Here is a 72,089-nt window from a genome sequence, read left to right on the forward strand (position 1 = left end):
CTCCTCATTAGTTAATGATATATCCATCTAATCTTCAGCATTCTTCTGTAGCACCACATTTCAAAAACCTACTCTTCTCTTTTTATATAAGCCTTTTCTCGTCCACGTTTCACCTCCATACATGGCTACACTCCATGCACATACTTTCAGAAAGGACGTCCTGACACTTAAATCTCTATTCGATATTAACAAGTTTCTCTTCCTGAGAAACGCTTTTCTCGTGATTAGTTCAAAATGGCTTTGAGCACTATAGGACTTAACTGCTGAGGTCATCAGTCCCCTAGAACTTAGAACTACTTAAACCTAACTAACCTAAGGACATCACACACATCCATGCCCGAGGCAGGATTCGAACCTGCGACCGTAGCGATCGCGCGGTTCCAGACTGAAGTGCCTAGAACCACTCGGCCACACCGGCCGGCCTTTCTCGTGATTGCCAGTCTACATTTTACATCCTCCCTACTTCGACCATCGTCAGTTATTTTGTTCCCCAAGTGGCGAAACTTATTTACTACTTTAAGTGTCTCATTTCCTAATCTAACTCCCTCAGCATCACCTGACTTAATTCGACTACATTCCATTATCCTCGTTTTGCTTTTGTTGATGTTCATCTTATATCCCCATTTCAAGCCACTTCCCATTTCTTGCAACTGCTCTTCCACATCCTTTGCCGACTCTTACAGAATTACAATGTCATCGGCAACTTTATTTCTTCTCACAATAGTGTACCTTTAACCCTAGAACACTCCAGGGAGTAAAATTTTACATTGCTCCTGAACCGTCGTAAATTTTATTGCTCCAGATTTGTTCAAAGTAAGTCATACTTTATAGGTTGTGCATTGGGTTATTGCAGTTGTTAAATATCCAATGATGTGTTACATACCAAATTAAGTACAAAATGCCTTGTTTTATATTCTACTGAAATCGTAAATTTGGAAATCTAGGGACGAAAAAATGATCTGTGAGTGACTCTCACTCCCTTGGGATTTAATAAGTTGCGCGTATCTGCTATGAAATATAGTTCTGTGTGCGCGACGTTTTCAAACTCCCACTTACAAAAAAAAAAGGGTCATTTTTCGAATCTTACTCCCTGTTTGATAAATTTCTGTTGTCGCCTCCGTATACTTTTCGCTCAGAACACGAGGTCTCCGGCCGCAGCATCTACTGTGCGCACCAGCGCGGCCGGTGGCCGCTCGCCGACGGAGACTGCCGCAAGCAGCTGATCCCATCTGCGCACTAGCGGCCCCGCGCGGTCGCGCCCCGGTATGGAGCGTTTCGCACATAACAACCGGCCTTCTTTAATTGGCTAGGGTACTTGAGTGGTGCCGCTCTGCGCAAAGTGGGACGGAAGCAGGTTGCGTCCCCGCGCGAGATGTTTGTCGCGTTCCGAGTGTTTCCACAACCAGGAAGTTCTTAGTGCAATCACACCGGTCCGTCTAGAAAGCGGAGCCATTGTCTTCCTGGCGAGGTGCGCCGTCTTATTGTTTGAGCTGAAAGCTCGTGCACCATAAAGCGTCCTGTTGAAGACTTTATTATTCCGTGCTTCCTATGTAGTTCACTGATTCAGCTGGCGCAAAATAGTCACGTAAAAGCAATGATGCTCCTCTCTTTAGCTTAGTGTTACAGACACTTAACTGACAATATGGCACGTACACTGTCCGTCCAGATACGTTCCGAGACTGATTTTGTTACAGGCGTATAAGCGACGTCAGTGGAGTAAGTACGATGGGCTGCAGATTCCTCGACTTGCGCCATAGGGTGGTGGGGTTTCGGGTTCCGCTGGATAGGTCAGGAGTCCACTACACGCAACAAGCGGCTACACGGGTAGCAGGGGTTGTGTGGCGTGGGCTGGGCGGTTTTTTAGGTTAGATGGCCTCGGGCAAGTGCAGAAAGGGCAACAGCCTCAACGGGTGCGGGGCAAAGTCAGGACATGCGGGGACCAAGCAGCAATCGGTATTGTAATTGTAAACTGTCGAAGCTGCGTTGGTAAAGTACCGGAACTTCAAGCGCTGATAGAAAGCACCGAAGCTGAAATCGTTATAGGTACAGAAAGCTGGCTGAAGCCAGAGATAAATTCTGCCGAAATTTTTACAAAGGCACAGACGGTGTTTAGAAAGGATAGATTGCATGCAACCGGTGGTGGAGTGTTCGTCGCTGTTAGTAGTAGTTTATCCTGTAGTGAAGTAGAAGTGGATAGTTCCTGTGAATTATTATGGGTGGAGGTTACACTCAACAACCGAGCTAGGTTAATAATTGCCTCCTTTTACCGACCCCCCGACTCAGCAGCATTAGTGCCAGAACAACTGAGAGAAAATTTGGAATACATTTCACATAAATTTTCTCAGCATGTTATGGTCTTAGGTGGAGATTTCAATTTACCAGATATAGACTGGGACACTCAGATGTTTAGGACGGGTGGTAGGGACAGAGCATCGAGTGACATTATACTGAGTGCACTATCCGAAAATTACTTCGAGCAATTAAACAGAGAACCGACTCGTGGAGATAACATCTTGGACCTACTGATAACAAACAGACACGAACTTTTCGACTCTGTAAGTGCAGAACAGGGAATCAGTGATCATAAGGCCGTTGCAGCATCCCTGAATATGGAAGTTAATAGGAATATAAAAAAAGGGAGGAGGGTTTATCTGTTTAGCAAGAGCAATAGAAGGCAGATTTCAGACTACCTAACAGATCAAAACGAAAATTTCTGTTCCGACACTGACAATGTTGAGTGTTTATGGAAAAAGTTCAAGGCAATCGTAAAATGCGTTTTAGACAGGTACGTGACGAGTAAAACTGTGAGGGACGGGAAAAACCCACCGTGGTACAACAACAAAGTTAGGAAACTACTGCGAAAGCAAAGAGAGCTTCACTCCAAGTCTAAACGCAGCCAAAACCTCTCAGACAAACAGAAGCTAAACGATGTCAAAGTTAGCGTAAGGAGGGCTATGCGTGAAGCGTTCAGTGAATTCGAAAGTAAAATACTAGGTACCGACTTGACAGAAAATCCTAGGAAGTTCTGGTCTTACGTTAAATCAGTAAGTGGCTCGAAACATCATGTCCAGACACTCCGGGATGATGATGGCATTTAAACAGAGGATGACAAGCGTAAAGCTGAAATACTAAACACCTTTTTCCAAAGCTGTTTCACAGAGGAAGACCGCACTGCAGTTCCTTCTCTAGATCCTCGCACCAACGAAAAAATGGCTGACATCGAAATAAGTGTCCAAGGAATAGAAAAGCAACTGGAATCACTCAACAGAGGAAAGTCCACTGGACCTGACGGGATACCAATTCGATTCTACACAGAGTACGCGAAAGAACTTGCCCCCTTCTAACAGCCGTGTACCGCAAGTCTCTAGAGGAACAGAAGGTTCCAAATGATTGGAAAAGAGCACAGGTAGTCCCAGTCTTCAAGAAGGGTCGTCGAGCAGATGCGCAAAACTATAGACCTATATCTCTGACGTCGATCTGTTGTAGAATTTTAGAACATGTTTTTTGCTTGAGTATCATGTCGTTTTTGGAAACCCAGAATCTACTATGTAGGAATCAACGTGGATTCCGAAAACAGCGATCGTGTGAGACCCAACTCGCTTTATTTGTTCATGAGACACAGAAAATATTAGATACAGGCTCCCAGGTAGATGCTATTTTTCTTGACTTCCGGAAGGCGTTCGATACAGTTCCGCACTGTCGCCTGATAAACAAAGTAAGAGCCTACGGAATATCAGACCAGCTGTGTGGCTGGATTGAAGAGTTTTTAGCAAACAGAACACAGCATGTTGTTATCAACGGAGAGACGTCTACAGACATTAAAGTAACCTCTGGCGTGCCACAGGGGAGTGTTATGGGACCATTGCTTTTCACAATATATATAAATGACCTAGTAGATAGTGTCGGAAGTTCCATGCGGCTTTTCGCGGATGATGCTGTAGTATACAGAGAAGTTGCAGCATTAGAAAATTGTAGCGAAATGCAGGAAGATCTGCAGCGGATAGGCACTTGGTGCAGGGAGTGGCAACTGACCCTTAACATAGACAAATGTAATGTATTGCGAATACATAGAAAGAAGGATCCTTTATTGTATGATTATATGATAGCGGAACAAACACTGGTAGCAGTAACTTCTGTAAAATATCTGGGAGTATGCGTGCGGAACGATTTGAAGTGGAATGATCATATAAAATTAATTGTTGGTAAGGCGGGTACCAGGTTGAGATTCATTGGGAGAGTCCTTAGAAAATGTAGTCCATCAACAAAGGAGGTGGCTTACAAAACACTCGTTCGACCTATACTTGAGTATTGCTCATCAGTGTGGGATCCGTACCAGATCGGGTTGACGGAGGAGATAGAGAAGATCCAAAGGAGAGCGGCGCGTTTCGTCACAGGGTTATTTGGTAACCGTGATAGCGTTACGGAGATGTTTAACAAACTCAAGTGGCAGACTCTGCAAGAGAGGCGCTCTGCATCGCGGTGTAGCTTGCTCGCCAGGTTTCGAGAGGGTGCGTTTCTGGATGAGGTATCGAATATATTGCTTCCCCCTACTTATACCACCCGAGGAGATCACTAATGTAAAATTAGAGAGATTAGAGCGCGCACAGAGGCTTTCAGACAGTCGTTCTTCCCGCGAACCATACGCGACTGGAACAGGAAATGGAGATAATGACAGTGGCACGTAAAGTGCCCTCCGCCACACACCGTTGGATGGCTTGCGGAGTATAAATGAAGATGTAGATGTAGATGGCAGCTGAAACCAACAGCTATAAATAACAGAAGTGCACCCCCCCCCCCCCCGCAGTCAGTTGTGGGCAGACAGTGTCAAGTAGTGGACATGCGGCCGTAGTATGACAGCGTTGTTGTGCCCAAAACGCAGTAGAGCAACATCTCTTAACCGAATGAGCAACACATTCCCCAGAATAGACTGATGAAGAGAAAAGTGTGTGCTAAGTTTGTCCTGCACACCTTGACTATTGAACAACGCGGACAATTCTTTTCTGGAGAAGAGACTCGGTGCTATCAATACAGACCTACCACAGAACGACAAAGTGCAGAAATTCGCATGAAGTATCAACGCTTTGACGGCATAACTGACTTTAAATGCGATGTGAAGCGCGAATTGAACAACGTCCAATAGTAGCACTTTCCTGACTTTCACATGGTTATATGATCGTTCCGTGCATTGCGCGAAAGTGGGAAAGACTGAGTAGAGCATCTCAGGCAATAAAACGGCCATCTCATCTTTTCTATAGTTCTTATTACTCCAGTCTGGCACCTGCTACACCTTCCTCTTCTTTCCTTACCAGTATTCTCATCTTACTGAGAGTCTTCTTCTATTCCTCCTCCTCTGCTTTCCTTACCAGTATTCTCATCTTACTGAGAGTCTTCTTCTATTCCCCCTCCTCTGCTTCCTCTTCCTTCTTCTTCTATTTCATTTTTTCCTTCCCACTTACGAATGCGTAATCTCAAAAGATGTAACCACATTTTTGGCAGTCTCATATTTTCTTTATGCTATCAAAGCCTGGATCCGGAAGACCAAAGACAGTAGCCCAATCCAAATGTCACATACCGAGTTTCTGAGTCAGAGGCTGTAGCAGATAGGCTTGTATAAGTTGGCCGTGTGTGTGAGAGACTGGGGTGAGGTACTTTAATTGAATCTTTAGTTGAATATTTTTAATATGGTCCTGTACATCTTCAACAAATAAACCATTACCCACCAAAACAAGCAAACAGGAATTCATTTAGCTACACAAAGTTACACAAAGATCTCAATTAACTCAATTTATTACTATAATCTCAAAAGATGAGGCCGACCGAACACCTATCGGGATAAAACATTTATATTCGCGTAATTCGTCAGTGATTGCCAAAGGTTAGTGCACAGAGATAGAGAATACTACAGAAAAATATGTATGTGTACTTATTGCCATGGTTGAAAGCATGTTGAACTTCTAACTGCAAACAAGCCTTCAGAATGAACACTGAAATTACTGTACATCATAAAAATGATTCGACTTTCCCTATAGTTCGACTCGGTGTTGCAGGTGGATCCAATCTTACGCATAATATGCAAGTGGCAGCTGAAGTTGCTGCAAAATCAGTCACTGGCTCTGTACTAACAACTTGAGTCTAAGTTCAGCCCAGCCGGATGAGAGCCCCTCGTCGCAGACGAGCTTGGGGAAGACTAGAAGTGGAGTCCACTGTTGGAGAACTCCGCCAGAGAAGTCGTCTGTCTGAGAAGTAACTTTCTGCAGTTCGTTTGCTACGAGGAATACCCTGTTCTCTGCTTTTTTTCTGGTATCGTGTAGTTGTGATTGGCTGAATGACGAACAGTGTGAGTGCCGACCAGCAAGAAGTTGTCCTACAAGATGCTGGTGTCCCTAATTCACTCGCATTTCATTTGATTAGCCAGTTACAAAATTCTTTAGACTTGGCACTCGGAAAATTGTCCTACTCATCTCCTCTCCCTGTCTACGTTCGTATTCTGGACCTCTAAAAGAACAACCTTACTCTGTACTCCCATTTCTACATGATTTACAAGAACAACCGGTAGCCGTTCTTAAATTTCATTAAGATTTGCTTTTGGTAAGATCCGAGCACACATGCTGGTTCCCACGATCTTCAAAGAGCCCTAAACTTCTCTGTTCCCATTCCACTCGATAAGATGTCACGATCTTCAAAGCGCGTGATTTTCGGCGGATTGTCACTGCCTGCAGTTTCTTCCACAATAGCAGTACTTCCGGGAGTGCGCCAAAAATGGCACGTATCCCCCGACCCTACACACCTCGCTAAAAGCAGTCTCTGTTGTAACTGCGCATCCTGGAGATAGAATCCGTATTGTGACTGTGGTCAGCGAATGACAAGGTGGCTTTCCTTCAAAGCACTGCCTGGCCTTTACAGTGGCACGTGCGCGGGCGGCACTTCTGTGAATACCGCCTTGAACTGGCTCCTTGCTGGTTTGGTTGCTCTACAGCGCACCCACTCATCCACAGCCAAGTGAAACCTACTTAACTAGAAAGGTTGTGGACTTCTGGAAAGTCGCTGTCAAGTTAAAATAGAAAGAATGAAATGGATCGATGCAGTGAAAGAAGACTGAAGGACGCTGGAAATAACAAGAATTGAAATGCAGGGTGTTACAAAAAGGTACGGCCAAACTTTCAGGAAACATCCTCACACACAAATAAAGAAAAGATGTTATGTGGACATGTGTCCGGAAACGCTTAATTTCCATGTTAGAGCTCATTTTAGTTTCGTCAGTATGTACTGTGCTTCCTCGATTCACCGCCAGTTGGCCCAATTGAAGGAAGGTAATGTTGACTTCGGTGCTTGTGTTGACATGCGACTCATTGCTCTACAGAACTAGCATCAAGCAAATCAGTACGTTGCATCAACAGGTTAGTGTTCATAACGAACGTGGTTTTGCAGTCAGTGCAATGTTTACAAATGCGGAGTTGGCAGATGCCCATTTGATGTATGGATTAGCAAAGGGGAAAGGACGTGGCGCGGTACGTTTGTATCGAGACAGATTTCCAGAACGAAGGTGTCCCGACAGGAAGACGTTTGAAGCAATTGATCGGCGTCTTAGGCAGCACGGAACATTCCAGCCTATGACTCGCGACTGGGGAAGACCTAGAACGACGAGGACACCTGGAATGGACGAGGCAGTTCTTCGTGCAGTTGACGATAACCCTAATGTCAGCGTCAGAGAAGTTGCTGCTGTACAAGGTAACGTTGACCACGTCATTGTATGGAGAGTGCTACGGGGGAAACAGTTGTTACCGTACCGTGTACAGCGTGTGCAGGCACTGTCAGCAGCTGATTGGCCTCCACCGGTACACTTCTGCGAATGGTTCATCCAACAATGTGTCAATCCTCATTTCAGTGCAAATGTTCTCTTTACGGATGAGGCTTCATTCCAACGTGATCGCCGGCCGAAGTGGCCGTGCGGTTAAAGGCGCTGCAGTCTGGAACCGCAAGACCGCTACGGTCGCAGATTCGAATCCTGCCTCGGGCATGGGTGTTTGTGATGTCCTTAGGTTAGTTAGGTTTAACTAGTTCTAAGTTCTAGGGGACTAATGACCTCAGCAGTTGAGTCACATAGTGCTCAGAGCCATTTGAACCATTTGAACCAACGTGATCAAATTGTAAATTTTCACAATCAACAGGTGTGAGCTGACGAGAATCCGCACGCAATTGTGCAATCACGTTATCAACGTAGATATTCTGTGAACGTTTGGGCAGGCATTGTTGGTGATGTCTTGATTGGGCCCCATGTTCTTCCACCTACGCTCAATGGAGCACGTTATCATGATTTCATACGGGATACTCTACCTGTGCTGCTAGAACATGTGCCTTTACAAGTACGACGGAACATGTGGTTCATGCACGATGGAGCTCCTGCACATTTCATTCGAAGTGTTCGTACGCTTCTCAACAACAGATCCGGTGACCGATGGATTGGTAGAGGCGGACCAGTTCCATGGCCTCCACGCTCTCCTAACCTCAACCCTTTTGACTTTCATTTATGGGGGCATTTGAAAGCTCTTGTCTACGCAACCCCGGTACCAAATGTAGAGACTGTTCGTGCTCGTATTGTGGACGGCTGTGATACAATACGCCATTCTCCAGGGCTGCATTAGCGCATCGGGGATTCCATGCGACGGAGGGTGGATGCATGTATCCTCGCTAACGGAGGACATTTTTAACATTTCCTGTAACAAAGTGTTTGAAGTCACGCTGGTACGTTCTGTTGCTGTGTGTTTCCATTCCATGATTAATGTGATTTGAAGAGAAGTAATAAAATGAGCTCTAACATGGAAAGTAAGCGTTTCCGGACACATGTCCACATAACATATTTTCTTTCTTTGTGTGTGAGGAATATTTCCTGAAAGTTTGGCCTTACCTTTTTGTAACACCCTGTATTAGGCAGCAAAGTTTTTATCAGAAAATTTGGCAGAAAAGCTCAAGGAGACCTCAACGTCTTGTCCTGAGGAGCGGACAAGATCCCATTTTGAGAGAATGAAAGTAATACGGGCACAAAGAAAAGCTAAAACAAAAGGTTGAAAATGCTCTTTGTTGTTTATCACGTCATCCACTACTTGCTAGTTTCGAGCTATGCCCATGCTCAGATGCATAACACATGTCGGTGCATCATCTTCTTGAGTAGCAGCCAACAAAAATACTATTTTGAGGATAAAGTATCCACGTCCGTTGTGCACTTGAGAGTGGGCAGTGCTCGAAACTAGCAATTGGTGCTTAGTATTACGCTGTTTCTAATTTACAGCCTAGTGGAAACGATTTTGTTCTTTAAATTTATAGAGGTTTCGGTGTCCACCTAGGAAAAGGCAGTCGCAGGATTCAGACTCTGCTCAACAAGAAAAACAGTAACTGCTGGCTTAGCCGATCAGCGTTACAGCTGCAGAATGATCGGCTAGCAACTTGCCAACAGCCATCCTAATCTTTTCAACCACCTCTGCAGCTAATAGCAAGCCTGTATATGGCGCTGTCGTCACGCAGAACTAGGCGCCTAACCAACTTTGTTAATTAACGACCACCGAATTTCCCGTTACGACACCGGTACCCCTCTGAAGGCCTAAAAAAATAAAGAAATATAAATATTATCAGTATTCTGACTGGTTTGAATTCCTCTCTTCCGCCAACCTCTTCATCTCAGAGTAGCAAAAATGGTTCAAATGGCTCTGAGCACTATGGGACTTAACACTTGTGGTTATCAGTCCCCTAGAACTTAGAAGTACTTAAACCTAACTAACCTAAGGAAATCACATACATCCATGCCCGAGGCATGATTCGAACTTGCGACCGTAGGGGTTACGCGGTTCCAGACTGACGCGCCTAGAACCGCATGGCCACATCGGCCGGCTCAGAGTAGCACTTGCAACCTACAAACTCAATTATTTGCAGAAAGTATACCAGTGTCTGTCTTCCTCTACAGTTTTTACCCTGTATAGCTCCCTATAGTACCATGAAAGTTGTTCCCCGATGTCCTACCATCCTGCTCCTTCTTCTCGTCTGTGTTTCCCATGCGATACTTTCCTCATAGATTCTGCGTAGCACCTTCTCATTCCATATCTTATCAGTCCACATAATTTTTCAACATTCATCTATAGCACCACATCTGAAATGCTTCGATTCTCTTCTGTTCCAGTTTTTCCAGAGTCCATGTTTCACTACCATACAATGCTGTGCTCCAAAAGTATGTTCTCAGACATTTCTTCCTCCAATTAAGACCTATGTTTGATACCAGTAGACTTCTCTTGGCCAGGAATGGGCTTTCCGCTAGTGCTAGTCTACTTTTGACGTCCTTCCTGCTCCGCCTAGGTATCAGAATTCCTGAACTCCATCTACTTCGTGACCACCAATGCTGATGTTACGTTTATCGCTGTTCTCAGTTCTACTGCTTCTCATTACGTTCGCCTCTCTTCTATTTACTCTCAATCCGTATTCTGTACTCATTAGACTGCTCATTCCATTCAGCAGTCCTGTAATTATTCTTCGCTTTCATTGAGGATAGGCCCGCATCTCGTGGTCGTGCGGTAGCGTTCTCGCTTCCCACGCCCGGGTTCTCGGGTTCGATTCCCGGCGGGGTCGGGGATTTTCTCTGCCTCGTGATGGCTGGGTGTTGTGTGCTGTCCTTAGGTTAGATAGGTTTAAGTAGTTCTAAGTTCTAGGGGACTGATGACCATAGATGTTAAGTCCCATAGTGCTCAGAGCCCTTCATTGAGGATAGAAATGGCATTAGTGAACCTCGTCATTGATATCCTTTCAATTTGAATTTTAATTCCACTGTTTAACCTATCTTTTATTTCCATCATTGCGTCTTCGAGGTATAGATAACAGCAGGAGCGAAAGACTTCATCCCTGTCTTACACCCTTTTTAATTCGAGCATTCCATTCTTGGTCTTCTACTCTTATTATTCACTCTTTGTTCTTGTACATATTGTATATTACCTTATCTTTCCCTATAGGTTACCCCATTTTTCTCAGAATTACGAACATCTTGCACCATTTTACACTGCGAAATCTTTTTTTCCAAGTCGACAAATTCTATGAATGTGTCTTAATTTTTCTTGAGTCTTGCTTCCATTCTTAACTACCTCGTCAGAACTGCCTCTCTGTTGCTTTTACCTGTCCTAAAGCCAAACTGATCGTCATCTAACACATCCTCAATTCTCTTTTCCATTCTTCTGTATATTATTCTTGTCAGCAACTCGGCTGCATGGGCTGTTAAGTGCGACAACTCTCGCGCTTGTCGGCTCTTACAGTCTTCGGAATTGCCTTGGTGATTTTTTTCCGAAAGATGAAACTTCTTTATTTACATGTTTAAGTCTGTACTTGAACTGCTGAATGACTGAGACCCACAACATCCTAACGCAACGCAATTTGACTGCTCAAAAAAAAAAAAAAAAAAAAAAGCTGACTTCATGTAATTATTTCAAAAGAATGGCCCTGACTAAAAAGGAATCCTGACCATAACCTATACATTTCATTAATCACTTACCTCACAAAAATCTTCATTACGCGAACTGCTGCAATACAGCGAGCCTCAATACTGCCAGCTAAATAAAAGATTGTAACTGCTAAAGCCACTAACTACTGATAGGTATGTGGCTAGCAAACGAAAGATTTTGTTGCAAACCAAATAACGTATTTTTTATCTTAATAATGTGACATGCAGTTCAGACACGAATATAAATCGTCATTGACATCAAGTACAAAGGTATATAATCACGAAAATATTCAGTCTCCAAGTCGAACATGTACAGATCGTTAGCCTACGCTAACACTTCAGACCTCTACCCTGCATCAATGTTAACTTCTGACATCTGACATCCATCACTGCTAGCTGTTCACCTCTAACTGCGAAACAGTACTTCCCTCACTGCTGGCGACTTAACTTCCAACTGCCCGACAGTACTGGCGATTTACTTCCAACGAGTCCGAACAGCCACAGAGTCTCTTGCAAAAAAAGCGCAGTCAGAGATCCAATGCAAAGCGCTACACAGCGCTGCAACACAGAAGCAGCCCACTTACAAAGTCAGACAGAATATCGCCAGACTAATACATTCTACACACCAACTTGTATAATCTTTTGTTGCCACTTCCACCGATGATTTTAGGAATTCGGATGGAATGTTATCTATCCCTTCTGCCTTATTTGATATTAAGTCTTCCAAAATTCTTTTATATTACACACAATAGCAATAGAATCAATAGAAGGAGCTATCCATCAGAGATACACAACAGGACGGAAATGTAAGTACCGTAATATACAGTATAACCACTGCCCAATAAAAAATATTTTAAAAAATGCAGAATTTCTCCGTGATTACTTTGCAGATGACATGCTGTCAAAACGATAAAAGAGAGCGCAATAAAGCCAACCTGTAAAAAATAGATTTTCAGTAACGATGTAATTTTTAGGTGAGGAGTCGATCCAAATCAAGCAAAATGCAAATATTATAATATTTTGGACTAAAGTAGATAACCGACGATGACCTTTTTATTATATTTTACAGAAATAAATTTGATCCACAGAAGATGACACTTTGGCATAGAAACATGTCTGCGCGTGTCCCTGCATAATGTGGAGTTTAAAACACCAAACTCTATCCAAATGATGCAAGCCTGGAGTGCACCGACGGCCCAGTGATGTACTCAACCGGCAGTGTGCCGAGTGCGTCGTTTAGGCCGAAGGTGGATCTGTGCTGTTTCGGTATCTTTTTCGTATCATGACTTGGGACCACTTATTGCGAACATGAACCAGGATGTTTGTCAACATTCTTGGTGATCGAGTGGGCATCCTTTTTTCTTCATCTTCATGATGAATATGCTGTGGATACTCACTTCATCCGAGATGTTGACAGCCGTGTTCACAGGCTCCTAACGTATGTTCCTGTGTTGACGAACATTCGAGCACCCTACTGCACGTCGACTGGCGCGCTAAATCATCCCATCTTAATCCCCATAGGCCGTGTCTGGGACCATTTACAACAGCCTGCGATGCCAATCGATCAATTTTGCTTAAGTTTGGAGCTCTGAGGAGTCTAACCATGAGTGAGTGGCTTCAGGGGGAAATTTGTGAACTCTATTTCTCGACGAACTGAGAAAGATTTCGAAGCGAGGGACGGCGTTACAGTGTGTTAACGGGAAGTCTCCCGAGGAGAGATTAATTTTTTGCCTGATGATCTTATTTATTTATATGTGAATGAAGCCATATGGACGGAGTAGCTGACGGATGAAGACGAGACAGTTGGAGGGGGCATTTGTTTTACGTGGCTCCAGACAGATATTTACAGTCGTTCCAGGACAATGACCGCGCAGACAGTATTGTTACCGCCTCCTGGGACGGCGGAGAGACGGCGTCAGAAGCAGGACCCGGACGGCTGAATAAAGCGAGCGAGGCGGAGGAGAACCGTCCATGCGTTTCGTAACGCCCGCATGACGCAATATGTCCGTTTAAACGATTTTTCATGTCGCGTTATGCGGGTAAGGCTTTCAGTCAGATTAAGCGAGCTTAAACGGGCGACAGAAAATTTATTTATTTCCTCCTAAGCTACAACACGGTGTCTTACAGTGTAATCTTCTTCTTCTCTTTTTTTCTGGTTTTAATCCCCCTCGCACCAACGACTCGGACGCTACAATTGTTAACTAACACAGTGTCTTGACGATGCGCGTACGGCTGTAAGGAAAGCAGTAGTCTGTCGTAGTTATTTATGGCAGCGGCTTACGGGAAGCCACGCGTAGATCGTGAATCATTCTTTTGTACCTCTGCGACAAATGTGAGAGCGAACTTGTCGTTCGGGGCAGCAAAGGGTGGTCTCTGACGTTTGATTGTCTTCCCAGCCGACGAGTTCCGCAGACGATATGGTAAGCACTAAGTCTTTACAAAATCGCCTAGATCAACAAAAGAGCCATTTTCTTATCAGTTGTTTCGAGAGAACATTGAATAATACAAGATTTCAACAAAAGTCGGCTTCCCCTTCTGAAAGAGCGAATGAAATCGCCCAGCTCTTTGGACGAAATTTGAAATTTGGTGACTGCGCATCAGCCACCGTATCGGTATCGTGCGCGGACGCTTAACACGGTTCCTCCGTCCAGCTCCAAGTCTGACCTACATGGCCCAGCCACATCACTGCAACTTGCCCACTCACTCAGGTATTCTGCATTTACACACCACACTTAGTGGACTCACCGCTCGCAGTGCCACAAGTTACGAAGAAGAACGAAGCGACCTGTGACAAATAAATTGTTTTATACCTTCTCTGTTGTACATCATTCAGCGATAGCCGGAATTCGATCGTCTAAAGCAGGCATGGGAAACATTTAGCCTGATTCATGTACTTACTTAAGCTCGCGCAACGTACACAAACTTTGCTGGTGAACATTTTGGCTTTCACGCTGTTAAATACAGCAGATTTCTTGTGTAGTATGCTACTGAAACTATCACGTGAACCGACCATCCTAGGTTTTCCATTAGGACATACTACAGTGGGCTGACTCCATTACGGATTGAAAGTTTCGATGAGTTTTTTAACTTCTTCAGAGCTTACATCATCAGTCGTTCCTTTTATTGCCTGTTATCCCAATAGTTCTTCGCTTATATTGAACTCCACATCCACACCACGAACAAAAATTGCTAACTGAACTGTGTCTGACAAATCAGTGCTCTCGCCCAAAGTGACCGCAAATGCTTCAAATGTGGCAGCACGATGACGCAAACTTTTTTTTAATATATCAGCCATCATGCCAGTTTGGTCGAACGATTGTTCATCTCAATAAACTTATTCGTTAGGACTCTTTCTCTTCGCCTGAACATAGTACGTCTGCAACGACCAGAAGGCACTCATATACGAATTCGCCTTGCAAAATGCTTTAACGATTTGGCCGGTTTTTCGCTCATTATAAAACTCTCTTTAATCATATTATCACACAGTGTGCTCTGCTTAGCAATCATTTGCTGTTGTTTGTCCAAATTAGAAGTTAATATTTTAACTTTGTCTTTCCGCAACTGCCCTGTAAGCTGTTGTTTAGCAATATGTTTCCTATAAAAATACCCTTTCAAAATGGTTCAAATGGCTCTGAGCACTATGGGACTCAACTGCTGTGGTCATCAGTCCCCTAGAACTTAGAGCTACTTAAACCTAACTAACCTAACGACATCACTCACATCCATGTCCGAGGCAGGATTCGAACCTGCGACCGTAGCGGTCACGCGGTGCCAGACTGTAGCGCCTAGAACCGCACGGCCACTCCGGCCGGCACTGCCCTTTCACATCATATTTCTTCACAACAGATAGTACTTCACTACACAACAAGCGAACAGGTGTATTCTTGAACGTGGTAAAGAAATAATTCTCCGTCCTTTTCTCCTGTAATTGGCGATACTCAACATCTACTTTTCTCATCTTGCTTCTAGACATTTTACGAATAAATTCAGTAAAGATACATGGAAACACTTACATGAAATTAACAAACAGCTAGCACAGAAATTTACGTGAAATCCACAACACACAACTAGTTTGTTCACCAAGTTAGGGCCCCTGCTGCCGTTATTAAAATCGGCCCAATTCGTGACTAGTCGATAATTTTCGTGCCATTGTCGCCTACTACCAACGTTCGTGATCTATCAATGTGTAATATAGACGTAGGCAGTAAGGAGTAAATAATGTGTGCGTTTGTGTTGTCAGCACCGATCCAAGAGCGAAAATACTTCTCCCCATGCCCCTCCACGGCGGTGAGTTGTTTTCCGCTTTCTCTGCATACACTTGAGCAAATGGGCCGTGACTTCACTCATCGGCTCAAAAGGTGTTCCTGTTTGTTGTTCCGATCCAGTGGTGGTGAAACGACACTGCACATGGACTGAGCAAGCAAAACTTTCACTGGCCTGCGTCATGAGCTGCAAACCAGAGGCGAGCCAGGTGTCGGTGGAAGTGACCGAAAATGACGTGCCCTTAGCGCTAGAATTTCACCCGGAACAAGCCCGCCCCTTCACCCCCCCCCCCCTCCATGCCTAACCATAGTGTAAGGCCCTCCCCTAAACAGCTGCCAGTTGCGCAAACTGGAAACTACACTCCTGGAAATGGAAAAAAGAACACATTGACACCGGTGTGTCAGACCCACCATATTTGATCCGGACACTGCGAGAGGGCTGTACAAGCAATGATCACACGCACGGCACAGCGGACACACCAGGAACCGCGGTGTTGGCCGTCGAATGGCGCTAGCTGCGCAGCATTTGTGCACCGCCGCCGTCAGTGTCAGCCAGTTTGCCGTGGCATACGGAGCTCCATCGCAGTCTTTAACACTGGTAGCATGCCGCGACAGCGTGGACGTGAACCGTATGTGCAATTGACGGACTTTGAGCGAGGGCGTATAGTGGGCATGCGGGAGGCCGGGTGGACGTACCGCCGAATTGCTCAACACGTGGGGCGTGAGGTCTCCACAGTACATCGATGTTGTCGCCAGTGGTCGGCGGAAGGTGCACGTGCCCGTCGACCTGGGACTGGACCGCAGCGACGCACGGATGCACGCCAAGACCGTAGGATCCTACGCAGTGCCGTAGGGGACCGCACCGCCACTTCCCAGCAAATTAGGGACACTGTTGCTCCTGGGGTATCGGCGAGGACCATTCGCAACCGTCTCCATGAAGCTGGGCTACGGTCCCGCACACCGTTAGGCCGTCTTCCGCTCACGCCCCAACATCGTGCAGCCCGCCTCCAGTGGTGTCGCGACAGGCGTGAATGGAGGGACGAATGGAGACGTGTCGTCTTCAGCGATGAGAGTCGCTTCTGCCTTGGTGCCAATGATGGTCGTATGCGTGTTTGGCGCCGTGCAGGTGAGCGCCACAATCAGGACTGCATACGACCGAGGCACACAGGGCCAACACCCGGCATCATGGTGTGGGGAGCGATCTCCTACACTGGCCGTACACCACTGGTGATCGTCGAGGGGACACTGAATAGTGCACGGTACATCCAAACCGTCATCGAACCCATCGTTCTACCATTCCTAGACCGGCAAGGGAACTTGCTGTTCCAACAGGACAATGCACGTCCGCATGTATCCCGTGCCACCCAACGTGCTCTAGAAGGTGTAATTCAACTACCCTGGCCAGCAAGATCTCCGGATCTGTCCCCCATTGAGCATGTTTGGGACTAGATGAAGCGTCGTCTCACGCTGTCTGCACGTCCAGCACGAACGCTGGTCCAACTGAGGCGCCAGGTGGAAATGGCATGGCAAGCCGTTCCACAGGACTACATCCAGCATCTCTACGATCGTCTCCATGGGAGAATAGCAGCCTGCATTGCTGCGAAAGGTGGATATACACTGTACTAGTGCCGACATTGTGCATGCTCTGTTGCCTGTGTCTATGTGCCTGTGGTTCTGTCAGTGTGATCATGTGATGTATCTGGCCCCAGGAATGTGTCAATAAAGTTTCCCCTTCCTGGGACAATGAATTCACGGTGTTCTTATTTCAATTTCCAGGAGTGTATATCAAAGTTGTTATCGTCACAATCCAACACATGTTACACTGTGATGAAATTCAGTAATGACAAGAAATTTAAGTTTTTTTGGATACTAATATAACGTGCATTATTAAAGAAATAAAAATATTTATATAGAATTGAAAGCATCGTTAGCAATAGAAAAGAAAAAAATAACGTGATGTTTTTTAAAGGCCATAAGGACAAATTTTCATTAAATAATTCACTTATTATAATACGTTTATTTGAGGGAAACAGCAGAGCAAACATACGACGCAAAAACAAAGGTCTTGAATCTGTCATGTCGGTAGTAAAGCCACGGATGCAGTCGAATAACTCTGTCGTCTAAAATCAACGTTACATAGAAATAAGTCAAAGTCGTTTTGTTTATGTTGGTCCTCATGGTAGCTTACGAAAATTAAAGGATTTAGTAGTGCCATAAAGTAGAAATGCCTAATGAAAGCAGTAAGATATTTGCTTATATGACATATTTCGTTAGTATTTGGATGGGTAATGGGTGAATGTAACTTGTAAATTCTTCCAATGCCATACCTGCGCATTAAAAATGAGGTTATAAAGAATTGTTTCTGTGTGATTAGTGTCCTATAAGCTTTTGCAAACGTCTCAGAAAATTAATCTGTCGTTATTCTTTGTCCTGTCTGTTTTTAACTACAAGATTTATTAATTTCCTAAATGCCATTCGAACCATTTTTTTAAAGTAATGATGATGATGTTTATGTTTGTCACAGAGCAGGTATGGAGGAAATAAATGCTGCAGTGTTTCATGGCTGTAAAACGTCCTTCATGCTTTGCTAGCTCTTCTTCCACCCCTAAAACTTTTCAGCAAAACTATTCAGTGAATAACACGCAAAAACAGCTTGGATTGATCTAGCAAGAACAAAGTAATTTTGATGCCCTCTGGAAGTATATTGAACATTGGTGCTTGTTTCACATATACTGTCTGAGTTCTGAAACTCAAGTGTCAAGTATACTGTGATTCCTCTTTCTCCAAGCAAATTATTCTTTGAGGGTAGGTTTTTCCTGTTTTAGCTTTGCGTGCTTTTTCTCACATAGAAGTATGTTTCTTCATAGGCTATTCATCTGAATACTGAGTTCTCGTATTTAAAGAATTCAGTGCTAAATTGTTTTCTCTTATGTTTGCTGTGGAATTACCTGGCACAGCTAAGGCCAATTGTTCACGTTTTTTGTAACGTGTCTTTTAACTATCTGGCAAAATTTAACACCTAGCAAGATATTAATTCAACATTCACTCAAGTGCAGCCGAACGCGGTAAACCACGTGGGTCAACTAAAACGATGCCCAGGCGCCGAACAAAGACCGGGAAAACCGAGGGTGAGTGGGCGGGACTTGTTCCCGGTAAAATCCTAGCGCTAACGATTCCTCCGAAAATGCGTATAGGATGGAATCCAACGCGAGCGCTTCGCCCTCCCCTCCCCCCCCCCCCCCTTCCCTCCATTATTATCAATTTCTTCCACGGACCGCGTCCACACATGGTTTAAGACAACGGTCGCTACATGTCCAGGTTAATCAACGAACAAGCCAACATTTTCACGGGAGCGTTTCGCGAACGATCTAGCTTTGTTAGTTTCCTTCACCTTGGAACAACTAGGAAGATGATGACTGCTTAGTTCCCGGCTCGTACGAAAATATCCACATTTCTCCAGTTATGGTGTCGGATACTACCTAATCAAAAGTAACTGGAAACTTATTAGTGGCCTTTAATTTGGGGGGAGGGGGGGGGGTGAGCAGTCCATTCTTCGTCAAGAGCGCTAACCAGAGAAAGTAGTGATGTTGGACGGTGGGCTCCACATCGAAGCTGACATTCTACTTCACCCTAAACATGTTCCACTGGGTTCAGGTCGGGGCTCTGCCAGACCAGTTCAAATCAGTAACTTTACTGTCCTCAAACCACTGCCTCACAGACACAGCATTGGCAGGCTGATACAAACAATTATAGTCTCCGAACTGCTCCTGTACTGTGCGCAGAACACATGCTGTAAAATCTGTTCCCCTGTTACACCACACCCTCTCCACATCACCGTTGGCACTACTCTCGATGACAGGTAACGTTCGCCAGACATTTGCCGAACCCAAATCCTTCCACTGGCATTGCTCTTCAAAGCACCTCAAGCGTCGCTTGACACTGACAACGGAAATGTCCTGTGAGGAGCAGTTCGACCGTTGTACCCTATTCTTTTATTCTTTTTGCTACCACCCTCTGCAATACTACGCAGTCCCCGTCCGTCAGTATTGAAGGTCTGTCTGGTTTTGGTTTACTTTGCATTTCCACTTCGCAATGAGATCAACCACCAGTCGCTCACGCAGTTCACGTTCGAAGTCACTGTGTTCTCCTAATTGACACATTCTGCTCTTACTGTTTCTCTACTGACAGCACGATATTCCTCATCTTCTTTTATACTGGAAGGTCGGCCTCTCACCACATCCAGTGGTCCATCCCGTTCCGGATAACTTTGATCCGATAGTGTATACGAATTCTGAATTTCCTCGCTCGAATGTACTGAGCGTTTCCTTACACCAGTTTACTCGAGCCTGTTTTAATGCTTTAGTCAAATGTGCGCAATGCATCGGCAGTAGGTATTTCTCATGAAAATCCGCATGTACTGCAGCTTCGATATCCCTATGCCTCCGAAAAAAGTCACACCCCGATCCTTTCTCGGAACAACAACACGTTTTGCTGGACCTTCCCGAAATTCTAAGCTGACGAAAGAACGACCACGTGAGGAAATTCTGGAAATTAATTGAAAATTTGAAAGTTGTGGTAAGGCCTTATGGGGACTAAACTGCTGAGGTCATCGTCCCTAAGCTTGCTACTTAATCTAACTTAAACTAACTTACGCTATTGACAACACACACATGCCCGAAGAAGGACTCGAACCTCCGACGGGAGGAGCCGCACGGACCGTGACAAGACGCCTCGGACAGCGCGGCTAACCCCGCGCGGCTGGAAATTAATTCTGAGAAGCCTATCTGTTGGTGACTGATTTCCAAAAGTTGAACAAAGATATTTGGAGCATTTTTGTTGAGTCAGGTCTTTACGAAGACAGCAAAAAAACTTCCAACAAAAACCATCACGAGAAGTTTTCAGTTTTTCACAACATTTTTAACAGTACAAATTTTAAAATAATGGTAGTGTCACATCTAAATAGCGCCACCTAGTCTTTTATAAAATCTTAAGGGCGACCTTCGTAGATGATGTTAAATGGCTGACAGTAACTTCATTGTTATTTACGATGGTTGCAGTGACTTCTTGAAGTTCTCTATGTGTTAGGACAAAGAAGCGACTTCTGATTTCTGGAGCTATCGCAGTGTGTTTCTTGATAAGAACCGCAAGTGACTTCTTCATAATTTCAGAATGTGTCCTATTTTATGGCAGTAGGTGAGAGAGACTTTTCTCAATAGTACATTCGTCCTTTTCAGAAACTATATTAATGCCCTGACTTAGTGCCCTTACGGTTATTGAAGTTTGGGTTGAAGCCAATAATATTATAGAGCAGCATGAAAACAGTGATGTCAAATTCTTCCGGGTGTATTGTGTAGTCATTTGGTTGGATATCGTTTGGTGAGTCTTTTGAATGACACATTTTTAAGTTGAGACCTATTGCACTACAGTCAAAAATCACAATACAGAAAAACGCTGGTGAATCAGTGATTACAGAGAAATCAGGCGTAAAGAAAAATCACAATGGCCGAATACTTTAGAGGCAATCAAATTCAGCAGCAAGTTTACGATATGTAGACATACATGAATACATTTGTAAGGATATTTTTTTTTTTTTTTTTTGCATGTAGGAAGTCCCCCTTTATCGAAGTCGTACTTGCGTGTAGTCCAAATGAGAAGATGGACCCATTTAGATCCAAACATATTGAATTATGTGTGGCTTCTGATCTCCATTTCCAACAAACGCCACAGTAATTTCTACATACCAGGCACCTAAAGGAACATGTGCTTCGGAGAATATCATCAGTTGTATGCCTTTGAAAGAGATCAAGAAATTTAGTAGATTTCATCCAGTACGGGGCAGTATACTAAAAGAATAGGTTGAAATTACGATAACAGAATCATACTTCGATCTTCAAGTCGTTGTGATTGCTGTAACTAGTCGACGTTACTGGCTTCATAATGACTATATGAAACTTGAAATACAAACAGCAACTTCGGCTTCACTGTACCTACTTAACTGCACAGCTGCAGAAGTAAGTGTGTTACCTGAGCGCCCCGCCGTTAAGAATATATGCGATGTTAAACCGATCATGAAAGAAAGTGACAAGCATTGGCTTCATTATACGTACGTATATCGCAGTGCAGATGGTGAGACAACAGTCTGCAGTATTCTCTCGAAGTGAGACTCATCCGTCTCTGCTGTCAGGGCTTTTTCATAGCAGAGGAGAAGCTACCGCCGGTCCCTTTCACTCCTTGTAACACACACAAATACATTCACTTCCGCCTGTGAATTGTGGTCCATCACTCACTCGTCCGTTGCACCCCGTTGCGTCAAGAGATAGCAAACAACAATCACATAATGGCGCTATTAGAAAACACCGGGAGAGTCATTTCCTGTAGATTATCAGAGGGAGTCATTTGCCTTATTGGGGTCATATAGCCTATTTCACTTTCGCGTGGAATGGATCCGCACATTTAGCCCGTGATCGGCTATCGCACCTCCATCTCCACTGCGAGCGTGATGTTCAGGTCGTTTGGGCACGTAGAGCAGAGGAAGAACTGTCCTAGTGGCTGCTGACATAAAACATTAAAGGGAGACAACGGTTTAACGTCGCGTCGACAACGAGGTCGTTAGAGACGGAGCACAAGTTAGCGCCGGATAGGATGGCAGAGGAAAGGAACCCAGCATTCGGCTTCTCCGATTTAGGAAAACCACAATGACATTGTATTTGCAACTCGAGCTCCCCGAATGTGAGCCAGCTGTCTTCACTGGGTGTTATGCAAGTCGACCTGATGGTACATACACGATGCTGTCAAGTTAATGTGTCGACGACAGCTGCAATGACCGCTCACAGACACAGGTGGCGGCACTGGGAGTGGAGGGTATATAAAGCATACTGGGGGTACGCGGAAAACAGTGCAATAGTTGTCGCAACGCGGAAACGGAGCGATTTATCTGACGTCCACGAGGCTACGGTCGCTGGCTTTCGGGACAAGAGTGGAAGCATTTTCGAAACGGCTAAGTTTGAAACGGTTTGCATGCCACCGTGATTAAAGTATGCCGTGGATGGCAAACTGGCGCTATCCAAACCCTGCACCGAGGCAATTGCGGTGCTCCTCGGATAAATGACAGGGTTGAACGACGGCTGCTAAGATGAGTACGGGCGAATAGATGTGTAACTGCTAAGTAACTGACCGCCCAGAATGAGCGTGGGGCTATCAGCTGCATCCCCTCAACGGACATTGCTGTGTGTGGTCCTCCGCAGCAGGCGTCTGGTTCATGCACCCATGCTGACTGCTGTTCATCGGGGACGAGAGCTGGAATTTGCACCCCAATGAAGGACCCAGAGCCTCCGAAGAGGACCCATAACCCTTCTCTGCCACCTGTTTAAGCTCTATGAAAGATTGATCCTCAACAGAATAGAGAAGATCGTTGACTCGAAGCTAATTCCACACCAAGCAGGTTCTGGAAAGTCCTGTACCAGTCAAATTCTGGCATTGACGGAACGTATCGAGGATGGGTTTGAGAATAAACTATTCACCGGGCTGGCACTAGTCGACCTAAGTTCCGCCTATGAAACAGTAGATCACCGGACACTACTGCATAAGACCTACGAGACCCTGATAGACTACCATCTACTCAAGATAATCGAATCCCTGCTCCAAAATAGACAGTTCTTCGTAATGCTTGAGGGGAAAAAGAGTCGATGGCGGAATCAGAAAAATGGACTCGCCCAAGGGAGCGTGTTGGCGCCAATCCTATTCAACATATATACAAATGACCGACCAACTCCAGACAAAACCAAAACTTTTGTATATGCAGACGACCTGGCAATAACAGTTCAAGGCAACAGGTTTGAATCCATCGAGGAGAAACTAGGAACCGCCCTTTCTACAATGTCAACCTACTACAAAAAGAATTCTCTAAAACCGAATCCCTCCAAAACTCAAGTGAGTGCATTCTATCTGAATTCGAGGCAGGCAAAGTACAGGCTCAGTGTTACCTGGGATGGGACACTACTAGAACACACAGACACTTCCACCTACCTTGGCGTCGTGCTGGACACAACATTGACATACAAATATCATTGCGAAAAAACACGCAAAGCTGTCCCTAATAAGAAAGCTGTCCACTAGCAAATGGGGTGCCAAACCTACCGTGGTCAGAATTTCAGCCCAAGCTTTGTGCTTCTCAACTGCCGAATATGCCTGCCCGGTATGGTGCAGTTCCGCCCACGCAAAAAAGGTAGATATTAGCTCGAATGAAACATGCAGGATAGTGACAGGCTGCGTGAAACCAACCCCCATAGAAAATCTTCACAGGACCGCAGGTTTCACAAACCCTGACTCACGTAGGAAAGCCCATGAACATACCGAGAAGCTGAAACAAACCTTTGATGCCCGTCACTCAATATTTGGCCTAGAGTGTGGCCCAATCAGACGCAAATCCAGACGCGGTTTCCAAAGTTGCGCCTTAGATGTGCCCCCCCATCTACTATCCACTAAGAGAGGACCCACCAAGCGGCGTTTCTGGTGATTGGAAAATCTGGAGAATGCTTAACCGCATCAGAACTGGGGCGGCTCCTGTGAAATCTAATCTGATCAAAAGGGGTTTGTTGGACGAAAATGACGACAAATGCGACTGCGGCACTCGACAGGGCATGGAACATCTCCTACAATGCCCTGCCTGCCCCCACAGAGGCACCCTCGACGATCTATGGCTGGATAAAGAAGAAGCACTGGACATTGCCCAATACTGGGCAAACAAATTGTAGTTTCCGGCCACGACAAAGTAAAGTAAGCGCACCCCAATATCGCAACAGGATGTCCACTGAATGGCGACAGGTTTCCTTTCCAAATGATTCACGATTTATGCTCCATCGGACAGATGGCCGTTGCCGTGTACGGCGTGAAACGGCTGAAAGCAAACACCCTGAAACAAGCTTTATGGAGGAGCGTTATGGTCTGGGGAACTTGTTCCTGCCACTGGAGTGCACACTGATGAACACAAGTATGCATCCATCTTTGGGGATCACTCCCACATACAGTTTGTTTTTACTCGGCACGATGGTACCTACCGGCAGGACAATGCAATGTGTCATATGTCTCGCAGTGTACTTTCGTGGTTCGAAGGGCACAGGATGAATTTACTTACTGTACGCCCCTGGCCACCAAAGTCCCCAGATTTAAATCCAGTCGCGGAACTATGGAATCGCTTTCATCGGGCTGTTCGCGCCTTGGATCTTCAACCGAGAATCCTGGTGCAGCTGTCCACTGCTCTGGAATCGGCATGGTTGCAAATCCTCATCGTCACCTTCCAGAACTTCTCTGCACGTCTCGTAGCGCTTCACTTTGCAAATGGTGGTTACTTCGGCTTTTGCCTGATGGTCACTCCAATGTGACTGAACAGTATGCAGTGGTCCTGTTGTCAGCCCACAGTGTGTACCTACAGGGTGTTGAGAAATAAATGAGCAATGTGGCACAAACTTTTCACTTTGAGACTTGAAGTGCGTGTAGTGTGTGCAGTGACTGGGTGTTGAGGAATAAATGATCAGTGTAACCCTAGCTTTTTAGCCGGCCGCTGGTGGTCGAGCGGTTCTACGTGCTTCGGTCTGGAACCGCGAAACCGCTACGGTCGCAGGTTCGAATCCTGCCTCGGGCATGGATGTGTCTGATGTCCTTAGGTTAGTTAGGTTTAAGTAGTTCTAAGTTCTAGGGGACTGATGACCTGAGATGTTAAGTCCCATAGTGCTCAGAGCCATTTGAACCTAGCTTTTTACGTTATGAAATAACTTCTTTGCAAGACTATATAAACAAGACAATATTGTATACTAGGAGCAAGCGTCATGACAGTGATTTAAACAGTGTAGCCTTATCCCATTTGAAGGCTGGAGGCCATCTTCTTAAAGTAATCCTGGAAAATGCAGGCATGATTCCTAATACAAGATTACGGCCGCTTACTTGCTCAATTCATTGTTGTTGTTGTGGTCTTCAGTCCTCAGACTGGTTTGATGCAGCTCTCCATGCTACTCTATCCTGTGCAAGCTTCTTCATCTCCCAGTACCTACTGCAACCTACATCTTTCTGAATCTGCTTAGTGTATTCATCTCTTGGTCTCCCCCTACGATTTTTACCCTCCACGCTGCCCTCCAATACTAAATTGGTGATCCCTTGATGCCTCAGAACATGTCCTACCAACCGATCCCTTATTCTGGTCAAGTTGTGCCACAAACTTCTCTTCTCCCCAATCCTATTCAATATTTCCTCATTAGTTATGTGATCTACCCATCTAATCTTCAGATCTTCAGCATTCTTCTGTAGCACCACATTTCGAAAGCTTCTATTCTCTTCTTGTCCAAACTATTTACCGTCCATGTTTCACTTCCATACATGGCTACACTCCATACAAATACTTTCAGAAATGACTTCCTGACACTTAAATCTATACTCGATGTTAACAAATTTCTCTTCTTCAGAAAAGCTTTCCTTGCCATTGCCAGTCTACATTTTATATCCTCTCTACTTCGACCATCATCAGTTATTTTGCTCCCCAAATAGCAAAACTCCTTTACTGCTTTAAGTGTCTCATTTCCTAATCTAATACCCTCAACATCACCCGACTTAATTCGACTACATTCCATTATCCTCGTTTTGCTTTTGTTGATGTTCATCTTATATCCTCCCTTCAAGACACTATCCATTCCGTTCAACTGCTCTTCCAAGTCCTTTGCTGTCTCTGACAGAATTACAATGTCATCGGCAAACCTCAACGTTTTTATTTCTTCTCCATGGATTTTAATACCTACTCCGAATTTTTCTTTTGTTTCCTTTACTGCTTGCTCAATATACAGATTGAATAGCATCGGGGAGAGGCTACAACCCTGTCTTACTCTCTTCCCAACCACTGCTTCTCTTTCATGCCCCTCGACTCTTATAACTGCCATCTGGTTTCTATACAAATTGTAAATAGCCTTTCGCTCCATGTATTTTACCCCTGCCACCTTTAGAATTTGAAAGAGAGTATTCCAGTCAACATTGTCAAAAGCCTTCTCTAAGTCTACAAATGCTAGGAACGTAGATTTGCCTTTCCTTAATCTTTCTTCTAAGATAAGTCGTAAGGTCAGTATTGCCTCACGTGTTCCAGTATTTCTACGGAATCCAAACTGATCTTCCCCGAGGTCGGCTTCTACTATTTTTTACATTCGTCTGTAAAGAATTCGTGGCAGTATTTTGCAACTGTGGCTTATTAAACTGATTGTTCGGTAATTTTCACATCTGTCCACACCTGCTTTCTTTGGGATTGGAATTATTATATTCTTCTTTAAGTCTGAGGGTATTTCGCCTGTTTCATACATCTTGCTCACCAGATGGTAGGTAGAGTTTTGTCAGGACTGGCTCTCCCAAGGTCGTCAGTAGTTCCAATGGAATGTTGTCTACTCCGGGGGCCTTGTTTTGACTCAGGTCTTTCAGTGCTCTGTCAAACTCTTCACGCAGTATCGTATCTCCCATTTCATCTTCATCTACATCCTCTTCCATTTCCATAATATTGTCCTCAAGTGCATCGCCCTTGTATAGACCCTCTATATACTCCTTCCACCTTTCTGCTTTCCCTTCTTTGCTTAGAACTGGGTTTCCATCTGAGCTCTTGATGTTCATACAAGTGGTTCTCTTATCTCCAAAGGTCTCTTTAATTTTCCTGTAAGCAGTATCTATCTTACCCCTAGTGAGATAAGCCTCCACATCCTTACATTTGTCCTCTAGCCATGCCTGCTTAGCCATTTTGCACTTCCTGTCGATCTCATTTTTGAGACATTTGTATTCCTTTTTGCCTGCTTCACTTACTGCATTTTTATATTCTCTCCTTGCATCAATTAAATTCAATATTTCTTCTGTTACCCAAGGATTTCTACTAGCTCTCTTCTTTTTACCTACTTGATCCTCTGCTGCCTTCACTACTTCATCCCTCAAAGCTACCCATTCTTCTTCTACTGTATTTCTTTCCCCTATTCCTGTCAATTGTTCCCTTATGCTCTCCCTGAAACTCTCTACAACCTCTGGTTCTTTCAGTTTATCCAGGTCCCATCTCCTTAAATTCCCACCTTTTTGCAGTTTCTTCAGTTTTAATCTACATATCATAACCAATAAATTGTGGTCAGAGTCCACATCTGCCCCTGGAAATGTCTTACAATTTAAAACCTGGTTCCTAAATCTCTGTCTAACCATTATATAATCTATCTGACACCTTTTAGTATCTTCAGGGTTCTTCCATGTATACAACCTTCTATCATGATTCTTAAACCAAGTGTTAGGTATGATTAAGTTGTGCTCTGTGCAAAATTCTACCAGGCGGCTTCCTCTTTCATTTCTTAGCCCCAATCCATATTCACCTACTACGTTTCCTTCTCTCACTTTTCCTACACTCGAATTCCAGTCACCCATGACTATTAAATTTTCGTCTCCCTTCACTATCTGAATAATTTCATTTATTTCATCATACATTTCTTCAATTTCTTCGTCATCTGCAGAGCTAGTTGGCATATAAACTTGTACTACTGTAGTAGGTGTGGGCTTCGTATCTATCTTGGCCACAATAATGCGTTCACTATGCTGTTTGTAGTAGCTTACCCGCATTCCTATTTTCCTATTCATTATTAAACCTACTCCTGCATTCCCCCTATTTGACTTTGTGTTTATAACCCTGTAGTCACCTGACCAGAAGTCTTGTTCCTCCTGCCACCGAACTTCACTAATTCCCACTATATCTAACTTTAACCTATCCATTTCCCTTTTTAAATTTTCTAACCTACCTGCCCGATTAAGGGATCTGACATTCCATGCTCCGATCCGTAGAACGCCAGTTTTCTTTCTCCTGATAACGACATCCTCCTGAGTAGTCCCCGCCCGGAGATCCGAATGGGGGACTATTTTACCTCCGGAATATTTTACGCAAGAGGACGCCATCATCATTTAATCATACAGTAAAGCTGCATGCCCTCGGGAAAAATTACGGCCGTAGTTTCCCCTTGCTTTCAGCCGTTCGTAGTACCAGCACAGCAAGGCCGTTTTGGTTATTGTTACAAGGCCAGATCAGTCAATCATCCAGACTGTTGCCCTTGCAACTACTGAAAAGGCTGCTGCCCCTCTTCAGGAACCACACGTTTGTCTGGCCTCTCAACAGATACCCCTACGTTGTGGTTGTACCTACGGTACGGCTATCTGTATCGCTGAGGCACACAAGCCTCCCCACCAACGACAAGGTCCATGGTTCATGGGGGGGGGGGCTCAATTCATGTAAGTATGCAAAGTATGAATTACGATCTCTCATGTTTTCTCGGCGTGATTCATTACTGGTGTGCTTCCGTGTGTACAATCGAGTTACGGATGCGGGATTCCAGCATCACGGCTTAGCGGATGGCACGAATGACTGCTTCAAAACGTGGTTGCGATCCCGAAAGTGGTCCCTAAGGACGAGAGAGAGAAGTAAATAAACAGACTGTAGCTGTGGGGCGTCTATTTCCATAATAAATACTTCATCAGATAGCGACTCACCAATGAAATTACCTTTTTTTCTTTTGTTCTGAAACTGTAACACAAGACAATTATCGTTTTGAAACAGGTTGCACGTGAGTAGCCTTTATTTGAAAGGGTGTTATCTTACATGCAAACCCGGGAATGTGAACTGACAACCTAAATGTGCTACTGAGGTCAAAGCTACATCACTTATATGAAACTGGGAAGAATCCTGTGTGTGTGCGTGTGTTTATGTGTGTGTGTATGTGTGTGTGTGTGTGTGTGTGTGTATGAAAACCGATCTCATTTACAAGCAAATAAATAAGTAAACCAATCACTTCACGCTCAGTAGACTTGGTCATTGCGAACTGTTCGAGAAAAAAAAAACCTAACTGTATAAAAAATACTGTAACGTCGACCTGTATAAGAATGTTACTTGAAACACACGAACATTTCTGCACTGACCTGTGGCCTTGATAAAATAAAGAGATGACAGAACCTGTAAGTAGGATGTTTAGGTTTTTATGTTGGTAACGCCACATAGTGCTCTGTATGAAAATCACAGGCTGTGCTGTGTGTAGTCTGAGGCATTGTTGCAATAGTTGGTTGCTATTGTAGCGTTGGGCAATTGGCTTTTAACACCGCGTAGCGTTGCGCAGTTGGAGGTGAGCCGCCAGCAGTGGTGAATGTGGGGAGAGAGATAGCGGAGTTTTGAGAGCGGATGATCTGGACGTGTGTCCATCAGAGACAGTAAGTTTGTAAGACTGGATGTCATGAACTGATATATATATATATATTATGACTTTTGAACACTATTAAGGTAAATACATTGTTTGTTCTTTATCAAAATCTTTCATTTGCTAACTATGCCTATCAGTAGTTAGTCACTTATCAAACAATAACTTGTTCGTCATTACAAAACCATTTTTATGTCCGCATGCTATCCAACCATTGTTCTGAGTCATCTTTCCTCCTCGTAATAAATCTGCAACTCACGTAGTTCCACAAATGCGTCTGTGCATTGCACAGTACACTCAAAGAAAAATCCGCCTGCTCCACACTGCAGTTATTCACTACTAGGTGTCAAAGATTCTACGACTCCACAATGCTACAATCGCAGACACAGACACTGTTGCCTAACAGCTGTTTCCCTGATCACAATTCTTCAAATATAAAATTTTACTTTACAAATATAAACACATCCAATAACATCATCAGAAAATAGCCATCTTACAAGGTCCACATATGAAAAAAAACTGTTGCTACTACTACTACTGCTGCTGCTGCTACTGTTGCTACTACTGCTACCACCTGCACGTTCTGGTACTTCCAGCAACCACAGTCTCGCTTATCCTCAAATTAGCAACATCTCTGGATGTCGTGGCAACCAGTCGAGACCCGTAAGTACAGAAGAGTCAGTTAATTTTGTGTTACGTTATAAAAACGTCATGTTTACGTGAGTGGCACACTGTGATATGTCTTGGAACAGGCCTTAAAGAGACAAAGGGCACTGCCAAAGTAAAAAATATAGAGTGCTATTTAAAAAAGAAGCACTGCCGCTCATATCTTCGTAATGAACGAAATAACAATAAAGGCAATAATGCTGGTTAGTATTCCCCTGGTAGCTAAACATTTACTTGATACAGTTTTCATTTTATTTTTGGACAAAAAGGTATTCGGATTGGTCAAGACAAACGGAACACCATATATAGTGAGGACAATACTGGCGGAGCGGGAGCGCTGTAACAAATACGTATAAAAAGACAGCGCACGGAATAGAGGTTTGGGAGGGATCATGGTGCTCGGTTCCTACTTGAGCTAGGAACATGGGGTAAAATGTCTTCGGTTTAGTCCGGACCAGCGGTTGTTTGTATAGCCATTCGAACATCCGTCTTACTGTAGCTATGTTGCAGAATATTGAGCACGGACTTAACGACGAACCGGAGCTGGCGCACAGGCAAATTGTGCAAATAGATAAATTTCTTTTGTTAAAGATTTTAATTGGGCTGAAATAAATTCTCAACTAATGGCGCCATTTGAATGTGCACTGTTCGGATTTTGCGTACAAAAAACATTAATCCTCTTTCGGATTTTACGTGCAAAAACAGTCACCCTTTAATAACTCCAGACTTGGCCAAGACTGATCGATCAAATTCAGTACTCCGGTTTTCCGGAACTTGTCTGAGGTAAGTTTTAACCGTTTGAAAAAATCTAGCTTCGTTTGGATTTTATGTGCAAGAAACATGTTTTACTTGGAGTTTTTTAACCGTACCACTCCTATACTTTAAATTTGTACGAATCGTTTCATACTTTGCACGATGATAAATGGGTAAAGTCAAAACGAATTCTTTTTTCTCCAACAATCTTTATCCGTTGTCGGGGTACGATGGTAAAGTCGAGCTAAATGTAGTTCATAAAATTCGTTCTTACATGAATGAATGAGCCGAAATGGTTTAAAGTAAGTCGGATAAATAAAAAAAACGCATTCTTACGGGTAAACATGATAACTCGCTTTTAAATATCTAGCTCAATTTGTATTTTACGTGCAAAAAACAAGTTTTCTGTGATTTTTTTTATGAGCACCACTTCTATGTTTCAAACCTTGTGCGAATCGGTTCAGATTGTGTAAGAATGTTGACAAATACATGGAATTAATGGACTCCTGTTGTTTTGTGAAAGCTTTATCCGTTGCCACGATATGAGCAACATGGCTCGAAAGACAATAAAAGAAAAAAATCTATACCGGATCGGTCGTCACCCGAATCAACAAAAATCTAAATCGGTAGCCAAGCTACGGCGCACTAATGTCAAAATAATGGTAAAGAAAAGTAGGGAACCAGAATGACAAATGCTCCTGCCACAGCACAAAAAAGGAAAATATGTCCTGGGCAGAGTTAGGGATGGAAAAGAAGCGAACTAGCAGGCTAAAGTCCGTGGTCCTATGCCCAAAATCCAGAAGATTCGCCTGCCAGGAATATACTCGCATAACATCGTATGGTTCAAGAGCATACATGTAATAGTGCAAAAGGTTTTGCTCGAGCGATAAAATTTCAAGGGATGGATTAAAAGCTCATTTATGTCAAGATTTTTGATTTCAATGTCTGTGAAGCTGCCAGATAAGTCGAAGAGCCAGTTCCAGTCTTTTGTACCCCTAACTATGCCGAGGACATATTCGTCTTTCCGTGCTTTGATAGGAGCATCTGTGGTGTCACCGCCAGACACCACACTTGTTAGGTGGTAGCTTTTAAATCGGCCGCGGTCCGCTAGTATACGACGGACCCGCGTGTCGCCACTGTCAGTAATTGCAGACCGAGCGCCACCACACGGCAGGTCTAGAGAGACGTACTAGCACTCGCCCCAGTTGTACAGCCGACGTTGCTAGCCATAGTTCACTGAGAATTACGCTCTCATTTGCCGAGACGATAGTTAGCATAGCCTTCAGCTACTTTTGCTACGACCTAGCAAGGCGCCATTACCAATTGATATTGTGATTATAAAGCCTGTACAGTAACGAGAGATGTTCTACAAATGTGGATTAAAGTTAAGTATTCCAGAAGCTACGTACTTTTCTTTATAGCATTCATTACGTATCCTGTTTCAGACCTCACGCCAGCCTGCGTGAGCTTGTAGCGTGCATTTCGGTCTCCTCAAACAAAACAGTGTTGGCACTTCTGCCGACGCTTCAGCATCTTTCATTGTTTTATACGGGTGCTACTGTTATAGGCAGCATGAGCAAACAACGGCGCCAAATTCATTTTTAACCCAGAGTTTAATTGTTTCAATGGGCTCCGGTGTAATACGTGCATTGAGATTGCCGGCCAGCAGCTACACATTTTGCTTTGACCCTAAGTTGCTATAAGATGTCGGTTGTCTTTTGGCACATGGCGCGGGACGTGTTGGAAGTCGAGGATTAGGAGCATTCAAATACAGTCACTCCCGACAACCCCCGCGTGTAGTGCCTAGCTAAAGTGCCCAAACAGAACTCATTTCCGACCCTTATTTCCTCATCTTAAGATCCCAGTTTAGTATCCTGCTCGATGTGGGTAATTTTGGATATTCTTTTATCACAGGATGTGTCTCCAAAAATGTAGGACACATGACGAAGTCGCTCGAATATAACTACGAACCCTGCACGCCGAGTGTGTGCCGGCCACTGAGTCTCCGTCCACCTCCACTAGCGTTCCATACGCCACACTTTCAAACTTTCAGCGAAAAACGTTCGGTCAGTCACAGTGTGGTTCCTTTCAGCTTCACACAGCAGTTACGTAAAATTTCGTTTCAGTGGAACAGTTTTTCTTCTTTAAACATGACGCTGCACTGCGTCTGCGGTTTATATTTGCCACTCTGACTACTTTTTCTGGGTAATAACGTATCCCCATGAAGGTTATTCTTTGAAGCGGTACTTGTTTCAGACATCTTTCTTTTACCCCTTGTTGTTGTTGTGGTCTTCAGTCCTGAGACTGGTTTGATGCAGCTCTCCATGCTACTCTATCCTGTGCTGGCTTCTTCATCTCCCAGTATCTACTGCAGCCTACATCCTTCTGAATCTGCTTAGTGTATTCATCTCTTGGTCTCCCCCTACGATTTTTACCCTCCACGCTGCTCTCCAATACTGAATTCGTGATCCCTTGATGCCTCAGAACATGTCCTACCAACCGATCCCTTCTTCTGGTCAAGTTGTGCCACGAATGTCTCTTCTCCCCAATCCTATTCAATACGTCCTCATTAGTTATGTGATCTACCCCTCTAATCTTCAACATTCTTCTGTAGCACCACATTTTGAAAGCTTCTATTCTCTTCTTGTCCAAGCTATTTACCGTCCATGTTTCACTTCCATACATGGCTACACTCCATACAAATACTTTCAGAAATGACTTCCTGACACTTACATCATACTCGATGTTAACAAATTTCTCTTCTTCAGAAACGCTTTCCTTCCCATTGCCAGTCTACATTTTATATCCTCTCTACTTCGACCATCATCAGTTATTTTGCTCCCCAAATAGCAAAACTCCTTTACTACTTTAAGTGTCTCATTTCCTAATCTAATACCCTCAACATCACCCGACTTAATTCGACTACATTCCATTATCCTCGTTTTGCTTTTGTTGATGTTCATCTTATATCCTCCCTTCAAGACACCATCCATTCCGTTCAACTGCTCTTCCAAGTCCTTTGCTGTCTCTGACAGAATTACAATGTCATCGGCGAACCTCAAAGTTTTTATTTCTTCTCCATGGATTTTAATACCTACTCCGAATTTTTCTTTTGTTTCCTTTACTGCTTGCTCAATATACAGATCGAATAACATCGGGGATAGGCTACAACCCTGTCGCACTCCCTTCCCAACCACTGCTTCCCTTTCATGTCCCTCAGCTCTTATAACTGCCATCTGGTTTCTGTACAAATTGTAAATAGCGTTTCGCTCCCTGTATTTTACCCCTGCCACCTTTAGAATTTGAAAGAGAGTATTCCAGTCAACATTGTCAAAAGCTTTCTCGAAGTCTACAAATGCTAGAAATGTAGGTTTGCCTATCCTTAATCTTTCTTCTAGGATAAGTCGTAAGGTCAGTATTGCCTCACGTGTTTCAGTATTTCTACGGAATCCAAACTGATCTTCCCCGAGGTCGGCTCCTACTCGTTTTTCCATTCGTCTGTAAAGAATTCGTGTTAGTATTTTGCAGCTGTGGCTTATTAAACTGATTGTTCGGTAATTTTCACATCTGTCAACACCTGCTTTCTTTGGGATTGGAATTATTATATTCTTCTTGAAGGCTGAGGGTATTTCGCCTGTTTCATACATCTTGCTCACCAGATGGTAGAGTTTTGTTAGGACTGGCTCTCCCAAGGCCGTCAGTAATTCCAATGGAATGTTGTCTACTCCGGGGGCCTTGTTTCGACTCAGGTCTTTCAGTGCTCTGTCAAACTCTTCACGCAGTATCGTATCTCCCATTTCATCTTCATCTACGTCCTCTTCCATTTCCATAATATTGTCCTCAAGTACATCGCCCTTGTATAGACCCTCTATATACTCCTTCCACCTTTCTGCTTTTCCCTCTTTGCTTAGAACTGGGTTTCCATCTGAGCTCTTGATATTCATACAAGTGGCTCTCTTTTCTCCAAAGGTCTCTTTAATTTTCCTGTAGGCAGTATCTATCTTACATCTTATTTAAGATTTTTCTAACGTTTATTGTTTATTTAGCGACACGCACTTTTTCTCATGAGAAATACTTATATCTCCATAGATGGATCGTGAATATTCTTCTACTTCGCGTTTTGACTAGCAACATTTCCTCACTTCTGAGAAATTTTTAAGGTAGTAGGGTTAAAATACAGGAAGTGAAAGGTCATATACAACTAGTACAAAAATCAGACAGCAGTTGTAAGAGTCGAAGGGCATGAAAGGGAATTAGTGACCGAGAAGAAAATGAGGCAGGGTTGTAGCCTATCCCCTATGTTATTCAGTCTGTACATTGAGCAAGCAGTAAAAGAAGCCAAAGAAAATATAGAGAAGTGGTTAAAATTTGAAGTTTGCCAGTGCAACTGCATTTCTGTCAGAGACAGCAGAGGACTTGGAAGTGCAGTTGAACAGACTGGACACTGTCACGAAATGAGCATACGAGATGAATATTGAGTAAAAGTGAAACAGGGCAAGGGAATATAGTCGAATTAAATCAGACGATGCTGAGAGAATTGAGAAGAAAAGAAATGTGTGGGGCAAGTTCACCAAAAGAAGGGATCGCTTGATAGTAGATGTTCTCAGACATTTAGTACTAGAGGTAAGTGTGGAGTTAAAAATGGCAGAGGGAGACAAAGAGATGAGTACCAATGGATGTGGGTTGCAGTTGGTATTAGGTGATGCATATACTTGTACAGTACAGAGTAGCATGGAGAGCAGCATCATACCACTCTTCGGACTTAAGTCCACAGCGACAATAACAACAACAACAACAGCAACGACACAGTCAGTCCAAAACGTATCAAGAACGGATTAATAAATGACAGGTAAACTTTAAGACAGTTGTATTCAAATGTTCAAATGTGTATGAAATCCTAAGGGACCAAACTACTGAGGCCTTCGGTCCCTAGACTTACACACTAGTTAAACTAACTTATGCTAAGAACAGCACACACACCCACTGCCGAGGGAGGACTCGAACCTCCGGCGGGAGGGGCCGCGCAAACAATGGTATTAACTCATCAGTTATTCTACATGGTCCCTTCCACCCCAGTTCATTACAACGCATAGAACTTTCACACAATCTTGTGAAACTGTTAGTACCGGCCTTCTTTCGGATGTTGTTCAACTCTCGCGTCACCCTGGCTTGAATGTCGTTTATGTCTTCAAAGAATTCATCCTTTTCGTCCTTCATGTCATTTTCTGCACTTGTCGTTTTGTGGTAGGTGCGAATTAATAACACCAAGTCTCGTCACATGCGATGATCTTTTTGGAAAAGAATTGTCCACAATTTGCATTTCATTGTCGAGTCGCGGCAGGCGTCCACGCATCGTTTTTTTATTCGGGAGTCAAGGTGTATGGGACTGACTTAAGACACAGTTTTCTGTTTTTTAGAACATCCTGGAGAAGGTTTGGATGTGGCTCCTTTGCGATTTGTGAAACGACGATATTGCCACTAAGCTCACACGTCCGCTGCTTAGGACTGCCTGTTCACACCTGAGTGATCGAGTGGCCATGTGTCGTTTGCAGTTGTTAGCTGAGGCTGCCACAGTAGCTACTGCGCTCATGTCGATTATACGCCAGGAAGAAAATCAGTCTCGGGACGTTTTGGACGGACAGTGTTCGCGGTGAATCATGGAAGTGGGTGAATAATTTAGTCGCTATAATACCAAGCTGGGAATGCTACAAGAAGTACGAGGTGCATTCAAGTTCTAAGGCCTCTGATTTTTTTCTAATTAACTACTCACCCGAAATCGATGAAACTGGCGTTACTTCTCGACGTAATCGCCCTGCAGACGTACACATTTTTCACAACGCTGACGCCATGATTCCATGGCAGCGGCGAAGGCTTCTTTAGGAGTCTGTTTTGACCACTGGAAAATCGCTGAGGCAATAGCAGCACGGCTGGTGAGTGTGCGGCCACGGAGAGTGTCTTTCATTGTTGGAAAAAGCCAAAAGTCACTAGGAGCCAGGTCAGGTGAGTAGAGAGCATGAGGAATCACTTCAAAGTTGTTATCACGAAGAAACTGTTGCGTAACGTTAGTTCGATGTGCGGGTGCGTTGTCTTGGTGAAACAGCACACGCGCAGCCCTTCCCGGACGTTTTTGTTGCAGTGCAGGAAGGAATTTGTTCTTCAAAACATTTTCGTAGGATGCACCTGTTACCGTAGTGCCCTTTGGAACGCAATGGGTAAGGATTACGCCCTCGCTGTCCCAGAACATGGACACCATAATTTTTTCAGGACTGGCGGTTACCCGAAATTTTTTTGGTGGTGGTGAATCTGTGTGCTTCCATTGAGCTGACTGGCGCTTTGTTTCTGGATTGAAAAATGGCATGCACGTCTCATCCATTGTCACAATCGACAAAAAGAAAGTCCCATTCGTGCTGTCGTTGCGCGTCAACATTGCTTGGCAACATGCCACACGGGCAGCCATGTGGTCGTCCGTCAGCATTCGTGGCACCCACCTGGATGACACTTTTCGCATTTTCAGGTCGTCGTGCAGGATTGTGTGCACAGAACCCACAGAAATGCCAACTCTGGAGACGATCTGTTCAACAGTCATTCGGCGATCCCCCAAAACACTTTCTCGATCATGTCGTCAGACCGGCTTGTGCGAGCCCGAGGTTGTTTCGGTTTGTTGTCACACGATGTTCTGCCTTCATTAAACTGTCGCACCCACGAACGCACTTTCGACTCGTCCATAACTCCATCACCACATGTCTCCTTCAACTGTCGATGAATTTCAATTGGTTTCACACCACGCAAATTCAGAAAACGAATGATTGCACGCTGTTGAAGTAAGGAAAACGTCGCCATTTTAAGTATTTAAAACAGTTCTCATTCTCGCCGCTGGCGGTAAAATTCCATCTGCCGTACGGTGCTGCCATCTGTGGGACGTATTGACAATGAACGCGGCCTCATTTTAAAACAATGCGCATGTTTCTATCTTTTTCCAGTCCGGAGAAAAAAAATCGGAGACCTTAGAACTTGAATGCACATCGTAAAAGGCAATCTTGTACTTACCATTCAAATTTTTCACTTTTATTGTCAAGAAATAAACATCATCAACCATTTAACGTCAACTACTGGATACAGGTTTCGTCCGAAGTTCTCACAGCATAAACTCCTTCAGCCACACACATTTCCTTGTTGCTTCTAGCTATTTTTTATGTTACTCCAGTCCCTCTCCTCTTTCTCCTTTAGGTAAACGTCTCTGTCAGTTTCCTATCCTTTGAAATCTAGCAGAGGAATTCATTTATCCATCTACCATCTGTTCCCCTGCCGACATATCGATCACAAATGGTTCTAATGGCTCTGAGCACTATGGGACTTAACTTCTGAGGTCATCACTCCCGTAGAACTTAGAACTACTTAAACCTAACTAACATAGGGACGAAATACACATCCATGTCCGAGGCTGGATTCGAACCTGCGACCGTATCGGTTGCGCGGTTCCAGACTGTAGCGCCTGGCCATATCGATCACAGCTCCATGTCATATTCATTAGAGCATGATTATCTCTTCCACTATTATTTATCCATTCATTTTCCCATCTTTCGTACTCATTATAAATTCGCTTCTCACCATTGCTCTATGAGGATCCCTTCAGTTTTAGAACTGTTTAAAGTCCAAATCCCACAGCCGTAGCTCATAACTGGCAAGACACTGTGATTGTAAAAACTCTCCTATGCGGACACATAGGAAGGGTAGACATGAAAAACCTATTTAGATGAACATTTTTAAAGTTATGTTAGTTTCTTTCTCTCTCAGTCCAGTCATTGTTTCCAACAGCCTATGAGTGGCGGATCACTCTGCTAGTTTATCAAATGTATGTGTGTGTGTGTGTTTGTATGTATGTATCTGCATCTAGTTATAGAGGGAGGTCAGCTAATGCAAATCATTAATTACTGGGTTGGTGCATAAGTTCGTAGCGGTTTTGTTTTACATTTTGGCGTTCTGGCTGCTATGGGTTTATATATTGACTATCATTTTTTATTCGTACTTCGCTGTTTCTGTATGAGTACACGTTTTGTCATTTTGGGCTTTGGAGATAGTGGGAAGAGCTGTGGGCGAAACAAAATGGACTGCCAAGCGGATAAATGACTGCCAAGCGGATAAATCGGTACATTTCCGACATATTCTTCTGTCTGAGTTCAATGGAGGGGTGGCAGTAGCACAGACCGCCAGAAACATTTGCTCCGTCTATGGGGACAATGTCACTGGACAGAGCACGGCAAGAAAATGGTTTTCTCGCTTTAAGGAGGATAGTTTGCACATCAGTGACTCTCCGCGTTGAGAAAGACCTTTGGGGTTTGATAAAGGTCGTTTAAACGCATTAATTCACAATAAACCAAGTCAGTGTACTCGAGAACTGGCAAATGTGACATTTACATGCAGTTGGGAAGATTCAAAAATCGGATGTATTGGTACCGCGTGCTGTAAGCCAAAATCAGAAAAGTCTGCAGGTGGCCTTATGTGCATCTCTTCTCGCTCGTCATCAATTGCCTCCTGAACAATACCAAACATTCCTGTCCCGTATCGTCACTGGTGACAGAAAAGGTGTTTTTGTACTAACATTAGGAAAAAAGGAAAAAAAAGCAATGGTTGAGCCCAAACAAAGCAGCAATTCCACGTACAAAGACTTCTGCGCATCCACAAAAGATGGTATTATGCATCTGGTGGAACAGCGGCAGTGTGGTGTACTACGAATTGCTTCCCCGAGGTGAAACCATCGCTATTGACATTTATTGTCAACAACTGCGACGTCTTGTAGACGCAATCCAAGAACAACGACCAGGAAGATTGCGTGAAATGATGCTACTCCACTATAACGCCTGCTCGCACTCTGCTAGACTGACAACAAACGCTATACAGGAGTTGGATTGGAAGTTACTCCGCACCCAACTTATTCACCTGATCTTATGCCCTCATATTTTCACCGTTTCCTCTCTCTCTCTCGAAAAACCTTCAAGGAACTTTCTTTCCGAAAAAAAAAATTCTCCCCGAACGTAGCTCGACGAGCTATTCGCCTCAAAACCATGTGATTTCTATAGCTGCGGACTAGAAAAGTTGCCCCAGCGTTGGCAGACTGTTTTAAATAGTGAAGGAGAATGTATTATTGATGAATAAAGTCTCTGTTACGTGTATCTGTTGCGTTTGTTAAAATTATGTGTACTTCGAGACATTGGAAACAACCATCGTAGGGGACTTATTGACTTAACATGTATGGAAAGTGATCAGACAGTAACAAGAAAAAACAAAGTTTGAAGAACCGGCTTTAAATGATTACTCTAGGAATATACTACAACCTCCTAACCACCCACATAGGGATCGTGAAGCTAAGGTCAGAATAATCACTGATCTCTGAGGCGTTCAAACAACCACTCTCCCCGCGCTCCATATGTGAATGGAACAGGAAGAAACCCTAATAACTGGTGCAGTAGGACGTACCCTGTACCATATACCTGACAGTGGTTTGTAGAGTGTAGATGTAGAAGCGTGCCGGCCGGGGTGGCCGAGCGGTTCTAGGCGCTACAGTTTGGAACCACGCGACCGCTATGGTCGCAGGTTCGAATCCTGCCTCGGGCATAGATGTGTGTGATGTCCTTAGGTTAGTTACGTTTAAGTAGTTCTAAGTTCTAGGGGACTTATGACCTCAGAAGTTAAGTCCCATAGTGCTCAGAGCCATTTGAACCATTTTTTTGTACAAGCGTCTCAAACTACTGCCTTCGGGAGGAGAGGTTCCACAAATGTCTATCCTGCTGTACCAAATGTATGCAAACACCCCAGAAACACAAGTACTATTTGTTTGTTGCCTGCGTGCCTGAATTACTCTGTGCTCTCCTCTTGCACCGATCACACAACAGTATTTCACAGTCTATATGATATTCCAAAAGTGTGTATGTCATCAGTTTTTTGAGTCTTCCACCTTCTGTCTGGTTTGATGCGGCCCGCCACAAATTCCTCTCCTCCGTTAACTTTTTCATGCCAGCATAGCACTCGCAACCTACGTCCTCAGTTATTTGCTGGATCTCTGTCTTCCCCTATATTTTGCCCTCCACAGCTCCCTCTAGTACAATGGAAGTTATTCCGCAATGTCTTGACAAATTTCTTATCATCCCGATCCTTCTTTTTGTCAGTGTTTATAATTCCTTTCCTCGCCGATTCTGTGGAGAAGCTCCTCATTCCTTATGTTATCGGTCTACCTTATTTTCGATATTCTTCTGTAGCACAACATCTTAAATGATTTTGCCCCAGTCCATGGTTCATTACCATCCAATGCTGAGCTCCATGCGCACATTATCAGAAATTTCTTGCTCAAATTGTGGCCTATGTTTGATGCGAGAAGACTTCTCTTGGTTAGGAATGTCCTCTTTGCCTGTGCAAGTCTGCTTCTTGTGTCGTCCTTGCTTCGTCCGTAAGGGGTTATTTGGTTTCGAGGTGGCAGAATTCCCTAACTCCGTCTACTTCGTGATGACCCGCTTTGATGTTAAAGTTTCTCGCTGCTCTCATTTATGCTACTTCTCATTACTTTAGCATTTCCCAGTTTATTATCGATCCATATTCTCCATTCATTCGACTGTTCATACCATCCAACAGATTCTGCAGTTCTCCTTCACTTTCACTGAGAGTAGTAACGTTATCAGCGAACCTTATCGCTGATTTCCTTTCACATTGGATTTTAATCCCATTGTTGAACCTTTCTTGTATTTCTATCATTCCATCTTTGACATATAAACCTAACAGTAGGGGCGACAGACGACAATCCTGTCTTACACCCTCGTTAATCTGAGCACTCCATTCTTGTTCTTCCACTCATATTGTTCGCTCTTGGTTCTTATGCATATTGTATGTTGCCCGTTTTTCCTTATAGCTTAGTCCTACTTTTATCAGAAGTTCGAACATCTTGCACCATTTTACATTCTTTAACGCTTTTTACACATCGACATATCGTATGACTGTGTTTTGATTTTTCTTCAGTCTTGCTTCCACTGCCAAGCGCAACGTCAGAACTGCCTTTCTGGTGCCAGTACCTTTCCTAAGGCCAAATTGATCGACATCTAACAGATAAATTTTCTTTTTCATTACTCAATATATTATTCTTGTCATCAACTTGGATGTGTGAGCTGTTAACCTGATGATGCGATAATTCTCGCACTTGTCGTTCTTGCAATCTTCATACTTGTGTGGATGATGTTTTTCCGAAACTCTGATGGTACATCGCCATTCTCATAGAGTCTACATACCGATATGTGATTTAGTCGTTTGGTTGCCAATTCCCCCACAGTTTCTTCTTACACCACAACATCAGACAAGTCCGCCCCCCCCCCCCCACCCTCATAGAGGCCTTCAATGTACTCTATCGATCCATCCGCTCTCCCCCTGCGTTTAGCAGCAGAATTCTCATTGAACTCTTAATGTACCACCCTTGATTTTAAGTTCTCCGAAGATTGTTTTGAGTTTCCTACATGCTGAGTCAGTCCTCCCGAGCCGCGCGCAGTGGCCGCGCGGTTTAAGGCGTCATGTCATGGATTGCGCGGCCCCTCCCGAAGGAGGTTCGAGTCCTCCCTAGGGCATGGATGTGTGTGTTGTTCTTAGCATAAGTTAGTTTAAGTAGTGTATAAGTCTAGGGACCGACGACCTCCGCAGTTTGGTCCCTTAGGAATTCACTCACATGTGACATGTGAGTGCTCCCGACGATCATTTCTCTTTCCGTTTCTCCACATCTTTACTGCAGCTATTTCGCCTTGACTGCCTTGCACTTCCAATTTATTTCATTCCTGAGGGAACTATATTGCTGTATTTCTGTCTTTCCCTGACCGTTTTTGTACTGCCTTGTTTCGTCAATCATCTGAAGAATTTCTTCTGTTACCCACGGTTTCTTCGCAGGTACCTTCCTTCTACCTGTGTTCGTCCTTCCAACATATGTGATTGCCCTTCAACTAAGTGATTACTCCAGCATTCCTTATCGCATTATTCATATCCTTTGCGAACTGCCAGTGCGTCCCATCATTCCGTAGTACTTCAGTAGCCGCCTTCCTTCGACACTGTTTTCTTTGGATGATTCTCTTAAACTTCAATCTACTATTCGTCATCAATAAATTGTGATCTAAGTCTGTAACTGCACCTGGTTACGCCTTTCAATCCAGTATATTATTTCGAAGTCTCTGCCTGATCATGATGTAATCTAACTGAAATCTTCCGGATTTCCCGACATTTTCCAAGTATACTCCCTGCTCTTGTGATTACTGAACAAAGTATTCGCTATTACCATCTGAAATTTATTGCAGAACTCAATTAGTGATTCTCCTCTCTCATTCCCATTGCCAAGCCCATATTCCCGCTCAACCACGTTCCAGTCCCGATGACTATTAGATTTTCATCTCCCTTTACGTACTGAATTACCTGTTCATTATCCTCATATACTTTATGTCTTCATCTTCGGCTTGTGACGACAGCATGTATACTTGAACTATCGTCGACGGTGTTCGTTTGCTGTCGATTCTAATGAGAACAACCCTGTCACTGAGCCATTCGCAGTAAATCATTCTCTGCGCCACCTTCCTATTCATAACGAATCCTACTCCTGTTATACCATTTCTTGCTGCGTTTAATGATACCATATTTTCGCCGTACCAGAAATCCTTACCTTCTTTCCATTTCAGTTCACTGACTTCCCCTATATCTGCATTTCTCTTTTCAGATTGTCTAGTTTTTCTACTACGTTCAAACATCTGATATTCCTTCCTTCAGTTCACAGAACGTTATCTGTTTATCTGCTCGTTGCTTATTCCATGTTTTTTCTCTTAGTCTTCTCCCCCTTAGCAGTCCCCTCCCGGAGATCCGAACGAGGGACTAATCCGAAACCTTGCGCCGTTGGAGAGATCATCGTGACACTTTTTCAACAACAGACGACGTATACTGTGGATACACATCATGTGTCTTTAATACAGCGGTTTCCATTGCCTTCTGTGTCATGCTATTGATCATTGCTGATTCTTCTACCTTTTAGGAGCAGTTTCTTACCCCAATGGCAACACAGTGCCCTCCGCCCTCTTCGACAAGATAGTTGCCAGAAAGGGAATGACTTCTTATGCTGGAAGTTTTCGGCCGCCATTGCTGGTGGCATGAGACGTACACTGAAGCAAAATTAAGAATAAAACTTAAAGCCTGGCTTCGATTGGTTGACTGGTTGGTGTTAGGAGCATAAACAACGAGGTCTACAGTCCCTCGGTCAAGAATCAGTCACGTCATCCACAAAATTTGACCGAATTATAGAAGCGCGTAGCGGGTGGTAAAACCGAGGCATTGAAAGCAATATTGATACAAAAGCTGAGAAATAATTTAAAGAGAAATAAAAGTAAAAGGAGCGGATCAGTCCGTAGGTCGGAGCAGACGAGGGGTTTCCGACCTTGCTGAAGGAATTCTTCAGAAGTGATGTGGTGTCCACAGGTATAATTAGTGTACAAAGTAAGACTCTTGAAAAAGGTCACATCGGAATTGTTAAAATTTAGAGTTATTAAAGAATCAAGTGACACAAATAACGCAACTTTACCTCACAAATCATTTTACCTACATTGACAGTGGTCATGCAGGCCTGTACATTTGTGCAAGGTTAAAATTCCCTCTACCTATATAGCTTTATGGTTCTTCAACGAAACCAGTCAGCCCAGAGACCTTGGATGTTTACATCTGATGTGAGGATGTGGTAGCCCAGGATTTTCTGTATTCTCTCATGAGTGCATTTCTCTGGCAGAACCATGTCTGGATTGATCTAACGCTGCCAGTAATAGCGTCCCTTTATTCGCTATGTTACTTGCTCACCAAGTTAACGAGGACACTGTTAAAACACGTATGTTAATCAGAATAAGAAAACCCAAGGCAGAGGACTGCAGCGTGGACAAAGAAGATAATATCTGAAAATGCTAGATATTAATTTCCCTAGATCGAAGTTTGATTAAGGTTTACAGTAGTGTTCCTTCGAGGCAATATCCTCTCCATTGTCTCAATAAAAAAGAAAGGAACATTTTTCTTAAAAAATTAGCTGCCAAGTGAAATCAGACAAGTACATCTCGCTTGTTTGATACATCCTATCGTTGTTACGAAGTTATCCGTAACTCCATGTAACTCATGAGCGATTGGGATGCTTTTTTTTTCCAGCAAGAACATGGCTTCGCTAACCAACAAGGATACACAGAAACATGTCACCCGGTTGTGGACATCAGGAACATCTGAAGGACTGTCGGAAGTTGCCAAGGCCCCAGTACGAACTCTTGTGGAACGCCACGTCAACCCCGCGAGAAACCAGCTTGCGACAGTGGCGGCAACTGTCTTGATAGGGGACGCCGATACGGGCACTAATTAGTTTTTGTTACACTGCGCGTCCGCGCACGAGGTTTCACATCCTCGTCATGCCGAATTACCGCCGCCATCTGATACTGGACGGAGAAATAATGGCAATAACGATAAGAGTAATTGCGTATCGCTGCGCCGTAATGGCGAACGGAAAATGCCAGCCCAGCGGCGCGTACACGCTCGCGCGTATGTGTGGACTCGTCACGTCACGTGTGGGCGTATGTAACCGCATGTGTTGTGTGTGTGTGTGCTTCTTCCGTTTTACGTCCGACAAAAACCGTAATATTCGGCGCCGCGGAACGGAACTCATATCCTGAAAGATCGTAATTTTGGAGCTCGGCGACCGGCAGTAAATAGGGGAAGCGGAGATGTGGGAGCGACAGAGACGGAAAGAAGTGTCGGTGGGTGGAGAGGGGTGGTGGTGAAGGGCAGGGGGGGGGGGCGGCAGGACGCGCCTGCGAGGAGACACTTGAAGAAGAGAGATTGTGCAACGCTCCTGTGAGAACGGTAACTGTCAAACGACTTTAATAAGCGCTCTTTTCTTTGCGACTCCGCCATTATCGTCAGATGCGATGCAGGGAAGGGGGACGCGCTTTGTCCCCACGAGACGAGAGCGTGTCGGGCGAGTCGAGCCGGTGTGCCGGGGTTTTTGCCGCCGGTCAGCAGATTACGTTGTTCATCACCGCCGCCGACCCGGACGTCCTGCCAACTTCTCGTTCTTTCTGTACTTTTTTTCCCACCCCATTTTCGCGTGCACCTTGATTCCCATTCGTTCCTCCTGCCAGAGCAGTGGTTCGTGCTTGGGGAGAGATAGGTGTGCGGAGCACCGACTGACAGGTGCGACCAAATGTCTGGGGCCGGATGGAGAGTCTTACCTGGGCTGCGACCTACTGCCAGCGCCCATTGGGAGTTGCTTGAGCGCTGGTTTGCAATCTTTACGTTGTCACTAGGCACCCACTTTTTTCCCAACGCAGAATCGAACTGACTCAACGTTGAAAAAAATTGTTACTGCTCGTACCGTCGAACGCTGCTTATGTTGGAAAAGTTCTCTCTGTGTTCGTTACATGTAATTGTGGTTCTTGTATTGTTTTGTGGTCTTCAGTCCTCAGACTGGTTTGATGCAGTTCTCCATGCTACTCTATCCTGTGCAAGCTTCTTCATCTCCCAGTACCTACTACAGCCTACATCCTTCCGAATCTGCTTAGTGTATACATCTCCTGGTCTCCCTCTTCGATTTTTACCCTCAACGCTGCCCTCCAACACTAAATTGGTGATCCATCGATGTCTCAGAACATGTTCTACCAAACGATCCCTACTTCTAGTCAAGTTGTGCCACATACTCCTCTTCTCCCCAATTCTATTCAATACTTCATCATTAGTTATGTGATCTACCCATCTAATCTTCAGCATTCTTCTGTAGCACCACATTTCTAAAGCTTCTATTCTCTTCTTGTCCAAACTATTTATCGTCCATGTTTCACTTCCATACATGGCTACACTCCATAAAAATACTTCCAGAAAGGACTTCCTGACATTTAAATCTATACTCGATGTTAACAAATTTTTCTTCTTCAGAAACGCTTTCCTTGCCATTGCCAATCTACATTTTATATCCTCTCTACTTTGACCATCATCAGTTATTTTGCTCCCCAAATAGTAAAACTCCTTTACTACTTTAAGTGTCTCATTTCCTAATCTAATTCCCTCAACTTCACCCGACTTAAATCGACTACATTCCATTATCCTCGTTTTGCTTTTGTTGATGTTCATCTTATACCCTTCTTTCAAGACACTGTCCATTCCGTTCAACTGCTCATCCAAGTCCTTTGCTGTCTCTGACAGAATTACTATGTCATCGGCAAACCTCAAATTTTTTATTTCTTCTCCATGGATTTTAATACCTACTCCGAATTTTTCTTTTGTTTCTTTTACTGCTTGCTCAATATACAGATTGAATAATATCGGGGAGAGGCTACAACCGTGTCTCACTCCCTTCCCAACCACTGCTTCCCTTTCATGCCCCTCGACTCTTATAACTGCCATCTGGTTTCTGTACAAATTGTAAATAGCCTTTCGCTCCCTGTGTTTTACCCCTGCCACCTTCAGAATTTGAAAGAGAGTATTCCAGTCAACATTGTCAAAAGCTTGTATCAGGTCGATGATTATGCGTAATTTGTCATCCGCTCTGTCTGACTTCTCGAGGGTGAATCTTGAATTAATATCAGCAGGTATCACTATTTTTTTTTGTCTCTGGCGTACATTACTAGGTCTCTGATGTGGTCTGCATACGGTTCTATTTTATGGCTGTATTGGGCGTACATGGATGCAGTCACCCATGCAACGGTCCCATTGGTTATCTCTGTGGTAACTAAATGTTGACAGAGCGACTGTGTTACCTTAATTACATTGTATGGCTCAAATGGCTCTAAGCAGTATGGGACTTAACATCTGAGGTCATCAGTCCCCTAGACTTAGAACTACTTAAACCTAACTAATCTAAGGACATCACACATATCCATGCCCTAGGCAGGATTCGAACTTGCGACTGTAGCGGTCTCGCGGTTCCAGACTAAAGCGCCTAGAACCGCTCGGCCACATCGGCCGGCAATTACATTATAGGTTCTATTTAAAATTACTATTGCAGTGTTGCAGTCATTGCTTCCTGTTATTATGGTAGTGTGTTTTGGTAAACATATTAGTTGCCCGTTTCTATTATAAGGTTCTTGTAAACACGTGATGCCTTCCTGGAAGTCTTATGCTATTTTCGGGATTTCCACGCTAACTATAATACTGTTTTTTGTATTATGTTGTAACATATTCATTTTGTGTCTCTGTGTTCTAGGTGTTTCAAGTGTACATAGCATTTAGTATCAGTTCTGAGTGTGATCCATATATATTCGTCCATGTGCTCGTCCGCAGCTCTTGGTTTAGTGGCTAGCGTTGCTGCCTCTGGATCGTGAGGTCCTGGTTTCGATTCCCGGCCGGGTTGGGGATTTTCTCTGCCCGGGGACTCGGTGATTGGGTTGTCCTCATCCTTTCATCATCATCATGCAGGGTAGATTGGACTGCGTAAAAAATTGGACTGTATTAAAATTGGGACTTTCTACGGGCGCTGATGACCGCGATGTTGAGCGCCCCACGAACCAAACATCATCATCATCGTCCATGTGCTCCTACATGATCCGTATATATTTCGTCCAAGTCGAATGATTCTGACGGGCGTAGGTAGACCTGGAGCAGCGACTGTGTTGATGCAGGGATATTCTCTGCCCTTAGAATGATTCTGTCTGTCTGTTCAGTTGCTGGGAAACAGACGGAATCGCCTTTTGGATGGTGCAATCTAAGTAGTATCCACTGCAATATCTATTTTTTCTCTAGTCTACTTAAAAGTAAGTTAAATTCTAAATTATCATAATTAGGTGTATCTGGCTTCTTTTGGTGCTCGTTTCTATTCCGGTTTCTGCGGTGGTACTACATGGATTATGGTGTTGGCCGCCGATCGGGATATGTTGGAAGATCTTTTTGGGGCTTCACACGGTTATAGTTCATTTTCTGACTAGCTTCTTCAGCGCTTTTTGCCCCCACACGAATTTCACTGATGTTGGATGTGCTTGCTGGTGTGTTGTCAGGGATTTGTGCTGAACTGACTGTGTGTGTTGTGGTGTCTTTGTTGACGTTTGGGGGGGGGGGGCGGTTGTTTCTAGATGCACGTTGACGTAGTTGCAAATTTCATATGCGGTTTCCTCAAATTTGTCTTCATCTAATTTGTCTATTATTTTTAAGTCTGGGTTCGGCATTTGGGGGTTTTGTATTGGTCTGTGGCGTGATAGTTTCGGCATCTATTGATTCAGGCTATATGTATCTGTCTACTCCTTGTTTCTTTTGACCGGAGTGACTGGTCTAATGTATTGTTCACATTTACGTGTGTCGTAGAGTTTTCCATGTGATGATGATTCCGGTTTGTGTGCGTCTTGTGTTTGTGTGATGTGATGTATTTCGGATGGGTGAAATTGCGTAGGTATGTGTCGGTTTTGTTTGCACATTTTCTTGTGTGGAATATATATAAGCTATTCTCTGCGTTAATGTATCTAGAAGTTTATCCGATGGTGTGATTATCTTCTGATTTGCTTTGCCATCTTGTAGTGAATGGAGCCCCCTTCTGTCATATCACATCCATATTCTATAGTATTAATGTAGCTATCCTATAACATCGTTGAGCGTGTTAGGGGTGGGATGAGTTCATTTTCGTCATAAATCTCTGGCAGAACAGTCATTTATCCTCTCCAGGAAATTGTCCTTCGGCAGCTTCTCTGTATTGTTGGTGGTGACTTGTATTTATGTGCATTGAGTGATCTGGATGTTCATGTTTGTTGTGTGAGTGTGTTGATTTTCGTTGCCATAGTCTATGCTGTCCAGGAAGCGGTCATGCAATTGTGTATAGGTTTGGCAATCACGTCATTTTATTTTGTTGCAGACACCACCGCTGTATTTGCAGGGGATGCCGACGAAAGCCTCGGTAGACGTGCAACCAGTGCGCTTGTGTCCTTGGTTGCCAGACTTGGCACACGTAACTTTCGCCTTTCTGCAGGTTTTAGTCGTATGTCCTAGGTGACAGTACTTAAAAACACTAATTTGTCACCGCACTGTCTTTCACAGACAGCGATTCTAGGTCTACATAGACTCTGCGTCTTTGTGTTAGGACTCTGTACAGGTAGGGGCTCACCTCCAGTACCTGATGACTGAAAGCCCTCACATTAAGGCCTACTTCAAACCTTCTTTTGACTTCCCTGTCGACGTCTTCTTTCGTTTTGCTGATAAAGGCTTTCTAAAAATTCGTCGTCAGTGAGTGTATCGGACAGCCGATATACTGCCACGAATGGCTTGCGTTTGCGCGGCCCTTCACGGACAATGGTGAGCAGGTCTTTCATTTTCTCCATTCTTTTTCGACAATCCTCCTGTGTTGCCGTTTCTAGTATAACTGCAGTCTGAGTGGTTCTGGTTGACTTGATATAATAGATTCTCATTTCTGGGGTTTACGTTCTTGATGGTAGTCTGTCGTACAGCTCTGGCGTCTTGATTTGCTGTCGATTTGGTATATAATGTAGTGGTCTGTTTTGTTTTAGACTGTTCTATGCTTCGCGCCTCTTTGGATTCACGCTCTGTCGTTAAGGCGGCAGCCTACGCCAGTGTCTGTGCTTGTGTTTGGGCTTGTTCTGTAACCTTATCAGTTAATTGTCTAATTTGTTTTTGAAAGTCTTGGCTCGCTACACTGAGTTCCCAATTTTCGTCCTGTAATTTCTCAGCCTTCTCTTGCAGAGTTTGTATTAGTAAGTCTTTAACTGGATCACATGATTTCTGTAGTTCAGATCTTAATCGCTTGTTTTCATCATTACACAGGACAGATTTTCTCCAAGGCTAGTTATCTGCCAAGCTAAGGGAAACGTTCTGTCTCTAATGACGGTTAACAGAGCAGATAAAGCATTCTTAGCCTTTGGTTCCATCCTTGCTCAGTATTTTGTCTACGGCTATTATCTTTTGACTGGAGGACACACAGACACGAGTTCTTTCCCCATGTGTTCCATTCCGGGTGTGACGTTGATGGCTTGAACTAGCGTCTTACCCTATGCTGTCCTTTTTCTTCCGTCGGCTCTAGTGAGGGGGGGCGGGGGGTGGGCGTTGCTGCATGCTAGCATAAAGACACCATTTGTCACCACCTGTGACGATACCGGAAGGCGTTATCGATCTTGTTGGCGAGCCAGTTCAAGACGAGCAAGCAGAGATGCACTCGTGACCACCCGCTTTTATTTTATTTAATCGTATGGCTAGGGTCTCCCGTCGGGCAGACCGTTCGCCGGGTGCCGGTCTTCTGATTTGACGCCACTACGGCGACCTGCAGTCGATGAGGATGATAGGATGATGATGAGGAGAGCACAACACCCAGTCCCTGGGCGGAGAAAAGTCCCAGACCCAGCCGAGAATCGAACCATGGCCCAGAGGATGGACAATCCGTCACACTGACCATTCAGCTACCGGGGGGGGGGGGGACGATCTGCTGATCTTTGTGATTTTGGCTTAGAGCATGCGGTACCCATACACCCGATTTTTTAACCTTCCCATTGCACTCAAATTTCACACGATGGTGGAATGATCACAGTTCATCACATTTGCCAGTTCTCGAGTACACTGACATGTATCAGTCTGCCTCAGCTGCTGTCATTTCTCTACTCACCGCACACAGAAGAACATGTCGGAAATGTTCTGATATCTTCACTTGGCACTCCCTTTCCTGTCGCCCACAGCTCAAGTCACGATCTCCAAGAGACAAAACGACAATATGTAAACTCAAGTGGCAACAGTGAACTACAAATGAAGAATGACAGTCGATAAATAAACCCAAAGCAACCGGTTCACCAACACGCAAAACAAAAACGCTACGAAACTGTGCACCAGCCTAATATACCAGAGTGTAGGAGAGTGAATTGAAGTGCTATTTCTGTCTGTCTGGTCTATCTGGTATGCAGTCCGACTTTACTTACGACATAATCGAAAGAATGCTAAATGAGTGAGTCCAATGATTGTTGTACTCCAGTTTAAACAGTTGATCACAAAGTCTGCGTATAAGCTGAATGATCAGAAAGTTGCCCCCTTTACTGCAACGGAACACCATCACAAATGAGACAAAAAGCTTATAAATGCGGATAAAATGGCTATACGCATTTTTTTTAAACGGATGCCTAACCAAGACCAGTTACAGCATAATATTCTTTGTCACAAAGCACCCAACTACACTGATGAAAATGGAAATATTTGTCACACAATGGGGTATGAAATGATGAAACTTTTATTGCATTCCCAACTGATGTTCCTCATCGACATCGTTACTGGGTGTTATCCCCACAGGCAAGAACACCGACCAGTACTGTTGTGGTATGGTAGCAAAGTGCATCCAAACTTCTCGAACAATTTCTTGACATACCTGAAATACATGCTGTGTCACTTCATGTGTGTCGGCTGGAGGCTAGTACAAAAATATACGTTTTGTCAACGCATCCTGGACTTGCTCTATCGCTGAGAAATCATGGGACTGGTCAGACTAATCATGTGTTTGTACATCCACCAAGGCCTTTTTGGTGTAAGCTGCAGTGTGGGGTGTCACATTATGCTACCGTAACACGCCGTTTGGTACTCTTGGTTATGAAGAGTGTGACAAAAAGAGGTCCGACACGGTGTTAGGGCGTGTTCCATGACTTTTGTCAGCATACTCCATACAATATTTCTAGTGTTCAGTTGATGTCATGATTGTATGGGCTAATAGCTGAATGGAGAACTTAGATATAAGATCTCACTCTTACGTTAAGATGTTTCCTTGAACAACAGAACGAAATACACTACGTGATCAAAAATATCCAGACACCCCCAAAAACACGCGTTCATATTAGGTGCATTGTACTGCCACCTACTGCCAGGTACTCCATACGAGCGACCTCAGTAGCCATTACACATCGTGAGAGAGCAGGATGGGCGCTCCGCGGAACTCACGGACTTCGAACGTGCTCAGGTGATTGGGTGGCACTTGTGTCATACGACAGTACGCGATTTCCACACTCCTAAACATCCCTAGGTCCCCTGTTTCCCATATGATAGTGAAATGGAAACGTGAAGAGAAACGTGCAGCACAAAAGCATACAGGCCGACATCGTCTGTTGACTGACAAAGACACTGACGTTTGAAGAGCATCGTAATGTGTAATAGGCAGGCAACTATCCACACCGCCATACAGGAATTACAAACTGCATCAGGATCCACTGCAAGTACTATGAAAGTTAGGCGGGAGGTGAGAAAACTTGGATTTCATGATCGAACGGCTGCTCATATGCCACACATTAGGGCAGTAAGCGCCAAACGACGCGTCGCTTGGTGTAAGGAGCGTAAAAAGGTTGGGTTGTTTGGGGGAAAAGACCAAACTGCGAGGTCATCGGTCTCATCGGTTTAGGGAAGGACGGAGAAGGAAGTCGGCCGTGCCCTTTCAAAGGAACCATCCCGGCATTTGCCTGGAGCGATTTAGGAAAATCATGGAAAATGTAAATCAGACGCCACCGGACGCGGGATTGAACCGTGGTCCTCCCGGGAGCGTAAACAATGGACGATTGAACAAAGGAAAAACGTTGTATGGAGTGACGAATCACGGTACACAATGTGTTGATCCGGTGGTAGGGTGTGGATATGGCGAATGACCGGTGAAAGTCACCTGCCAGCGTGTGTAGTGCCAACAGTAAAATTCGGAGGCGGTGGTGTTATGGTGTGGTCGTGTTTTTCATGGAGGGAACTTGCACCCCTTGATGTTTGGCGTGGCACTATCACAGCACAGGCCTACACTGATGTTTTAAGCACCTTCTTGCTTCCCACTGTTAAAGAGCAATTCGGGGATGGCGATTGCATCTTTCAACACGATCGAGCACCTGTTCATAATGCACGGCCTGTGGCGGAGTGGTTGTTGTTGTTGTGGTCTTCAGTCCTGAGACTGGTTTGATGCAGCTCTCCATGCTACCATATCCTGTGCAAGCTTCTTCATCTCCCAGTACTTACTGCAACCTACATCCTTCTGAATCTGCTTAGTGTATTCATATCTTGGTCTGCCTCTACGATTTTTACCCTCCACGCTGCCCTCCAATGCTAAATTTGTGATCCCTTGATGCCTCAGAACATGTCCTACTAACCGGTCCCTTCTTTTTGTCAAGTTGTGCCACAAACTCCTCCCCAATTCTATTCAATACTTCATCATTAGTTATGTGATCTACCATTCTAATCTTCAGCATTCTTCTGTAGCACTACGTTTCGAAAGCTTCTATTCTCTTCTTGTCCAAACTATTTATCATCCATGTTCCACTTCCATACATGGCTACACTCCATACAAATACTTTCAGAAACGACTTCCTGACACTTAAATCTATACTCGATGTTAACAAATTTCTCTTCTTCAAAAACGCTTTCCTTGCCATCATCAGTTATTTTGCTCCCCAAATAGCAAAACTCCTTTACTACTTTAAGTGTCTCATTCCCTAATCTCATTCCCTCAGCATCACCCGACTTAATTCGACTACATTCCATTATCCTCGTTTTGATTTTGTTGACGTTCATCTTATATCCGCCTTTCAAGACACTGTCCATTCCGTTCAACTGCTTTTCAAAGTCCTTTGCTGTCTCTGATAGAATTACAATACCATTGGCGAACCTCAAAGTTTTTATTCCTCCTCCATGGATTTTAATACCTACTCCGAATTTTTCTTTTGTTCCCTTTACTGCCTGCGGAGTGGTTACACGACAATAACATCCCTGTGATGGACTGGTCTGCACAAAGCCCTGACCTGAATCCTACAGAACACGTCTGGGATGTTTTGGAACGCCTACTTCGTGCCAGGTCTGACCGACCGACATCGATACCTCTCCTCAGTGCAGCACTCCGTGAAGAGTGGGTTGCCATTCTCCAAGTAACCTTCCAGCACCTGACTGAACGTATGCCTGCGCGAGTGGAAGCTGTCATTAAGACTGTGTGTGGGCCAACACCATATTGAATTCCAACATTACCGATGGAGGGCGCCACGAACTTTTAAGTCAGTTTTAGCCACGTGTTCGGATATTTTTGATCATACAGAGTATCTTAGTCTTCCTCTAACTGAATTAGTGACCGGTATCTGATTTTGCGTCCATACGCTGAACACGAGCCTATGCGTAATGAATGAGCTCCCGACCTCGACGTCGCGCTGACGTTGCCTCCACGGCTCCCTTGTCGGCCGGAAACCTCGTCGCTGGCGCGGAAAGTGAATTACTTTAGCGGCGCGGCCACCTGCCGGCGCCGCTTCGGACGGGAAAAAAATCGCGCACCTTGAGGCGGTAATAATGTAGACGTGGAGGGGAAGGGGGAGGGGGGGAGGACGCGTCCGGAAAGAGAGGAGGAGGAGGAGGCACGTGAGATTTCCACCATTCCAATTGTTCCCGCTGGCGGCGCGGACCTTGCGACATCTTTATAATAATCATTTCCTGCAAGACAATGGCCAGCGGGAAACACGCGACTATCGGGGTTAACGACAGCCCCCGCTGTTGGCTCACACCCGTGACTCCATTTCCATTGCGAAATTCTCAACTCTCAGGAGAGTAAAACACGCAAGGTGGTTTTTCTACCTCTCGCCATCACCTCAGGTTCCCGTACGCTGCGTTCTGAAATCGATGCACGAAGTTACGCATCTTCAGATTTCGTTCCCTTAAGAATAACATGTTGAGATTTCAGTCTCTGAGGACGTCCTAAATCCAATAAGACACACTCGTGCGAGTGTGGTTCACTAAGGTGAAGATGTAGAACTGTGCCGAATGCCTTCCTGAAGTCAACAGGAACACGGCTTTCAGATGAGCGCCGCAAGCTGCTGCCACCTTGATATCAAGAACGAACAGGTCGAGCTTGTTCACAGATTCCTATGGAAAAGATTTTCTTTTCGCGAAAAGGTCGCACAGCGTGAGAATAATACGTGTTCCGTAATTCTACAGTAGACTGATGTTAGCGATATACACGGACAGAAAAAAATCGCAACACCAAAGGATAACTGATTTAGAGTAATGTAATTCTGGGAATACATTTGGGCCGACCGTTGTGGCCGTGCGGTTCTAGGCGCTTCAGTCTGGAACGGCGTGACCGCTACGGTCGCAGGTTCGAATCCTGCCTCGGGCATGGATCTGTGTGATGTCCTTAGGTTAGTTAGGTTTAAGTAGTTCTAAGTTCTAGCAGTTAAGTCCCATAGTGCTCAGAGCCATTTGAACCATTTGAATACATTTGTCTAGGTCGCAGTTGAGCACTGGTGAAACAAGCTACATGTACAGAGGAGAGCGAGTGTGCCATGGGCTTGCCCTTTGCGCTACTGCCGGCGCCACGTCATCGAAACGCTCCTATGCTCAACATGCAAAGGACTGCATCGTACTCTGAGAGTGAAACTAAAAATTAAAATAACTTCTCCAAACTTCATCAGTGTATGCTGAAGTATATTAATGTTAACATTGTGAAGTCTCAGAATGATGAATGAATTGTTAGGCAAAATATGCGATATTAAGAAGAAAAAGTGGCGCTGAATAACAAAGCTATAAAGAAAAATGCTGGCCAGAATATGCAAATGTACGTCAAAATTCAAGTTAGAAGTCGCAACTTGATCAGAGCAATATTTTGTTTAAAATCGTCGGTTTTACGAAAAACTGAAGCCGCTAAATATTAGACTCAGAAAACTGAAATATCGTATGTAGCCTCAGTTTCATGTAAAAACGTTAAACACGTGACACCAATAAACTACCTCTGTTAGCTTTCAAGTTATTTACTAAAAACCAAATTTGGAACAAAGACGTGCTTACTCACGGTAGATTAAGCATCATTTGTATTTGTAATAGAAAGCTCTAACGACAACACTCGATTACAGTCATGAAATAATGCAACTATATCAAATTTAAAGACTATATTGTAAATAACTATGGTTACAAGGAATTTTAATGGGCAGTTCAGAGGTTATGTTCTACTGCCGTAGAAGAAATCTAACCAACAAAGTTTAAATGCAACCCGTTTATCCACAACTAGTTGGCTCTTTAATGCTATGTTGAAACTTAACTGGCCGGCCGCGGTGGTCTAGCGGTTCTAGGCGCGCAGTCCGGAACCGCGCGACTGCTACGGTCGCAGGTTCGAATCCTGCCTCGGGCATGGATGTGTGTGATGTCCTTAGGTTAGTTAGGTTTAAGTAGTTCTAAGTTCTAGGGGACTGATGACCACAGATGTTGAGTCCCATAGTGCTCAGAGCCATTTGAACCATTTGAAACTTAACTTTATTTATTCAAAAATTACGAATATTGTAAATGTTAAATTACAGAGCTATTATTTAGTACGTGTTCGAAAAACGGGCCGCTTAGACACTGTTGCCTGTGCCTAGGGCGGCTGATAGCAAATGTTCTGTTTGACGGTCCACTGCGCATCTACGTGAATATGGCCAGAGAGGCTGTCGTAGGACATCCTTTGCACCTTGTATCAAGCCGTCCACGTCAGTCAGATGCCCGCGTGCATTATGCCTCAGAACTCGGCAGACTTGAATGAGTTTTCGGTAAAACTAAGAAGTGAAATCGCAGGACTGTACACCATCCTGGATCACTTAGATTTTATGGAAGTAACCGTTTGTGTGCCGCCCGTGATGGTGACAAAACCGCGTGCCAAGTGGAGAGATTTTTTTCGATTTCTAAGCCGAGCAATTAACTTTCGGTGATAAGAAGTCAGGACGATATCTTCGCGTAGAGGTCGCCTGTGAAGTGTTAATAGTGCTGTTTCTGATAGGGATATTAGTTACAATACAAAGACTTATATTTTGTCCCAGTGAACTTTTACAGAATATATCAATCAGTTACAATTCACAACTTTTATTTATAGTCATAGTTCCTGATCCCGCTGTGTAAATAGATAATAGAAACGTTTTCTTTCACTGAGCACAAATAGTAATTTGAACTTGCAGACTGTAAATTATGGTCGGCATGTTCTCCACCACTTTCTGGATGACAGCAAAAATAGTTTACAAGCTCTTGTAGACAGCGAAGGTAGATGAAAAGCACGCACAGACAATTCAAGAGTCTTTTCAAAACGTCATAGCGAAGTAACGACAATCTGGATTATTTTTCCCGCACGCCACAAGTTCTCATATTTCTTTCAATGTATTATTTTACTCCTATAACTTATTTCATTCCACCAATTTAAGTACAGACACACTACACTGACAGTGATTTTCCAGCGATTTTTTGAGCAACACAATTAAAGTTTTCAAGAGACTAAAATTACTCATCTGAGACGATCTTCTTAATTCCATTCGTACTGCAAAGAAAAAATTATTGCCAATAGCAGGTTTCTCTCTCTCTCTCTCTCTCTCTCTCTCTGTCTCTGTCTCTCTCTCGTAAATCCGAAACAAGATTTTTAAAATAAAATAGAAAATATTCAGGTCTTGTATGCACTGGAGTTGATGAAGTGATCATGGTGCAATTACTAGTGTTTCAACAAAGCTGGAAGAGGAAATTACCCAGTGTTTCAGATTTTTGCCATCCCTCAAATTACCGGCCAACAGAAGTGACAGTTTCTACCGATATATGCCCTTATTTGTGCAGACTTCTCTAAATTCTTCGCAAGTTATTTCAGCTCAAGTTAGAAGTAAAGTGCGTTATATTGTAGACTCACAGAATTTAGACACGCCCCTTGGTTTCGTGCCGGGAAGTAAAATGTCGCGACAAGCCGGAAGGGAATGCGTGGTCTTCGCTGTGCCGGTAGAGGAATCTGGGAACCTCTGTGTGTGCTTTCTGCGGTAGACATGCCGTTGTAGCCGAACGGATCAAACATTAAAGAATCCATAAAAACTTCACTGACAATCCCTGAAACACGGTAGACAGACGAACAGTAAGGGCACAATGTGGCTGATTCAGAAGTAGTGAAAGGAATGTAAAACAAGATGGCAACGAGATAAGCTTAATTCAAAAGAACAACTCTCATACAATGGGAGTGTTCTGGTCGTCCAGTTGCTACAAAAGATGGACCAGCACATTGTTAAGCCCAAGAGTCTGTAACGTATTGTAAAGACGGTGTGTCCCAGAAAGGTTGCAACAGATTGGAGGGGTTCTAGAGAGTGTCCTGAGAAACAAATTGAGTATAGGAACCCGTGTTCAGAAACTTCATCCAACGACGCTATAAAGAGTCCAAGTTACATGAGCCAGCGCCTGCTGCTAGGGCACCCCTTCAGCAGCAAATGTGATCTCGTTCGCTGAAGGACCGTAGACGGAATGTCTTGCAATGTTGTTTGTTATTTACTGACTGTGGCTGATTGCCACAATCGCCAGTGGAGAAGATGGAGCTACCTGGTGCATAGAAAGACCATGTCTCCTACGAATGCAATGTGCTATGGCCTTCGTGGGTGATAGTTTCAGACAAGGGTTTCGATCTGCAATTTATTTTTCCACTGTGTGCCGGAAAAAGTTGGAGGCCTTAGAGAGTTACACGAAAAAAATAAAATGTTGTTGAAAACTCATGTCCGAAACCGTCATTCACCGGGGCAACACAGCATTGCATTCATAGGAGACGCGGTCTGTCTGCGCACCAGCTAGCTCCATTTTCGCCACTTGCGATCGTGACAATTAGTGGCGATCATTAAATAACAACTAACACTGCAACGCGTTTTCTTTACTGTCCGTCAGCGCACAAAAGTCACGTTTGCTGCCGAACGGGTGGCCTAGTGGCAGGCGCTGACGTCTATAATTTTGCAGCTCTACAGCGTCGTTGGATTACGTTTCTAGACACAGGTTTCCATCCTCGATTTGTTCCTCAAAACACCCTCTACAAACCCTCGCAGTTTGTCGCGATACTTCTGGTCCACAGTATACGGGGTGGTCCTTTACTCGTGACCAGGCCAAATATCTCACGAAATAAACGTCAAACGAAAAATTTACAAAGAACGAAAATTGTCTAGCTTAAAGGCGGAAACCAGATGGTGCTACGGTTGGCCCGCGAGATGGCGCTGCCATTGGTCAAACGCATATCAACTGCGTTTATTAAATAGGAACCTCCATTTTTTATTACATATTCGTGTAGTACGTAAAGAAGTATGAATGTTTTAGTTGGACGACTTTTTTTGCTTTGTGATAGACGTCGCTGTAATAGTCACAAACATATGGGTCACAATTATAGACGAACAGTTGGTAACAGGTAAGTTTTTTAAATTAAAATACAGAACGTAGGTACGTTTGAACATTTTATTTCGGTTGTTCCAATGTGATAGAAGTACCTTTGTGAACTTATCATTTCTGAGAACGCATGCTGTTACAACGTGATTACCTGTAAATATCACATTAATGCAATAAATGCTCAAAATGATGTGTGTCAACCTCAATGCATTTGGCAATACGCGTAACGACATTCCTCCCAACAGCGGGTATTTCGCCTTCCGTAACGTTCGCACATGCGTTGACAATGCGCTGACGCATATTGTCAGGCGTTTTCGGTGGATCATGATAGCAAATATCCTTCAACTTTCCCACATAAAGAAATCCGGGGACGTCAGATCCGGTGAACGTGCAGACCATGCTTCGACGACCAATCCACCTGTCATGAAATATGCTATTCAATACCGCTTCAACTGCACGCGAGCTATGTGCCAGACATCCATCATATTGGAAGTACATCGCCATTCTGTCATGCAGTGAAACATCTTGTAGTAACATCGGTAGAACATTACGTAGGAAATCAGCATACATTGCACCATTTAGATTGCCATCGATAAAATGGGGGCCAATTATCCTTCCTCCCATAATGCCGCACCATACATTAACCAGTCAAGGTCACTGATGTTCCACTTGTCGCAGTCATAGTGGATTTTCCGTTGTCCAATAGTGCATATTATGCCGGTTTACGTTACCAGTGTTGGTGGATGACGCTTCGTCGCTAAATAGAACACGTGCAAAAAATCTGTCATCGTCCCGTAATTTCTCTTGTGCCAAGTGGCAGAACTGTTCACGACGTTTAAAGTCGTCGCCATGCAATTCCTGGTGCATAGAAATATGGTGCGGGTGCAATCGATGTTGATGTAGCATTCTCAACACCGACGTTTTTGAGATTCCCGATTCACGCGCAATTTGTCTGCTACTGATGTGCGGATTAGCCGCGACAGCAACTAAAACACCTACTTGGACATAATCATTTGTTGCAGGTCGTGGTTGACGTTTCACATGTGGCTGAACACTTCCTGTTTCCTTAAATAACGTAACTATCCGGGAACGGTCCGGACACTTGGATGATGTCGTCCAGCATACCGAGCAGCGAACGTAGCACACGCCCGTTAGGCATTTTGATAAGAATAGCCATACATCAACACGATATCGACCATTTCCGCAATTGGTAAACGGTCCATTTTAACACGGATAATGTATCACGAAGCAAATACCGTCAGCACTGGCGGAATGTTACGTGATACCACGTACTTATACACTCCTGGAAATGGAAAAAAGAACACATTGACACCGGTGTGTCAGACCCACCATACTTGCTCCGGACACTGCGAGAGGGCTGTACAAGCAATGATCACACGCACGGCACAGCGGACACACCAGGAACCGCGGTGTTGGCCGTCGAATGGCGCTAGCTGCGCAGCATTTGTGCACCGCCGCCGTCAGTGTCAGCCAGTTTGCCGTGGCATACGGAGCTCCATCGCAGTCTTTAACACTGATAGCATGCCGCGACACCGTGGACGTGAACCGTATGTGCAGTTGACGGACTTTGAGCGAGGACGTATAGTGGGCATGCGGGAGGCCGGGTGGACGTACCGCCGAATTGTTCAACACGTGGGGCGTGAGGTCTCCACAGTACATCGATGTTGTCGCCAGTGGTCGGCGGAAGGTGCACGTGCCCGTCGACCTGGGACCGGACCGCAGCGACGCACGGATGCACGCCAAGACCGTAGGATCCTACACAGTGCCGTAGGGGACCGCACCGCCACTTCCCAGCAAATTAGGGATACTGTTGCTCCTGGGGTATCGGCGAGGACCATTCACAACCGTCTCCATGAAGCTGGGCTACGGTCCCGCACACCGTTAGGCCGTCTTCCGCTCAAGCCCCAACATCGTGCAGCCCGCCTCCAGTGGTGTCGCGACAGGCGTGAATGGAGGGACGAATGGAGACGTGTCGTCTTCAGCAATGAGAGTCGCTTCTGCCTTGGTGCCAATGATGGTCGTATGCGTGTTTGGCGCCGTGCAGGTGAGCGCCACAATCAGGACTGCATACGACCGAGGCACACAGGGCCAACACCCGGCATCATGGTGTGGGGAGCGATCTCCTACACTGGCCGTACACCACTGGTGATCGTCGAGGGGACACTGAATAGTGCACGGTACATCCAAACCGTCATCGAACCCATCGTTCTACCATTCCTAGACCGGCAAGGGAACTTGCTGTTCCAACAGGACAATGCACGTCCGCATGTATCCCGTGCCACCCAACGTGCTCTAGAAGGTGTAAGTCAACTACCCTGGCCAGCAAGATCTCCGGATCTGTCCCCCATTGAGCATGTTTGGGACTGGATGAAGCGTCGTCTCACGCGGTCTGCACGTCCAGCACGAACGCTGGTCCAACTGAGACGCCAGGTGGAAATGGCATGGCAAGCCGTTCCACAGGACTACATCCAGCATCTCTACGATCGTCTCCATGGGAGAATAGCAGCCTGCATTGCTGCGAAAGGTGGATATACACTGTACTAGTGCCGACATTGTTCATGCTCTGTTGCCTGTGTCTATGTGCCTGTGGTTCTGTCAGTGTGATCATGTGATGTATCTGACCCCAGGAATGTGTCAATAAAGTTTCCCCTTCCTGGGACAATGAATTCACGGTGTTCTTATTTCAGTTTCCAGGAGTGTATGTTTGTGACTATTGAAGTGCCATCTATCACAAAGCGGTAAAGTGGTCCAACTAGAACATTCATATTTCTTTATGTACTACACGAATATGTAATTAGAAATGGGGATTCCCATTTAAAAAAACGCAGTTGATACCCGTTTGACCTATGGCAGCGCCATCTAGCGGGTGAACCATAGCGCCATCCGGTTTCCCCCTTCAAGCTAGACGAATTTCGTTCTTTGTAGTTTTTTCGTTTGATGCTTATTTCGTGAGATATTTGGCCCGGTCACTATCAATGGACCACCCTGTATATAGACCGAGATACATTGCCAGTGAATCCCTGGCAACAACATGCCGGTTTAATAAGGCTTCAGCATTGTAGTCTGTACGAGTCTCTTCACATCTACATTGTAAAGTATCTAACAGAATGTGTCGATGTGAAATGGAACGACCACCGAAATCTACTTGTACCAAAAGTAGAAGCCAGACTGAGATTCACTGGATCAGTCGTAAGGAAATGCCGTTCAACTATGATAGCATACAGAATCGTTGTTCGACCGATTCCTGCGTAGGCTATTGCTCGTCAGTCCGGAATCTTAGCATATGTGATCATTCTAAGAGCAGCCACGCGTATCGTTAAACGTCCCTATAGCGACAAGAGCTGCGTTACAGAGGTACACCGCAGTGACGACATTGCAAGAAGGGCGTTCAAATTCCGCGAGCGTGTGTCCCAAGAACAGTCAGATAACCGACCCAGATAGGCCAAAAGCAGATGCTTAACAGCGCGTTGATCTACGTTTGGAACGTGATACAGCAACGATTCTGCCTGGCTTGTACTCGAGAAGTGGTTGGTGGGTTTCCGGAGATGTCCGGCTGTTGTCAATGTACAGGTCAAAGAATTCCATGATGTACGGGCCAGTGGCTTGTGTGCGCGCAGGGCACTCGATAGCTTTTTACATGTGTTCCATTCGGATCAGGTCAGGCGAATTTGGTGGACAAACATCAAGATCAGTTCACTGTCACGCTCTGCTAACCAATGTAGCACGATTCTGGCCTTGCGACACGAACAGTTATCCTGCCGGAAAATACGACAGCTGTCGAGAAGACATCAAGCTCAAAGGGCAGACCCCAATAACGTTCACGTAGTCGAAGGCTGTCTTTGTGCCTTTGACTACTACCACAGGTACGACGGAAACCCAGATGGCTATCCTACATAGCGTAATACTGCCCCCAGCGGCCTGTCCCCGTATCGCTCTACGTGACACCAACGGTGATTTCGAGTATTTCAAGGAATATTAAGAAAGGTTGGAAAGTATTTTTGCTTAACGAAAGTGACAGGACACAAACTGCACAGTGCACACATAACACATATTCAGTGCTGAGGACGTAGATGTGGAGGGCAAATGGGAAGAATTCAAAACAACCTTCAATGTGCCTTAGACAAATATTTTCGGAGGTGTAGAGGGATGAGAAAGACTCATTGTGGTTTAATAGCCCTGGCAGAAGACTGCTGCGTAAACAAACAGCTTCACCACAGACTCAAGAGAAGTCAAGACTTAGCAGACAAACAAAGCTGAACGAAGGAACAATGACTGTAAGGAGATCAATGAAAGATCTGGCTAAAGACCCTAAGAGGATTCGGTCTTACGTAAAATCAGAAAGCGGCTCGAAATATTCCATTTAGTCTCCCAGTGACCAACAGGCACAGAAACGGACAGTAGAGAGAAGGCTGAGACGAATTTAGTTTTCTGAAACTGTTTCACCGCTAAAAATCATAATACGGCCCCTCCTTTCAGTCAATATACGAATATCGAAATAGTACATACTAAGATGTCCGATCGCGGAATACAAAAGACTAAAATCGCTTAGTAGTGGAAAGGCAGCAGGACTTGTAACATGTAAGATTCTACTAAGATTATGCGAAAGAATTTGCTCCCTTTCTAGCATCAGTTTATCGTAGATCACTGGAGCATCGAATGGTACATAGCAACTGGAAAAAATCGCAGTTCATTCCCGTTTTCAAGAAAGGTTATAGGACAGATACAGTTAATTATACGCCTATATTGTCGACGTCATCCCGTTGCAACATGTTTCATGCTCAGGAAGTATGACGTTTTTGAAGAACTAAATCTCCTCTATAAATGTCAACAAGGATTCCGCAAACAGAGATCTTCCGAAACTCAGCTCGCTATGTTCTTCAATGAGATCCACAGCGCTACAGATAACGGCGCTCATGTTGATGTTTTCCTGGACTTCAGGAAGGGATTTGACACCGTCCCGCTCTGCCGTCTAGTGAAAGAAAAACGAGCTTACGAGTATCGCACCATATTCGTGACTGGATACGAGACTTCCTTGCAGACAGAACTTAACAAACCGCTCTTAACAGAACATAATCGACACATGTAAAGGTAATTTCGGGAGTTCCCCAAGGCAGTGTGATGGGACTGTTACTGTTTGCACTGTATATAAATGCTCTAGTAGTATGCCTGGGAAGCTCTTTCAGACCAATTGTAGATGGTACGGTTGTCTATTAGGAACGCCAGAAGACAGAATCGATTTGTAAAATGTCCTAAGGAGGATTTATGAATCGTGCAGGCTTTGGCAGTTGACGGTGAACGTAAACGAATGTAAAATATTGCGCGTAAATAGGAAAAGACATTCACTACTATACAAGTTCCCTATTGATGACAAATTGCTGGAAATAGTATCTGCCATTAATCACCTAGGAGTAACTGTCCAGCGCGAACACAAAACAAATACTAGGAAAATCAAACGGCAATCTGAGATTCATAGGAAAAATCTTAAAGAAATATAACTTATTCACGAAAGAAGTGGATTTGCAAAGCGCTTGTTCCACCGATTCTTGTGTATTATTCAACATTCTAGGACCCTTACCAGGTAGAATTGACAGAAGAGACAGCGAAGATCCAACGGAGAATGGCGCGGTTCTTCACGGGATCGTTTACAGTGATTCTCTACAAACGGCAGTGGCAGACGTTAAAAGAGAAAAGTCATAGATCACGGAGAGGCTTACTAATGAAATTTTAATACAGCATTTCCTGCGAAGAGTCAGACAATGTATTACTTCCTCCCACATTGTTGTTGTTGTCTTCGATCCAGAGACTGGTTTGATGCAGCTCTCCATGCTACTTTATCCTGTGCAAGCTTCTTCATCTCCCAGTACCTACTGCAAACTACATCCTTCTGAATCTGCTTAGTGTATTCACCTCTTGGTCTCCTTCTACGATTTTTACCCTCCACACTGCCGTCCAGTACTAAATTGGTGATCCCTTGATGCCTCAGAACATGTCCTACCAACCGATCACCGGCAGGAGTGGCCGAGCGGTTCTAGGCGCTACAGTCTGGAACCGCGCGTCCGCGACGGTCGCAGGTTCGAATCCTGCCTCGGGCATGGATGTGTGTGGTGTCCTTAGGTTAGTTAGGTTTAACTAGTTCTAAGTTCTAGGTGACTGATGACCTCAGAAGTTAAGTCCCATAGTGCTCAGAGCCATTTGAACCATCATGTTCCATAAATGTTCGATGGGATTCGTGTCGGGCGATGTGGATTGCCAAATCATTCGCTTGAAGTGTCTACAATGTTCTGCAAACCGATCGCGAACAACTGTGTTCGGTGACGTGGCGCACTGTCTCCCATAAAAATTCCTTCGTTGTTTGGGAAGTTGAAGCACGTCAATAGTAGTAGGGCAAGGTGCGTCTCACGACACGCTGCATTGTTGCCAAATTTATTCAAGATGGCGGCGATGACGTCATCCACGATGGCGGCATGTAGACTTGGCAACAGTGCATGACGTCGTCCAGGATGGTTGCTTTTGGCGGGAAAATAGGCCAATTGTGCTACGTCCACTAACCTAACCTCCAGAAAAAATGGCGGGAATTTTGAATTTTCGTGGGAAAATAGACCAATTGTGCTCCGTCCACTAACCTAAGCCTCCAGAAGAAAAAATGGCGGGAAATTTGAATTCTAGCATGATAATGCATGCAAAAACCTTACTTGTCTTTATTATTATTGATTATCATTTATTAACTTTGACAATCATTTATTATTATTTAATTAGACCAATTGGGCTACATCCACTAACCTGACCCTCCAGAAAAAATAGACTCCCCTGTCCGCGAAAATATGTTGTTGTTGTTGACGAGAATGCTGGACCGGCCGTGACGTGGGTGTATGCGGTCGCTCCCTTACCTGCGGTGAGCGTGGCGGGTAGGAGTAGGTCCCTCTGCTGGCGACGATTTCAACTAAACCAGTTCTTGTGTGAACATCGTGGTGAGCGCACTGGGTGCAGCTGCCATATCCAACATGTTTGTACTAAGTGAGATGGAGAACAAGTGATGACCGTATTTATTGAAATAAAGACTTCCATCCTCTTTTCCTGCCAATTCACAGGAGGTGACTTACGTTAGTACAAGTGCAATTTATTATTATTTGACGCGATTTTCATAGGTTAGCAGTGAAAAAAAATAAGTGAATGGGAATTTGGGCTATTTCGTACGTGTGATAGATTATGGTGTTGGAATTTGAAGTTGGGACAGATTTTTGATGTGGGTGTCAAGGAAATGGTTTTCTGACCGCGGAAATCGGACATCTTAATTCTGTGGTAGTGGAGGCAGGCGAATAATAATAATAATAATAATAATAATAATAATAATAATAATAATAAATAATAAAAGAGAAGTACGGTTTTGCTTGCATTATCCTGTTGGAATTTGAATTTGGGGCCTATTTTTTCTGGAGGCCTAGGTTAGTGGATGTAGCCCAATTGGTCTATTTAAATAATAATAAATGATAGTGAATGTTAATAAATGATAATCAATAATAATAAAGACAAGTACGGTTTTTGCATGCATTATCGTGCTGGAATTCAAAGTTCCCGCCATTTTTTCTTCTGGGGACTTAGGTTAGTGGACGTAGGACAATTGCCCTATTTTCCCGCCAAAAGCCGCCATCCTGGATGACGTCATGCACTGTTGCCAAGTCTACATGCCGCCATCTTGGATGACGTCATCGAAGCCATCTTCAATAAATTTGGCAACAATGCAGCGTGTCGTGACACGAACCTTGCCCTACTACTGTCAAAGTCTGTAAATGCAAATGGTCCCCAAGTAGACGAACAGAACCATTTCCAGTGAATGATCCCACTCCATTCCATGTAAACACAGCCCATACTATTGTGGAGCCACCACCAGCTTACACAATGCGTTGTTGTCAGCTTAGGTCCATAGCTTCGCGGAGTCCACGCCACACTCTAACCCTACTGTCAGCTCTAACCAACTGAAATCGGGACTCATGTGAACAGGTCACGATTTTCCAGTCGTCTAGGCTCCAACCGGCATGGTCGCGACCCCTGGAGCGGCGGTGCAGGCGATGTCGCGCTGTTAGAAAAGGCACTCGCATCAGTCATCTGCTGCAAACGCCAAATTTCGGCACAATGTCCTAATGCATACGTTCGTCGTACGTCCCTCGTTGATTTATGCGATTATTTCACGCAGTGCTGCCTCTCTGTTGGAACTGACAACTCGACGCAAACAGCGCTGCTGTCGGTAGTTAAGTGAAGGTCGTCGGCCACTGCGTTGTCCGTGGTGAGAGGCAATGCCTGAAATTTGGTATTCTCGGAATATTGAATGCCATAACGATGTCCAAAATGGAATGTCCCATGCGTGTTGCTCTAACGTTCAAAGTCTACGGCCATAATCACATCGCAAACCTTTTCACGTGAATACAAATGACAACTCCGCGAATGCATGCCCTTTTATTCCTTGTGTACGCGATACTGTCGCCACATGTTAATGTGCATATCGCTGTCCGAAGACGTTTCTCACCACACTGTACTTTCCTCGCCGCTTCACGCGCCAGTACGTCACCAGGCGGTATTTCATCTCGCTGTGGGCAGTGGTCGCAGTGTTTGGCTGATCAGTGAATTCCTTTCCGTTGACGGTCAAATTCCGACCCATGCACCAAACTCCGATTCTCTGCAAGTATTCCTACATCTCACTGTAAGTTTATGACGCTCTGACTTCGCTATACACGTCATCATCATTTCCTAATCGCAGATCATGAATATTACAAACAGCAACGGTTCTATAACAATCATTTGTGCGACGCACGATGTTATTCTTACATCGTCCGCCTCCGTAGCGTAGCGGTAGCATTAGCGCCTGCCATGCAGGAGGCCCAGGTTCGGTTCCCAGGAGGTGTTCATCATCATTGACTCGCAAGTCGCCGATGTGGCGTCACCTAAAAAGGTCTTGGAATACGGCGGCCGAGCTCCCCCGAATGCGGCCTCCCGGCCAAGAATGCCAGACGATCATTTCCATTTCTATTCTTACATCTTTGGATTTTTTCCCGTTAAGAACGACATGTTGAGAATTCTATCTTTTAGAATACGCCGAATAAAAAAATTAAAGAAACTGGTCTGATGCTACGTAAGCTCGTATTTTCTTCGCTAAGGGGACAATGTAGAACTGTGACGAATGCCTTCCAGAAGTCAATCTGAGGTGCCTCAATCTGCTGCATGTGTATCTGAAGAACGAACAGAGCGAGGTGATTTCCACGAGATCGCTGTTCTGAGATTCCTACAGAAGAGATTATCGTTTTCCGATAAGGTTGCACCATGCGAGAATAATACGTGTTCTGTAATTCTACAGCAGACTGTCGTCAGCGACATAGTTATGAGCTTCTGTCAGACGATAGCGCTTTGAAAAGCCCGATTAGATGTCCCATACCCTGCGACAACTGAAGTTTCAGTTGTCGACTGGTGAAAACTTTAAAGTGAGAGGTAAGTGTGAAGTGTGATCCGTGAGAAGGTAACGAACAAATGATACCTGAGGACCATTCGTCTGGAGCGTTTAGTTTCAAGGTTATACTCTACGCTGCGGTGCGTGCGTAAATGCTTCAGGGCCTGTGAGGGTTCTTGGAACATATCCACTAGATTACGAGATAATGGGATGTTCTACACGGACATCAAGAAGTAGGGCGGAAAATAATTACCGTTGAAGTTTACAATATCATATCAGATTCTATAATTTATGAAAAACGCCTCAGCTTCATTATTACGCGTTTACTGTGTTACGACCCGTTTATGTCGTTGAACATATTCACGTTCCCTGCAGTTAAACAAGACTGCAAACCAGGCTACATCTACAGCATCTTGACGAATAAAATAGGCAACTCCCACTGTCAACAGACACAATACATCCTCACTGAGTTGTGCTGAAGTCATAACATAAACGCTCTCGTTGTCATATATAATGTTACAGACCAAATCCGAAAACACTGATCAAAACATCCTGGCGTCCACCTGGCGGAGGTATGGCGAACAGACACGGAAAGCTGCGTACAGAAAACTACCCGGACAGACAGCCTCGCGACAGACGTAAACGCGTAAACATAGTATTTGGCCGCTGTCATATGCGATAGTCGACTGTGCGATCATAATCGTTACAAACGGTGGCTACAGAAGTAAAGAACAGATATTAAAAAGTTCGGAAATATTCCAAGCAACTGAAAAATAGAAACGAACAAAAGTTACCAACACTATTACTGGAAATAAGATAGGAACACGCGCCAGTGCTTACACCAGCTTGTACCGTCATTTGACAGCTGTGACTGTAAGTGAATAATTACGGAATAAAATACGATTGTGACGTGAAACTTCTAAGGAACGATAATTATGATCTCACAGAATGACCATAAGACACGAATAACGTATTTACAAAAAATGCATCGTTTTCGAAAATGTAAAAGAGCTAAAACAACAAAATTGGTCCTTTTCGTATGCTGTTAATACAATTATAAGCTAGCTGTCAACACAACTTGACTTTAATTTTATTAACAGCATGGCTACAATTATTTACAGGAAGAGAACATACACAGTGGTTACACAAAGCTGTATCATCATTACGTTCACAAAGCCATACGACTTCTTTTACAATTGAATGTGAAGTAATTACATACAGTACAACACAAGCCGTAACTGTGATAATACGTGATAATGACTACAGAATAAAAGCAGCTACAACAAACAACGTCTTGTTATTGAACGTACAATAGAACTGAAAATAAGTGAACTGGATAGTTCTTGTGCGGTTTTAACAAACTGAAAGCGATCTGCGCTGAATTTGCTACATGTCTATACAATAAATTAACAGATGTCAAAGCTTAAACAAGGTTGCACTGACGTAGACGCATAAAACAGCAAGGAACTAGTTACGCAAATGAGGACGTAATTGCAAACAACATAGCTAAAAGATAGTAAATGTGCTTAGACAAAGTAATCGTGAGCAATCAATAAAAGCTATTACAAGTAAATGTGTTCTCTCCGAACATGTGGAATGCTAAAATAATTAAACTGGACAGTTGCAGTCGCGTATTGACTATTAAAATACAGCTGCGTTAAACTTGCTACTATTACGTACAAGTTCAAAAAATGGTTCAAATGGCTCTGAGCACTATGGGACTTAACTTCTGAGATCATCAGTCCCCTAGAACTTAGAACTACTTAAACCTAACTAACCTAAGGAAATCACACACATCCATGCCCGAGGCAGGATTCGAACCTGCGACCGTAGCGGTCGGGCGGTTCTAGACTGTAGCGCCTAGAACCGCTCGGCCAGCCCAGCCGGCGTACAAGTTCAGAAGTGAATAAAAAACCAGTACACAATTAATCCAAAAAGTTGAAAAGCAGTTATGAAAAAAAGTTTGCAATACAACTACGCACAATAACAGGTGACTAAGTGACAGAGCTTACACCAAAATGCAACGTCATTTGACGCGTATGGTGGTAAGTAAATAACCACAAAATACGATTAGAAAGTAGTTACGTGAAAAAATCGGGAACGGTAATTATGGTGTCACAGAACGACCACAAGACATGAATAACTAGTTT

This window comes from Schistocerca cancellata, chromosome 9 (genome assembly GCF_023864275.1).
Source record: "Schistocerca cancellata isolate TAMUIC-IGC-003103 chromosome 9, iqSchCanc2.1, whole genome shotgun sequence".
NCBI classification, from domain to species: Eukaryota; Metazoa; Arthropoda; class Insecta; order Orthoptera; family Acrididae; genus Schistocerca; species Schistocerca cancellata.